This window comes from Heteronotia binoei, chromosome 7 (assembly GCF_032191835.1).
Source record: "Heteronotia binoei isolate CCM8104 ecotype False Entrance Well chromosome 7, APGP_CSIRO_Hbin_v1, whole genome shotgun sequence".
NCBI lineage: Eukaryota > Metazoa > Chordata > Lepidosauria > Squamata > Gekkonidae > Heteronotia > Heteronotia binoei.
Window position 1 is genome coordinate 13,952,201 of NC_083229.1, and position 71,475 is coordinate 14,023,675.

A 71,475-nucleotide genomic window follows, 5' to 3' on the forward strand; every position below is an offset into this window, starting at 1 on the left:
TAGTTGCTCTTTTCTGGACTTTTTCCAATGCTATAATATCCTTTTTGAGGTGCGGTGACCAGAATTGCACACAGTACTCCAAATGAGACCGCACCATCGATTTATACAGGGGCATTATGATACTGGCTGATTTGTTTTCAAGCCCTTTCCCAATAATTCCCAGCATGGTGTTGGCCTTTTTTATTGCAATCGCACACTGTCTTGACATTTTCAGTGAGTTATCTACCACGACTCCAAGATCTCTCTCATGGTCAGTCTCTGCCAATTCACACCCCGTCAACTTGTATTTGTAGCTGGGATTTCTGGCCCCAATGTGCAATACTTTGCACTTGGCCACATTGAACCTCATCTGCCACGTTGACATCCACTCATCCAGCCTCAACATATCCCTTTGGAGTGCCTCACAATCCTCTCTGATTCTCACCACCCTGAACAATTTAGTGTCATCTGCAAACTTGGCCACTTCACTGCTTACTCCCAACTCCAAATCATTTATGAACAAGTTAAAGAGCATAGGACCCAGTACTGAGCCCTGTGGCTCCCCACTGCTTACCGTCCTCCACTGTGAAGACTGCCCATTTATACTCCCTCTCTGCTTCCTATTAATTAGCCAGTTTTCGATCCACAAAAGGACCTGCCCTTTTACTCCATGACTCTCGGGCTTACTAAGGAGCCTTTGATGAGGAACTTTATCAAAAGCTTTCTGGAAGTCAAGGTAAACAACATCTATCGGGTCTCCTTTGTCCACATGTTTGTTCACCCTCAAAGAAATGTAACAGGTTAGTGAGGCAAGATCTTCCCTTGCAGAACCCATGCTGAGTCTTCCTCAATAACTCGTGTTCATCAATGTGCCTGCTCATTCTGTCCTTGATAATGGTTTCTAGTGACAAAAGGAAGGCAAAGATCAGTGACTCCAATAGATGGAGAAAAATATACTCAATATATCCAGAAATATCCAAAATTGTTGACAATTATTAGACTTCCTGTGGACAGGAAGGAGAGAACCCACATTAGCGCACACACAATGGTGGACAAGTGTGGTGGGCGGTGGCATCGATGCCAGAAGGGGAAGAGGACAGACATGCACCTGTCAATGCTGATGGCAGTCATTAGAGGTTGACTGGTATTATGCATGAATGACACAACCAAGAGAGATATTATAAAGATATATATTTCCACTTCGGTTATTATTAGAAATAAAATGTAGTTCAGACTGAGAAACAGAAGGCCTCCAAAGTCAGCAGCAGCCAAGTTCAGGATGTATGTAGTGAAGGGGCTCCTTTTAATGTGGAAACCAAGAAGACAGATGACAATTCCATTCCCCACAAGTCCAATAATGTAAATAATTGGTGAGAAGATGACAAGTATAAAGATCAAAATCTTTATCTTGATCATCGTTAGAGCTGCTTGATGTCTAGGTCGTATCATACGTATCACCATAGTGTGGTCCATCTTCCACAGGGGACGAGGATGTCTTGCTGGAATTGGTCATTGCAAAGCAATCTCACCTTTTTGCTATATAGACACTCCTGGCAGGAGAAAAGAGAGAAGACAGATATTGTCTCATTTCAAGCAGGTGATCAAGTAACAACGTAATATTTTTTTTAGTCTTACTCTGTTGATCTATCGAATTGTATCATTTCCAGACACCATTGTTTTAATTGAATTAAAAATGAGATGGCAAATGTAAGAAGGGGAAAAGGCAAGTGCAAAATTAGTCAGTTGAACCGTTTTTTTTTTTTAAATCATAGCTTATTCTCAAATCATCAAGCTATATCCGGAACAGAGCACAGAGTAGATGTGAAATTTCACAGCACATGCTTAATTACTTACAGTACAGAACAGGGAATCTCAGAGTAACTTACAGTCTCCTTCCCTTCCTGTCCCCAGAACAGACACCCTGTGAAGAAGGTGGGACTGAGAGAGCTCTTCAATAACTGCTCTTGAGAAAACAGCTCTGAAAGAACTTGCGGCTGACCCAAGGTCACCTAGCAGCTTTAGGTATACAGCAATACATTTCAACCAGTTAACCCACAAAAAAAAACTCCGCAAGATCTGGTTTACTCAGTGGTCATTTGCCCTGTAAAATCTGTACCATTTGTAGATTCACAACTTCCATGAAGTTGTCAGCATTGGTACCACGTGGGTTAAACGAAACCAGTTTCCGAATGGCTTTGACTTTAGTAAATGCAAACTAGGAACAGTACGTTTTTTTCAATGCTAGTTTAGTGGGGGCACTGCTGCATTTAGATAAATATTGATTGTTATGTACAGCTGAATTTATATTCCACAGGTCAGTGCAAATGTTTGGTTTAAAAGGGTTTATTCGTTTAGGAAATAATTTTTGAAATTAATACCTCGGGAGCTCTCCTGCTTTTACAAATTGGCAATAATTGTTGCAACCTTATTTCGTGTCCCTAGCAGCGCTTTAGCGACTCTTGATAGTTATGTGTTCTTTGTACATGCTCAGAAGTTCTATGTTTGTCTCATTGGACTGATTTTTTTTTTTTTTAAAAAATAAAATTAAGAGAAAATATGTTTGTTAACCTTTTTTTCTCGTCGCTTTCGTTCTTTAGAAGTATACAAAACTCACTGAGAGTGAGGAAGCTTCGTGTGACTTATGTGTGGATTTTAATATTTTGGAATTCGATTTTCTCCCACTGCACTGTTCTTCTTTGTCTCTTTACACACCATGATGGCCAAGCACGGCAGCCAAATTCAAACTGTAAAGAAGTACCAATTTCATGATACTAATATACAATGCAGGGATAGAGATAGAAGGAACACTGGTAAATGATTCCCAAGTTCAGGATGCGGAAGACCGGAGGACAGATCACCAAGGCTTGAATTCAGCAGGAGCTCACGGGAACGCAGCTCCTGAACCTCCAGGCGGGGTCTGCATGCAATGAGGAGTTCTCTCCCAGCTGCACACAGATTCCGGGGCTCAGGGCTCTTTTTCTAACAGGAGCTCCTCTGCATATTAGGCCACGCCCCCTGATGTAGCCAAACCTCCAAGAGCTTAGAGCACTCTTCGTAAACGGCCTACTGTAAGCTCCAGGAGGATTGGCTACCTCAGGGGGCGTGGCCTAATATGCAGAGGAGCTCCTACTAGAAAAAGAGCCCTGCCAGGGCATATGCAAATAAGAAATTGCTACTGAGCTCCTGCACCTTTTTCTCTACTTAATGACCCTTGCAGATCACAATTTCTTTTTTTAACTTATGTATAAATCCCCCTGAGGAAGCTTAATACGAATCCCGTTAAGTATTAATATTTTGGATTTCACACACACACACACACCTTGCACTGCTGTTCTTCATCTCATGACCTGCAATGGTGGGCAAACGTGAACAGTTAATTGCATTCTTACAAAATCCATTAGATGATGGACATGCATCTAAAAATGCTAAAAGATACGAGTAGAAACTGGCCAGTTGTTCCAGTTATTTTGTGTATGTAGATATACACACACAAGACAGCCTTTATTGGCATATATAAGCAGGCCTCAGATTCAGTGGGAGCTCACAGGAGCACAGCTCCTGAACCTTTCTGAGAGTTCCACCTCCTCCTTCTGAGAGTTCCACCCCCTTGTCCATTGAATAAAATGTGCAGATGCATAACAATCCCTGGATGAGCTCCGCCACCTGTTTTTCTACAAAGTGATCCCTGTATATAAAAATATGATAGAGGGATGGCCAGGTTACATATTAAAAGAGTAAAAAATCCATACAGAATAACATTAGGATCACATTAGATGATGGACATGGATCTAAAAATGCAGTGAGATCTAAGAATTGCAAGAGTGTCAATTCAAACCATAAAAAGTACAGACTTCATGATATTACTATAGCACTAAACTATTGTTTTATAACTGCACTTTACAAAAATTTTAAATTGTAACCTGTCTTAATTTTTAATCGATATATGATGGTGATTGTTTTATATTTTATTGTTGATGAGATGATGTTGTTAGCCGCCCTGAGCCTGCTTCGGCGGGGAGGGCGGGATACAAATATGAAAAATGAAATAAATAAATAAATATACGGTGCAAAGATAGAAGGAACACAAACTAAGCGATCACCAACTTTGAGATGTACGTGGTGAAAGGGTGTGGAAGCCAAGAAGACAGATCACAGTTTTGTTTCCCATAAATCCAAAAACAGGGAGAGCTTTGGGTTTCATGGTCAAGAATCTGCTCAGCACGCAGAAGGTTCAGGTTCAATCTCCGGCATTCCCAATGAGAAAAGAACAGATAGTGTGAAGCCTCATCTAGAGACCCTAGACTGCTGCTGCCAGTAAGAATAGACAGTCCTGACTTTGAGGAACCCACATTTGATTAATAATAAGGCAGTGTCATGTGTAAGTCATATGTATGTGTAACCTTATGTCTAAAACCTACCTCCTCTGAGATGGCTCCAACGTTAACGGTTCACGATGCTCCCAACTTGTAGATGTCTAGTTCTTAAAGGAAGTTTTCCAAGCAGAACTTGGGGGCAGAGAGACTGAGATGACAATGAACAAGCCGTAAGGTGGGTCTGCTTCTGTATGCTCTGCAGACGATGATGATAGGCAAGCGTGTGGCTGTCTTTCTACGGTGAGTTCCTAATTCCCCACTATGTGACAGTAATATCAGGGGAAATGCCTCAGAAGTAATACCCAGATAAATGTGCATGTGAAAATGTTATATGGTGATAAGTCTTTGCCTTATCTGTCTCCATCCAACGAACTGGTAAAAACGGAGTATCTCGTTTGTATATCCTTCCTGAAAAATGAGTGTTACATAAGGGAGTTTTGTAGTTCTCAAACACTAACTGGTGAGCAGAACAATTGGAAATAACTTACTGGATTCTCAGAGCTCATGGCAGTTTAATTTGATGTATTCGGCCTATTTTGTGCTTTTCTCTCCCCAAATGCTCCGACTGAAAAGCAAAGAATAACTCATATGTTGCACTGGCTATCAATATGATTTGATAAGCAGGCTTCTTCTGTCTCTCATGATGTTTGGCTGTGGTGAGTCAGGCGCTGATCACAAGCAGATGAGATGACAGTAACACCCCTTGCATCTGCTGTTGATAGAGGAGAGAAAGGTTGAAAGCACATGGGAGTTCTGGAGACATTGAGAGACCTTCCCCATAGGACTCTATGAATGCTGACCCACTACAGATGCAATACAGGGACAGAGGTTCTAATAACATATGTGAGAGAATTTAGGACATAGTTGTATGCTGGACCCCACTCAATTGTGTGACAAGACCATATTGCTGTCTCCAGAGCTGCCTTTCTGAGGGGAGGGAGTCCTCAGCAATCTGATGTCCCACTCCCCCACACTGATTTCCTGGGGATGATTTACAGCCATATAGTGTTAGAAGTGGGGCAATTCTGCTGAGAGAGCAGTTCCTCTGGAGAAGATGGATGCTTTGGAAGGTAGACTCTATGGCGGTGTACCCTACTGAGGTTCCTGTTCTTTTCAAGTTCCGCTTCCAAATCTATAGGCATTTCCGAACCCAGATCTGGCAACCCTACCCCCCATTCCCCACTGACGTTCAAGGGGGACCTGGGAACCCTACTTTGGTACTGAAGGATCTGTATTGGCTGATCATTTCTTTTTGAATACAATTGAAAGTGCTGCTTTTCACCTTCAGGTCCCTCAACTGCTTTGGGTCAAGGTAGCCAATGGGCCCCCACCTCCTGCCCTGTCCAGCCAGCTAGCAAAGACCCTCCTCCCAACCCCTGTTTTTGGTGGCCCTCTCTTGCAGGCGGCCAGTTGCTGTGGTGACTGGGACTGCTGCAGCCTGTGATACCAACATGATCCCCAGGCTCACTTATCTTGCTCATCTCTCTTGGTCAGACATGAGACTGAAACCGCTTCAAACCACTTCAATGGCCATCACCAAAGTTCATCTTCAGAAGTGTCCATGTCTGCCCAGTAGTTAGGGCGGCATACTAGACAGAGTTAGGGTTGCCAACCCCCAGTTGGGGGCAGGGGATCCCCTGGTTTGGAGGCTCTCTCGCCGCTTCAGGAACCAGGGAGGGGGGGGCATTGGGAAATATCTGGTGGGCACTCCATTATTCCCTATGGAGATCAATTCCCATCTAGACCCATAACTTGTTTGAGCACACCAAAAAAAGAGAGCTCTTCCTATCAGTCATGTGACTGGTCTTCTTCTTGGTTAGAGCTGCAGACATCCACCTGTATCTTGGGGACTTTTATGCTTTCTCCACAGTCAGTAGTCCATTCTGGAAACTCCCCATGAAGAGTTTTAAGCTTAGGTTTATTGAAAAGTACTTCTGTATAGAACTGTGTAGGTAAGCCGTCAAACAGAGGGATGCCTCTTTCATGTGGAAGAACCGGATCCTGTGCAGGCTGGGTTTTATGCAATATCGACAGCTCCTCATATAAACTCAGTTGTCAAAATTAATGTATCATGTTCCAGTCAACACACCAATGTTTAGGGTCCATCTATACTCAGCCCTTCACTATGCAAAAGAGTCTTGGAGCAACTTACAATCACCTTCCCTTTGTCTCCCCATTAAAATAAAAAAGGTAGTCCCCTATGCAAGCACCAGTTGTTTCCAACTCTGGGTGACGTTGCTTTCACAACGTTTTCACGGCAGACTTTTTACGGGGTGGTTTGCCATTACCTTCCCCAGTCACCTACACTTCCCCCCCAGCAAGCTGGGTACTCATTTTACCAACCTCGGAAGGATGGAAGGCTGAGTCAACCTGGAGCCGGCTACCTAAATTGGGATCGAACTCAGGTCATGAACAGAGTTTAGGACTGCAGTACTGCAGCTTTAACACTCTGCGCCACAGGGCTCTTTCATCTCCCCGTAACAAACACCCAATAAGGTGATCTACTCACTCTTCCTCTGGCTGGATAAGTCCTGGTGAATGAAAAATCTCTGGAGTTCATGGCTCCTGACAGGAAGGAAGTATTGGGGTCACATTCTACTCACAAAGCTTGAAGCATGTCATGAATTTTCATCAAAAGCAACAAGGGATCAATTTAAAGATCAGGAATCAAAACCTTACAGCAGTAACCAAAAACTTTTGTTGTTCAGTCACACAGTCAAGTTTGACTCTTAGCGACCCCATGGACAAAGTCACACCAGGCCCTCCTGTCTTCCGCCATCCTCCGAAGTCTGCTCAAATTCGGGTTTGTTACATCAGTTTGTTACATCGGGTTTGTTACATCAGTAACAAACTAGGAGACCAATATCCAACACTAGGTGACCAATATTTTCAAGCAAAACATTATATGGAAATCTTCACATCTACAGTTTGACTGGGAAAATCAGGAAGCATTTGGCTATTGTGAAGGCGTCATAGTGACGCTGGAGCTGTGGTGCCCTGTTCCTCTCTATTAATTATTTTTTGGGAATATTTTTTTCTTCTCACGGCACTGTTGTTTTTCTTGTTCTTGCATACAACGGTGAGCAAGCATGACAGCCAGTTGCATTGATATAAAATTTGTTGCATGAGAGACACCGATCTATAAATGCTGAAGGATATCAGTAGAAACTGACCAGTGATATCAATGAATTGCAAGAGTGCCAGTTCAAGCCATAAAGTACGGACTTCATGACATAGGGTTCATAATATGCAGTGCAGGGATATAGATAAAAGAAGAACGAAATTCGTGTCCACCAAGTTCAAGACGTAAGTAGTGAAAGGATACAGACGCCAAGAGTACCGATCACAATTTCATTGCTCATAAGTCCAATACTCCAAAGAAGCATGTCAAGATTTAAATGCCATGCCTCTAAGAGCTGTAGAGAATTCCTTTGGGGTTACAAATGGAGCTATTTTGAATTGGGATCCCTGTGTACCTGTTTGGTCCAGCATTCAATGTCTTGGTCCAAAATCAGGGGGAGTGCTTTGGGCTTATTGCTTGACAATTTGTTTGGCCAGGGCTTTTTTTTTGTAGCAGGAACTCCTTTGCCTATTAGGCCACACCCTCCTGATGTAGCCAATCCTCCAAGAGCTTACAGTGGGTCCTGGAAGAAGAGCCGTGTAAGCTCTTGAACGATGGGCTAAATAAAAGGGGTGTGGCTATATATGTAAAGGCGATCCTACAAAAAAAAAAGCCCTGTGTTTGGTCCGCAGGTTCAGATTCAATCTCCAGCATTCTCAGTTTGAAAGGATCAGTTAGTGAGGAGGTGGAAGTGGCCTCATCTGGAGACTCTGGACAGCTGCAGCCAGTCCGAGTAGACCATGGGTGTCAAACCAAGGGTCGAATCAGGCCCCCAGAAAGCTCCTATTAGGCCCCCAACAACTGGCTGTCATCTGCTACCTTCTCCCTATCTCTTGCTTCCTTCTGCATAACAGCTTGCTTTGCCAGGCTTGCTCAATCACACAGCAGTTACAGAACAAAACTTCTATTTTCTGCATTGGCTGAGGCTCCTCCTTTGGGGAGGAAGGGGGGAGAGGGAGAACTTGTTTTTCCAGGCTCTCTCAATAGCAAAGCAGTACCACTGAGCCAAGCCTTTCTCCCTTCTATTGGCTGAGGCTCCTCCCTTCCCTGTCCCCTGGGAAAGGAAGGAAAGAGCCAGAGCTTCCTTTGCCCAGTTCCCTGGATCTCATCAGAAAGATACAAAGACAGCACCCTTAAGACAAATGAGTGATAATGTTTTAAACATGTTTTAAGTCTTTTAAAAACAATTTAATTGTGTTAAGTCTGCTACCTAATCTTCTTTAGATTAGTCTGCCAGCCTATTTTTTTTTGTTTTTTGTACAAATATGCACTCTATTTTTTTTCCTAATAGCTTTAATTCGAAAGCCTCTGTGTAGAAGAGGGGAAAAACCAAGCTTGGCAGAAAGTCGGAGAAAGCCTCCGAGAAGAGAAGTGTGTTGGAGTACACACATGACCCAACCTGAGATTGCCCGGCCCAACAAGGTCTCATTTATGTCAGATATGGCCCTCATAACAAATGAGTTTGACAACCCTCTAGACAGTCCTGACATTGAGAAAGCCACAATCTGATATCCACAGAATAAGGCGCTTCTGTGTGTAAAATGCACACATATGTATCCTTATAACAAAAACCTCCCTCCTCTGCGATGGTTTCAATATCAACTGTTTGTAATGCTCCAAATCTGTTGACGTGTCCTTCTTCATGGAACTTTTCCAAGAAGAACTTCAGGGCAGAGAGACAGAGCTGACAATGAACAAGCAGCAAGGTGTGTCTGCTTCTATATGTTCTGCAGAAGATGTTGACGATTGGCAAGGGTGTAGCTATCTTTCTGCTTTGAGCTCCTGATTACCCACAATGTGACCTTAATATCAGGGGAAATGCCTTAGGAGGAATCTCAGAATAAACGAGCACGTGAAAATATAATCAAGTGATAAGTCTTTTCCCTATCTGCCTCCATCCAACAAACTTGTAAAAACTGGATATCTGTCACGAGCTGGGGCTGAGTCAGGCAAAGTCCAGGGGAGGTCCAGGGTCTGCAACTGGTGAGCAAGGTGGGTCCAAGGCACCAAAACAGAATCGTAATCCAGGTATCACAGGTCAGAGGTTCCGAAGCCGAAGTCAGGGGGTCCAGAGGTCCAAGCCAAAGTCAGGAATCCAAAAGCCAAAGTCAAGAGCCGGCGTGGATGCTAGGATGTCAGGTATGTGACTAGTTGTTTCCACAAAGCCTCCTCCCAAAGCCCACAGCTATATAGCCCTCTGCTGCCTGTTGCTCATTTGGGCTAATTGCTGTCTCAGAGCAGCAGCCAGGATCCTGCCGAAACTTAAGCATCCTCACACTTAGAAGGGCCAGAATCCTTTCAACACTCAGGGCTCAGGGAGCGTCTTGCTTGTGAGCGTGCCGCCCTCCTCCGATCCCTGAGGTCCCGACGAAGGCGGTCACGCACACGAGCCACCCGAGAGGGCGAGGCAGGGGGGCTTGGATCTTCTTCAGCAGGAGGCAGGGGCACTGGTGCAGGTGGCAGGGGCACAGTTCCTTCTGCAGGCTCTGCAGGCTCGGCTTCTTCTGCAGGGTCCCCAGCACCCATGACAATATCTCACTTGCATATCATTCCTGAAAAAATAGTGTTACGTAAGGGGGGTTTATAGTTCTCAAACACCGACAGATGAGTAGAACAATTGGGGATAACCTGCGGGATTCTCAGAGCCCCTGGTAGAGTTTATTTACTCTGCTTGTTGAGTCTATTTTGTGCCGTTATTTCCCCTAATGCTCACAGTGGTTCGCAACGTGAACAGAAAAGCAAAGAGCAAGTCATGTTGTGCTTGCTATCAATATTACTCGATGAGCAGGCTTCTTCTGTCTCTCATGATGCGTAAAGTGGTTGTGGTGAGTCATGTGATGATCACAAGCAGATGAGATGATGGTAAAGCCGTTTACATGAAACTGTTGTTGAAAGTGGAGGGGAAGGTTGAACGCCCATAGGACTTCTGGAAACTGTTAGGCAAATTGCCCTCAAAAGAGGTTTGGGAATTAGCGAGTGGGCAATTAAGCTTTAGCGAGATCTTGAGAATCTGTATATACAGGAGGTTTCTCCTTGAAAGTCACCCAAAAATGAGATATTTGTCTAATAATCAGGGGGTTTTATTATAGAATAAAGGCAAACATACAAGGATATAAAATCACAAAGCACACATACAGTCCAAATTAAAATAGCATTGAAATAGACAGGGATATACACACGGGTAGACAGTGTAATAATTACCTGTCGTAGTCTTCGAGGAAGGCTCCAATGGCAACGAAAAAGGATATATGGGGAGGACCCTCATCTGATCAGATATCGGGGGCGTATCTAGCAGCAGGGTATGAGGTACTGTCAGATGCACCCGTGTGGGGAGTTGGGTCAGAGGTTATAAGGACTACCTTGAACCTTTAGGGGGTAGGAGGTCCAGGGAATTAAGATACTGGGTCAGATGGGACATGATGCTGTACCAAATGGTACATTAGAAAAAGGGGAGGTTCCAATGTGACAGTTTGGGCAAGGCATGGGTGGAGGTATGGGTATAGGTATGGGTGGAGGGGATTAAGCAAGCTATCCAAACTTATCTAAAAGTGACAATAGAGGGTCAAATTGGTACCTAAGGTGACACCCGATCTATAATAGTTCTGGCTCTAGGTTAAGGCTGGTCTTCCTCTTCTGGCTCTTCTGGTCGGCACCATCCTTCGTCTAAAGTTCCGTTTGACAAAGATTTGGGCGGTCCGGCAGGATCCATGCCTAAGCTAAGCGCGATTGCCTTATGTAGATGTTTGAAACAGCTGTTGAGTACGTGATCCTCTCGCTTCTCTGTCATGGAGTCTGGCAGTGCAGGAAAATGGTTGCTGATGCTGTTAGCCTACCACCATGGCTTTGATGGACAAGGCTGGAAAACATTTGCCTGGACAGTTCCTGGCGGTGTGACTTCTTCCACTGCAACGGTCGAGATGGTGCATGCACGGAGCGGCTGGGAACCCATCTGTAGTTCTGGCGAGCACTCTTCCAGAGATATAGAGTGTCATTGTAATGCTGAGGCTGTATTCACATAAGTCTTTTAGAAAATGGTAGGTAAAACCCAAGTTTCGCAGCAGATGTGTGTGAGTTGGAACTCCAGGCACCCGGGCAACCAAATGGGTGATCACGATGTCCGTATATAAGTGAAATTAGGGGTCTTTCGCTCACAAGACATAGAGAGACCTTCCCCAGGGGACTTCATGTCTGCTGCCCCACGGAACCTAAAAAGGTACTAAGTGGAAAGAGGTACTAATAATTTGTGAGGTTAATTTTAGTTCTTAGGAATTAAAGGTACCTTTTAATGTTAGAATTTTGAGTAAATAACACTGGCGGGGGGTCAAGTAATGGGGGGAGGGGTGATTAGAAAGAAGCATATGGGATAGATGAAAAGAAGTTACCAATGGAAATTGTTACCCTATGTTATCAATAAAATTGTTTAAAACTAATAAGGTAAGTGAGAGAACTTAGGAGATACTTGTATGCTGGCCCACACTCAATTCTGTGAGAAGACCATATTGCTGTCTCCAGAGTTGTCTTTCTGCAAAAAAAAGAAAGAAAAAAAAGTCTTAAGCATTCAGTGGGGACCCCAAGTGCCTAACGATATCATTCTTCCAATTGCATCAATCCCCACAACGATCAGCTGGGAGGTAAAGAACATAAGGGAAGCCATGTTGGGTCAGGCCAATGGCCCGTCCAGTCCAAAACTCTGTGTCATACAATGACCAAAACCCAGGTAGGTTAAGCTGACTGAGAGTGACTGGTCCCAAGTCACTTGGCAAGCTTCCATGGCAGAGTGGGGATTTGAGCTTGGGTTGCCTGCATCCTAGAACAACGCACTGACTCTTACACTGCACTGGAACACATTGCTTATGGAGGCGTTTGGCAGACATTCAGTTGGCAGTGACTGGTGAGAGCCCTTTTGGTGATTCCCCCTGGAATTTGGAACTCATAAGAAGAGCCCTGATGGCTTAGACCAGTGGTCCATAGACCTGCATCCTGTCTTACATAATGGCTAACCAGATCCTCTGGAGGGCCAACCACAGGGCATAGAAGCTGAGGCCTTCCCCTAACGTTGCCTTCTGGATCTGGGATTCAAGTGTTGACTACTTCTGAATGTGGAGGTTCCCTTTAGTTACCACAGCTGGTAGCCAATGGTAGACCTATTCCCCGTGAATTTATAAGAGCTATAAAATTTATCTGTATAAACGTCCCAAGAAGGGAAAAAAATAGACATTTCTGTTCTGAAAGACATTTTGAAGGGCCTTGAGTCTGCATAGGGGTTTATTTGAACTTTGTTGATATTCTTGATTATGAAAATACTTTATATTTCACTGTGAGCCTTTCTTGGTGCTGATAGAATAGGGGGGAAAGCACATATGCTTCCTAAAACAAGCAAGCAAGCAAAAAATGACATCTCCCATGTACTCACCAGATCCAGTGCATTATTCAATAGGAATGCTGGGTCCAAAAAGGGCCTACACAGCTTGCCTTTCACAATCTGCACACTCTCATTCTAACAGATGTGGTGCCCACTTGGGCCAGATTTTTAAATGGCTCATAGAAAAGCACTCATCTCATATTCGTAACACTTCTGCTTACAAGGAGCCGCATAGCTTAGAAAAGTTCATTTCTATAACAGAGGGTTCAGTCTGCAGCTGCAGTTTCCACTTCTTTTCTGGATGTGGTGATCATCCTTCCCTTGTTGTTGTTGCTCAGTTGCACAGTCGAGTCCGACTCTTTGCAACCCCATGGACCAAGTCACGCCAGGCCCTCCTGTCTTCCACCATCCTCCAAAGTCTGCTCAAAGTCATGTTTGTTACATCAGTAATGCTGTCCAGCCATCTCATCTTTTGCCGTCCCCTTCTTCTTTTGCCTTCTGTCTTTCCCAGCATCAGGGGCTTCTCCAGTGAGTGCTCCCTTCTCATTGGGTGGCCAAAGTATTTGAGCTTCAGCTTCAGCATCTGACCTTCCAGGGAACAGTCTGGGTTGATTCCCCTTAGGACTGACTGATTGGATCTTCTTACTGTCCAAGGGACTCTCAAGATTCTTCTCCAGCCCCACAGCTCAAAAGCATCTATTCTTCTGCGCTCGGCCTCCCTTATGGTCCAGCTCTCACAGCCATACATTATTACTGGGAATACCATTGCTTTGACTATATGGACTTTTGTTGGCTGGGTGATGTCTCTACTTTTTATTATACTACCCAGGTTCACCATAGCTGTTCTCCCAAGGAGCAAACGTCTTTTAATTTCATGGCTGCAGTTACCATCTGCAGTGATCTTGGATCCCAGAGATGTGAAGTCTGTCATTACTTCCATGCCTTCCCCTTCTATTTGCCAAGGTGTGATGGGGCCGGATGCCATGATCTTAGTTTTTTTGATGTTGAGTTTCAAGCCTATTTTTGTATTTTCCTCTTTTACCCTCAACAAGAGGTTCTTTAGGTCCTCCTCACTTCCTGCCATTAGTGTGGTATCATCTGCATATCTGAGGTTGTTGATGTTTTTCCTGACGGTATCCTTCCCTTACCTAATTGTTATTTAGTTATTCACTTTATACCTTACTTTTTCTCTCCAGTGGGGGCTGAAGCAACTTGCATTGTTTTCTGTGTCTCCATTTTGTCTTCACAACAAGTCTTTGAGGCAGCTTAGGCTAAGATGTTGTGGTTGTCCCGAGGTTACCCAGCAAGCTTCTGTAGCAGAGCGGGAATTTGAACCTGGGTCTCTCAGATCCTAGACTGGCATGTTTGATCCAATTTAAAATGCTGCCGCCCTCAAATTTAGTGACAGAGGCTATATTGTAGTTCTACAAGGTCAATGCCCGGCTGAAACCATATTCATGAACGGTTTCCCACATTATGGAATTGTCACATTCTGTTGTGTATGTGGACCAAAGTGAAGACTATTATGGGAGTTCTTGCCTGGCTCATTGGAGCCTTTAGGTCTGAGCTTGGGGACTCAGGAACGATGGGCAGGAGGATCCAAATCCCTGCCCCAATCACGAGCCCCCTGCTGGTTTGAAGGATCCAATGGCGTCCTTGCGTGGGAACCTATAAGTTGGCCCCTTTGACCCACTTCTCCAGTCATTTAGTGTAGCCCTATATGGTGCTGTACTTGATAAAGAGCTATGATCACTACCACCTCGCTTCTTCCTTGCATTGAACCACTATCTATCTATCTATCTATCTATCTATCTATCTATCTATCTATCTATCTATCTATCTATCTATCTATCTATCTATCTATCTATCTATCAATCATCTATCTATCTATCTATCTATCTATCTATCTATCTATCTATCTATCTATCTATTATCTATCTATCTATCTATCTATCTATCTATCTATCTATCTATCATCTATCTATCATCTATCTATCTATCTATCTATCTATCTATCTATCTATCATCTATCTATCTATCTATCTATCATCTATCTATCTATCTATCTATCATCTATCTATCTATCTATCTATCATCTATCTATCTATCATCTATCTATCTATCTATCTATCTATCTATCTATCTATCTATCTATCTATCTATCTATCTATCTATCTATCATCTATCTATCTATCTATCATCTATCATCTATCTATTAATACTGAAGGAGTGGTGATGTCCATCAAAGAGAGGGCAGATTTGGTGGAACAAAACGCCCATCAGTCCTCTTTGAAACTGCATCTTTTGCCCTGTGGCTTTTTTGCATTGTGATGCAATGCCGGGAAACATGACTCATGCTTCATGCCAACAGCTTGTGGTTGGAAGCCACAGACAGCATGAAAGAGAAGCGCTGAAAGCCACAGCTGGCCTGGCTAGACGTTCACATTCTCTTCTCGCTTCAATCACAATCCAGTCTCAACCTCTGCCAGCCCCTCCCCCTCCCCCTCAGCCTTCTGCTTGAGGAAAACAGGAAATGTTTTTTGAAATGTCTTTAAATGAACTGTGTTCTTATTGATCGCTCTAACAATAACACAAAAGTGGAGCTGAGGAAACTCGGGCATTAGCATGGTTACCAACCTCGAGGTGGTGCAAAGAGCGAAAGGAAACCGCTAAGCAAGAGCCATCACTCCATTAGTGACATAGAACTGCTATTATTGCAAAAAAATTACTGAGGAAGGAAACAAGCTGGCGGGACGCAACCCAGAAATATAAATAACAGATTGTGCTCATAGATTACATAGGCGTACAAATAGATACACTCCTCTCTGTTTCTCCAGCAAACAGCGATAAGTCCATAGAAGGAGCTTGTAGATTCCCAAAAGTTTCAATGAAAGAGACAGTAGTGGAAAAAATCCAACCAAAGATGCCTTTTCTGGATATAAATCAAGGACGTTTCAATAAATCTTCCACAGTTTAAATGGCTGCTTCAATGGAACCCCATTTCTATATTTCTAACATCCGACACAGAGTTCATAGTGCTCATAAAGAATCCTAGGTTCTCTTGATTTCCAGGCGACAGTAATAAATGCATCTATTTATTTGATTAAAATATTTATGCGTAGGGTGCTCAAGTAGCTAACAGTCGGGGCTTTTATTTATTTTTTTGTATCAGGAACTCCTTTGCATATGAGGCCACACACCTCTGCTGTAACCAGTCCTCCAAGAGCTTACAGGGCTCTTCTTACAGGGCCTACTGTAAGCTCCAGGAAGACTGGCTACATCAGGGGTGTGTGGCCTCATACGCAAAGGAATTTCTACTACAAAAAAGCCCTGCTAACAATAAGGCCTTTCAATATTTAAAATTGAAAAGTTATAGGTAAGACGTTCCCCCACAACGCCATCAAATCATAAAGAAATGCTGATGCAACAGAGCCAAGGATGAGAGCTAGTAAGAGTTTCCTGGGGGGTATGGCAAATGAAACAAACACGAGTCTTCACCTTTCTGGTGAAAGACAATAACAAATGAAGACAGATGAATTCCAAGGTTTGGGATCTGTGACCGATCCCCCTGGGAAACCATAGAGTTTTCCCGGAAACGCCTAGAGCGGCCCCACATGGGCATCACCATTTTGATGATGTCACTTTCGGGTGATGTCATTTTGGCATGCACACATGCATCGCACATGCGAATGTCCCCCGCCGGGGGATGAAGAGGACTTGGCAACCCTACCTGTTCTACAGTCTCCTCCCCACCAGGACACTTCCCTCGGCACAATTTGGAGGCCGCTGTCTCCTCAGACGTGTGGGTGAGGGAAGAAAGCCTGACCTTGGTCATATGCTTATTTGGTAATTATTTCTATTGGATTTCCCCTGATGCTAACATCACTTGGTGAGAAATCAGGAACTCAGTGGAAAGATAACCACACCATTTATGGTAGCTGTCTTCTGCAGATCATACAGGGAATTAAGAAGCCCACACATCTTGTTCCTTGTTCATTGCCCGTCTCCATCTCTGTGCCCTGAAATTCTACTTTTAAAGCTTTCCTTGAAGGACATCTTTAGAGCTTTGAAGTCATCTTGAACTGTTGACATTGGAACCATTCCAGAAGAGGTAAGTTTCAGATATCCCTATGGCAAGTCCTCAGATTAGCCGCCCTGAGCCTGCTTCGGCGGGGAGGGCGGGATACAAATAAAAATTATTATTATTATTATTATTATTATTATTATTATTATTATTATTATTATTATTATTATTATTATTATTATTATTATTATTATTCAGTGGGGACTCACAGGAGCACAGCTCCTGAACCTTTCTGAGAGTTCCACCTCCTCCTTCTAAGACTTCCACCTCCTCATCCATTGAATAGTAGGTACAGCTGCATAACAATCCCTGGATGAGCTCCACCACCTATTTTTCTACAAAATGACCCCTGCCTGTGACCACTGCTTTGTTTGCTTTGGGAAACATAGCCATTAATTACACAATTGGCTCTATAAATTATGATGCAAAGATTTGGAGATCTATTAACACCATGAGAAGTTGCTGGCGGTGGGGAAGCTGGCATGAAAGTGGGGTGGCTGACAAGAGACCAGATTGGGGGAGTAGACAAGACAACAGACTTGTGGGGGGGTAGAGACAGAGGGTCAGGGATGGAAGGACAGGCATTATGGAGAGCCAGTGTGATGTGGTGGTTAAGAGTATCCGATTGTGACCTGGATAAGAGGGTTTGATTCTTCGTTTTTTCTTCACATGAAGCCTGCTGGATGACCGTGAGCCAGTCACAGTTCTCTCAGAACTCTCTCATCCCCACCTGCCTCACAAGTTGCTGGTTGTGGGGAGACGAAGGAAAGGTGATTGTAAGCTGTTTTGAGACTCCTTAAGGGACAGTGAAGTGGGACATGAAAATCTTGTCTTCATCTATGGGTGGGAAGAGGAGGAGACTGACGAAAGAAAGGGAGGCAGAGGGGAAGGTGGCGATGATGACCAGTGTTATAATATAATAATAATTTTTTTTTATTTATACCCCGCCCTCCTCGCCGAGGCAGGCTCAGGGCGGCTTACAAGGCATGATATAACAATATCATGTTATGACAATAAAACAAAATAATACAATCAATAAAAACAGGATAATGCAATTAAATACAATACATAAGTTAAGAAATTAAAATAACTAATCTAAAAACAGTATCGCTTAATGGTGCTACAGTGTTGGGAGTAAGGGCACATGGAGAAGAAAAAATGGGAGAAGGAGGTGGCAGGGAGGAGACAGAGAAAGTGTCACGGTGCTGGTGTCAGAAGTCAGAGGATAATGAGTGCATTTATCAGTGAGTTTCTCAAAGGTCATCTCTAGAATCATTGAATCATAGAATCAGAGTTGGAAGGGACCTCCGGGGTCATCTAGTCCAACCCCCTGCACGATGCAGGAAATTCACAAATACCTACTCCCAGGGCCTTTTTTGTAGAAAAGGCCCACCAGGAACTCATTTTCATATTAGGCCACACCCCCTGACATCACCATTGTTTAGAATAAGGCTTTTTGTAGAAAAAGCCCAGCAGAACTTTATTTGCATATTAGACCACACCCCCTAATGCCAAGTCAGCCGGAGCTGCGTTCCTGTGCGTTCCTGCTCACAAAAAAAAAAAAAAAAAAAAAAAAAAAAAGCCCTGCCTTCTCCTAGATTCACAAGGTCCCCATTGCTGTCAGATGGCCGTCTAGCCTCTGTTTAAAAAGATATCTAGATATCTCTGTTTAAAAGATATCAACATTTTCCTGACTGTTGAGGAAAAGACTAATCCTGAGTGCTCAAGTGGTGACTTTATACATGTTGTCAAAGTTTAGAAAAGTAGAGTTTTCATGACTCAGAAGACAAAAAAAAAAGATTTCTACTCTTTGTCTACAATTTGTCATGAATGATCCTTTGGGCGAGGATGCACTGAGTTTATTCTGGAAAAGTCTGGTGCCTTTAGAATGCAACCGCTTTCTCTGATTTTGTTGAAATGTGACATTGCCCCCTTTCAATGAAGCGTACAGTCCTTGAGGATTGCATCCTGATTGATGAATAGGGATAGGGAAATCTTAGAGGGTGCACATAAATAAATTCTGAAAAATCTTGTGTCTTTAGAAGACAAATACTTTATCCTGGTTTGCTGAAATGTGGGACCTCCATCCTTTGGGTGAAATGTAGGATCCCTGAAAATGTTGCCCCAAAGAACTGATTGACTGGAATGAAAAATCTGTGTGTAAAAAAAAAAAAAAAAAAAGACTTATTTTGAAATGTCCTGTTCACACGTATGCGTGTAAGCTCTTTCTGTCCTAGAAACGGATTGTCAGTTCAAGACAAGAGATGGATTTTTGACCAGTTGTCTGTTTTTTGTTTTTTAACAAAGATTGCATTTCATCTTTGTTCAGTTATATCAATCGCTTTGGGCAGGGGTCATTTTGTGGAAAAATAGGTGGTGGAGCTCATTATCATAATTCGTTAGCATATGCTGCCCCACCCCCACCAGCCAAAAGCAGCCCGATGCAAGAAAGGAGAGCCCCGGGTGAGTGAGGCCTGCTTGGGCTGGCTAGAGATCCAGCCAGTCCAAGCAGGCCTTGCTCGCCTGGGGCTCTTCTGTGCTACCGCCCCCACAGTCAAAAGGCCAGCAAGCCGCCCACTGCCCAAAATCACATAAGAAGTGGAGAAAGGGTGGCATGGGCTTCTCCAGGGGTTAATGAGGGCTGCTGGGGGTGTGGCAAAGCTCCTGGTGGCTGGCTGGCTGCCTGCTTTCCTAATCCAGGGATTGTTATGCAGCTGCATCTACTCAATGGACAAGGTAGGTGGGGCGGAGGAAGGGGAACCCTCAGAAAGGTTCAGGAGCTGCACTCCTGTGAGCTCCTGCTGAATCTGAGACCTGGCTTTTGGAAAGAATTCCATGTGTGAAGAGAGCAAAATAAAGGGGGGGGGGGATTAAGCTGCATTGTTACTTGATCATCTACTTGGAATAAGACCATACCTCTCTTGTCTCTTTTCTCCTGCCAGGACTGTCCACATAACAAAAAGGAGAGATTGAATGCCAATTTCAGCAAGACTACCTTGTCTCCAGTGGAAGATGGACCACAGTATGATGATATGCACAATATCGGCTCCAGCGGCACTTGGATGTTCCTTATATTCTTGCCGTCTTCACGTCACGCATTTGTATCGTTGGACTTGTGGGGAATAGGGATGTGCAAAAAAAAAAAATTCGGAATTACACGGATTCGGAAGTACACGGGGAAAAAAAATCAGATTCCCCGTGTACTACTGAATACCGTATTCGGAATAGCCGCATATACAGTAATGCGCGGCTATTTCCGAATATACGGCCCTATTATACCCTATGGGCCATTGAAATCAATGGCAAATAGAGTATATTTGAAGCCGCCTGGAAGGGGGGGTTTGAGGGAGAGCCCCCAAATTTGCAGGGGACCTGCAGGGGACTCTCCCATCCAACCCCCCCAAGTCCCAAAAACATTGGGCCAGGGGGTCCCTGTCTTTGGGCTCCCCAAAAGGCCCATTGCCAACAATGATGGGGAAAGCCCAATTAGCCACTTCCTCCACTACAATTGCTGTGGGAAAAGTGGCTCTGGCAAGAGGGGGGTTTGAGGGAGAGGCCCCAAAACTGCAGGGCAGCTTCAGGGGACTCCCCAGCATGCAACCCCCTGGCCCCAAAAGACAGCACCCATCTGTGGGCACCCCAAAAGGAACACTGCTCCCAATGGTGAGAAAAAACCAATTAGAGCCACTTCCTCACTGCAATTGTCGTGGGAAAAGTGGCTCTGGGGAGCAGGAGGTTTTGAGGAGAGCCCCCCAAACTGCTGTGCAGCTTCAGGGCACTGTCCCCCACAAATTCCTGGGGCACCCAAAGCCAAACCTAACTTCACACCAGAGAATCTCTATAGGACCCAAATGCACTACATCCCTCTATCTACTCTATGAACCCCGCAGGCCCCTGGAACCAATGTAAACCCAGTTGCCAACGTCACTGCCACACAAAACACAATCTGCTCAAGGTCTGCTCTGCAGACCTGGCTGCAGCAAACCCAGATGCCATCTCTCCAGCCCTGCCCCAAACAACACGGGGAGAGCTGGCCAACAACAAAAAGCCTGCTGTTTCTGGGTCTCTCACCCAGGTGCCAACTTCCCTGCCACAGAACACACAATCTACAGATGCCAGCTCTCCAGCCCTGCCCCAAACAACATGGGGAGAGCTGGCCAACAACAAAAAGCCTGCTGTTTCTGGGTCTCTCACCCAGGTGCCAGCTTCCCTGCCACAGAACACACAATCTGCAGATGCCAGCTCTCCAGCCCTGCCCCAAACAACATGGGGAGAGCTGGCCAACAACAAAAAGCCTGCTGTTTCTGGGTCTTTGCTTGGCCTTTCACCAATAAGAAAAATTAAGCAAAATCAGTCAACACCCCCACCCCACCCCCAAACCAAGAAAAGTGACAACAGGAAAAAAAGGCCAAGCAAAGCAACTCAAGTTTTTAAAAAGTGGCCTTTTACCAATAAGAAAACTCAGGCCAAATCAGTCAACAACAACACCCCCACCCCTAAAACCAGAAGGAAAAGGGGGGACAAAAGTGGCCTTTTAAACAATGAAAATTAGACCAAACAGCACCCCCCCCAATAACCTGAAGATAAAAGTAACACAGCAGCAACACAACACAGCAGCAACAAATCAAACAATGAAACAGTAAAAAAATCAACTTTTAATAATACAGGAACTCCCCCCCCCAAAAAAAAAAACCCCTTCACCCTAACCCCAAGAAATCCAAGCCACCCAAATCAGGAGAAGTAAAAGGACACTGCACTTTAAAAAGTCCTCTCACTAAATTAAGATATGGGCAAATTAGCAAAAAAACCCCCACCCCAGGCCCCCACCCCCAACAGAACCTAACCCCAACCCCAAATAGGCTACCCTACCCACCCAGTACTCACCCACCCAAATCTGGACAAGTAAAGGGACTCTAGTCCTTTTACCAACAAAAACTAAAACAAGAACCCCAAAACTGTCTTACCTTGTCTTCTCTGAGTCCAGGAAGATCTGGTAAGGCAGTGAGAGAGCAGCAGGCAGGAGCTGAAGCCAAGGGCCAGCCACCAGCAGCAGCACAATCTCTCTCACACCAACCCACATACACCAACACAGCAATGGAGGGGTCCAGCAGGAAGACTCCTTAAAAAGGTTCTCTGGCCCTACAGAGAGCAATTTCAAAAAATAGCACTGCTCTCTGATTGGCCAGACAACAGTGCTTACTTGGATACCCAAGTAAGCAAAAGATCAAAAATAACAACAATGTAGCTGATGGCTGGGCCATCAGCTACACAACAGCCCTGCAAAGCATGCATTTGCAATGCATTTTGCAAATGCATGCTTTGGATTGGCTGCAGGGGCTCCTCCTCCCCCTCCCCCCCCTCCCTGATCCCAGGGAGGCTGGGAGAGGCGGGAAGAGGCCACTAAAGGCGGGAAAGCAGCTCCTTTGAGGCTGCAGGGAAGCCATTCCCGCCTTTTTCTTTGACAGCTTTGACAGCCGCATACTTCCGAATAGCTTTTCGGAAGTATACGGCGAGCCGTATTCGGCTGCCGCATAATAGGCGGCATTGGCATTCGGCTGCGGCCAATTCCAAATACAGCCGAATCAGTCTTGATTCAGCTGTATATTCGGTTCGGCCGAACCGAATGCACATCCCTAGTGGGGAATGGAACTGTCATCTACCTTTTCGGTTTCCAGATTAAAAGGAGCCCTTTCACGACGTACCTCCTGAACTTGGCTTTTGCTGACTTTGGACTCCTCCTGTTTTTGGATCTATCTTTTATTTTATTCCTAACACCTTTAAAGATTTAAAAAAAAAAAAAAAAAAACCTTTCATGGTTGCCCTATTCATGTATACTGCTAGTCAACTTTTATTGACCTCCGTCAGCATTCAGAGGTGCGTGTCGGTCCTCTTCCCCATCTGGTATCGATGCCGCCGGCCGCAATGCCAGTCCACCGCTGCGTGTGCCCTAATATGGGTTCTCTCCTTATTGCCCTTTGCAAGTCTATTATTTCTCAAACATTTCAGACTCCGTCGGACAGTCCTGACAATTTTCTGTCTGTTTATCGCAGCTGCTATTCTTTGCCTCTCTCTTGTCACCGCCTCCACCCTGATTCTGTTGTTCAAAGTCTTCTGTAAATCCCAGCAACCTCGGAGAGGAAGAATTTTAACCATCATCTTACTCACTCTCCTTTTCTACCTAATCTGTGCTTTCCCCTCAAATGTTATTTTGTCATTCAGATTTTTTTTTTTTAATTTGGAAAATGACGGTCTAACGTTTTATGGCTTCTTATGCGCCTGTCTGAATAGCTGTGTCAACCCAGTGATCTATTTCGCAGTTGGGAGAAAGAAGAGGGGTCAAAAAAGGCAGAGCCTAAAGGTCATACTCCAAAGGGCTTTTGAGGAAAAGGAAGAGCACAGAGAGGATTGGGGCACCCCAGCTCAGACATCAGTATGACACCTTCACAATAGTCAAATGTTTCCTGCTTTTCCAATCAAGTGGTAGATATGAAGATTTTTACACCTACTTTTGGGTTTCGGTAAGGTTACAAGGAGCCCCATGGCGCAGAGTGGTAAAGCTGCAGTACTGCAGTCGGAGCCCTCTGCTTACGACCTGAGTTTGATCCCAGCAGAAGCTGGTTCAGGTAGCTGGCTCCAGGTTGACTCAGCCTTCCATCCTTCTGAGGTCGGTAAAATGAGTACCCAGCTTGCTGGAGGGAAAGTGTAGATGACTGGGGAAAGCAATGGCAAACCACCCTTTACCTTTAAGAGCCTTGTGGCGCAGAGTGGGAAAGCTGCAGTACTGCAGTCCGAACTCTCTGCTCACGATCTGAGTTCGATCCTGGCGGAAGCTGGGTTCAGGTAACCGGCTCAAGGTTGACTCAGCCTTCCATCGTTCCGAGGTTGGTAAAATGAGTACCCAGCTTGCTGGAGGGAAAGTGTAAATGACTGGGGAAAGCAATGGCAAACCACCCTTTACCTTTAAAAGCCCCATGGCGCAGAGTGGGAAAGCTGCAGTACTGCAGTCCGAACTCTCTGCTCACGAACTGAGTTTGATCCTGGCGGAAGCTGGGTCCAGGTAGCCGGCTCCAGGTTGACTCAGCCTTCCATCGTCCCGAGGTTGATAAAATAAGTACCCAGCTTGCTGGAGGGAAAGTGTAGATGACTGGGGAAAACAATGGCAAACCACCCTGTAAAAATGTCTGCCATGGAAATGCCGTGATGTGACGTCATCCCAGAGTCAAAAACGACTGGTTCTTGCACAGAGACTACCTTTAACTTTAAGCTTACAAAATGTTTCTGATCTATGAATTGACCCCTTCTTGCTTTTCATGATCGATAACAATGTGATCCAGGCTATGTGGGTAGAATGTTATCCCAAGACCTCCTGCCTGCTGGGAGCCATGAACTCCAGAGTTTCTTTCATTCACTGGGCCTTTTCCAACCATATGTAGAATGAGGAATGAGGATCTGTCATGTATAAATCCAGTAAATAATGGTCAGTACAATTTTGTCCCAGATTAGCCCGGTGAAAACTTCTATCTTTGAATAAAATGAAGAAGAAGATATTGGATTTATATCCCGCCCTCCACTCCAAAGAGTCTCAGAGCAGCTCACAATCTCCTTTACCTTCCTCCCCACCACAACAGACACCCTGTGAGGTGGGTGGGGCTGGAGAGAGCTCTCACAGCAGCTGCCCTTTCAAGGACAACCTTTGCCAGAGCTATGGCTTACCCAAGGCCATTCCAGCGATGCAAGTGGAGGAGTGGGGAATCAAACCCGGTTCTCCCAGATAAGAGTCCGCACACTTAACCACTACACCAAACTGGCTCTCTAGTTTGAAATGGATTTCAGACTCTGATTCTGGAGTTTGCCTACGGTTGTCAGTCCCCCTCAGCCTCTGGCGGGGAACTTGTTTCACACGTGCTTTGTGTGCACAGTGTGATGATGTCACCTGCAAGTGATGTCATTGTTCCAGTGACATGCACGCTAGTCGCTCTAGGCGTTTCCATGAAAACTCTATGGTTTTCCCAGGCACTCTAGCATTTTGGAAGGGAAAGCTCTATGGTACCTATTGTACCATAGAGTTTTCCTTCCCAAATTGCTAGAGCATCTAGGAAAACCATAGAGTTTGCCCAGAAATGCCTAGAGCGGCCAGCGTGTGATGTCACTAGCGCGATGATGTCGCTCATGGGTGACATCATCATGCTGGCAACATCGGGGGAGGTTAGGGCTTTGCAGTCCTAAGTTTGCTATCAGAAATTGTGGCTGGATTTTCCCATCAGAAATTGTCCTCCAGAAACTCTATGGTTCTACTTAGACCTTGCCATTTTCCTAGAGTTGCCCACTGTCACCTCTTGGTTGTACCTGGAAGTGATGTGGTAATATTAGTTACATCAAGTGCCCTCCTTCTATTGCCCCTCAGTGCTTCCTCTGGTTGCCAGGCTCAGTCTAGTGGGAATGCTTACATCAAGGTCATTGGTAAAGACGAAGACTGATTTCCCACTCACCTTACACCGCTCTGACACTCCTCCTCTCAGCGGAGCTTCCCTCCAATTTCACACTATCTGCTCCAGGGCTGCAACTGGTGTTGGCTTTTTCGTGCAGCAAACAGAAACTGGTTTTTAGAGGTCTCTATTTGCTGTGCAAAACAGCCAATACTAGTTGCAGCCCCGGGGCAGATAGCATGAAATCGGAGGGAAGCCCTGCTGAGAAGAGAAGTCTCAGAGCGGCGTAAGGCGAGTGGGAAACTGGTCAAATATTTTGGTGTGATGCCTAAAAATCTGTCTAGTTTGCGCCAAGTGATCCACAGGTGTTTGAAAAGTGAGGCAGTGCCAACAATCCCCGTCTCTGTTGGTTGCCATGCATGACCAAGCAACCACCCTGCCTCTTTTGTTTGCAAGTAGACAGCTCTTCATTTGTTAAGGTTGTTCCCATATAAAAGAAAGAGTCTGGCTTCTCTCTCTCTCTCTCTCTCTCTCTCTTTTTTTTTTTTTGCATGCAATGGTTGCAGTCATTTACAGTGTTGCCACCTCAAACTGTAAAAGTCCAATAGGAAAGAAAAATAAAATGAACTTAAACTTACTTTAAGGTATCTCTCTGTGAATTTAGCATCTGTCTCTTTTTGTATTAGTTTCCCGTTCTGTTTACTGGCAGTAGTGAAGTAGATCTCTGAATCCCCTTTGACTAATAAGCATATGGACCAGAGGTCCATCAGTGGCTATTAGCCACAGAATATTGTCGCAGCTCTCTTTCTGGGGCTGTGATGTTCTGTATTTTTTGGTGCTTGGGGGGGCACAGTGGGAGGGCTTCTAGTGTCCTGGCCCCACTGGTGGACCTCCTGATAGCACCTGGGGTTTTTGGCCACTGTGTGATGCAGAGTGTTGGACTGGATGGGCCATTGGCCTGAACCAACATGGCTTCTCTTATGTTCTTATGTGACACAGAGTGTTGGACTGGATGGGCCTTTGGCCTGATCCAACATGGCTTCTCTTATGTGACACAGAGTGTTGGACTGGATGGGCCTTTGGCCTGATCCAACATGGCTTCTCTTATATGATACAGAGTGTTGGACTGGATGGGCCTTTGGCCTGATCCAACACGGCTTCTCTTATGTGACACAGAGTGTTGGACTGGATGGGCCATTGGCCTGATCCAACATGGCTTCTCTAATGTTTTTATGTTCTTAATTAGTACTATTAAACCATGACACTAGAAATATTGCCTAATGCTTCAAATAGTGTAACCGTGGCAATTTTTGAAATAACTAAAAAAAAGGAGTGTGGTGACCGCCTTGCTGAGCTGGTCATCTCTCAGTTTGTTCAAATGCAGAGGAAAAAAAACCAACTACTTCTTTTGTCTTTTTGAGTCTCTCTGTGTATAAGCAGGGCTTTGTTGTAGAAAAAGCCCAGCAGGAACTTATTTGCATATTAGACCACACCCCCTGATGGCAAGCTGGCTGGAACTGCGTTTCTTGGCATTCCTGCTCAAAAAAAGCCCTGTTTAAGTGTGCTGCTTCCTTACATAACTACAGTGGTTTACAGAGTTGGCATCTCAAACTTTAAAAGTCCAAAAGGAAGAAAAAGGCACATGGATTGAAACTTAATTCTATCACTGTGTGCCTTTTCTGTCTCCTCACTATGAATCAGCTCCTCCTTCCAGTTTGGTGCAGTGGTTAAGTGCGTGGACTCATCTGGGAGAACCAGGTTTGATTCCCCACTCCTCCATTTGCAGCTGCTGGCATAGCCTTGAGTGAGCCATAGCTCTGGCAGAGGTTGTCCTTGAAAGGGCAGCTGCTGGGAGAGCCCTCTCAGCCCCACCCTCCTCGCAGGGTGTCTGTTGTGGAGGAGGAAGATAGAAGAGATTGTGAGCCGCTCTGAGACTCTGGGATTCAGGGTGGAGGGCGGGATATAAATCCAATATCATCATCTTCTTCTTCCATTTGCTGACATTGGTTAACTATGGGTGTTTTTGCACAGGGCTTACCCAGGAGTGACGTCCCTCTTCACCACGCAGCGTCTGCGTGGATTTCGCACCAACTGCTTCGCAGAACCCAGAAGAGCCGTGAAGAGCCGCAAAGAGCCGCGGCTTTTGCGTCGCAAATGTAAAGTTGGCTTTTGCCGAAACCATTTGTGACGGAAAAGCCGCAGCACTTTGCGGCTTTTCAGGGTTCTGCGGAGCAGTTGGTGCAAAATCCGCGCAGACACTGTGTGGTGAAGAAGGACATCACTCCGGGGTAAGCCCTGTGCGAAAACGCCCTATATCTCCGAATTTTATTAATTCTACACTTTGATCCCATTGGTACTATTCAGCCATGACAAAAGAAATATTGCCTAACAGTTCCAAAATAATACAGTGGGGGCAATTTTGAAAGGAAATAAACCAATGAAATCGAGGTTGCCATAGTATGCAGTTCAGAGGTTGAGAAATGCACTGACAAGAAATCAAAGTTGATTGTCTTGGCCTTGTAGAATAAGCGCACAGGCCTTCATTCATTGCATGGGCATTGATTCATTGATGATTTTTAACCCCCTTCCCCAGCTAAGACTCAAACATCATCATTCCCCCCTCCCCATTGTCCCACAACAAAACCCCTGGTCTGGCATTATGGGATGGCCCAAGTCACCCAGTGAGCTTTCATGGGAGAATTTATGCTTATTACATTATAATGCCATAGCTGTCTATATTTATCTGAATGTATTGCCATGCTGTAAATGTAACAAACCCTAAAAGAAAACTGGGCACATCAAAGTAGAAAGCCAGCTGGCGCCTCCCCCCCTTCCCGCGCCTCTTTCGCTTTTACTAACAAATGCAGGAATGCGCCCTTTGAAGATAGAGCCTCCAGGGATATTTTCTCAGGCCTAGCCTGGACCCAGGAAGAGTAACCACAGAGAGATAAGAAAGAGTACTGTGTGACGTTTCACACGTGAATACAAGACTGTTTAGCAATTAGGGTTTGTAGAATCTTTCGGGCTCAAGTGCCGTGTTCTACTGGAGAAAGTTTTCCTTCCAGACGTTTCGTTCTCAGCTGCGGAGAGCGTCCTCAGTGGCGTTGCAGCCGGAGCAGGCGCTCTGACCTTCTTGGCTGCTGTGCATTGAGCCTGCTCCGGCTGCAACGCCACTGAGGATGTTCTCCGCAGCTGAGAACGAAACGTTTGGAAGAAAAACTTTCTCCGGTAGAACACGGCACTTGAGCCCGAAAGATTCTACAAACCCTAATGATGACGCCAGCCGTGAAAACCTGAAATCTTTGTTTAGCAATTGTAGCTTTGTTTATAGAACCTTTGATGTGCATCTTTAAAATATGCATTCTGCTGTTACTCTGTATCAGTTCCAATTCTTGGCTCAATAGAAGCACATGGATTATCAATAAACCTATACTTTGTTTCAACTCAAGGACTGGTTACTTGAGATCCGCTTGCTTGACACATTTGCAGGCTGGAACCTGTTGAAGACCCTGCTTAGACGACTGAAGCTGTTGTGGTGGAGTATTGGGCGGGGGGAGATGATCTGACAGATGTGAGGGTCCAAGGCCACAAAAGGTTGTATATCAGATACCCAGTACTTTAAGTTGAGGCCAGGAAGTGATGGGCAGCCAGTGGAGTGACTGCAGAATGGGAGTAATAAGCCAGTTTGCTGTAGCGGTTAAGTGTGCGGACTCTTATCTGGAAGAACCGGGTTTGATTCCCCACTCCTCCACTTGCACCTGCTGGAATGGCCTTGGGTCAGCCATAGCTCTTGCAGGAGTTGTCCTTGAAAGGGAAGCTGCTGTGAGAGTCCTCTCAGCCCCACCTACCTCACAGGGTGTCTGTTGTGTGGGGAAAAGATATTATAGGAGATTGTAAGCCGCTCTGAGTCTCTGATTCAGAGAGAAGGGCGGGGTATAAATCTGCAATTCTTCTTCCTCCATGTTATGTATGTGGACTCAAGAGAAGACTTTGAGTGTTCCTGCCTAGCTCATTGGAGCCATACCGACTGAGCTTGGGTACTTGGGAACAACGGGCTGCAGGATCCAAATCTCTGCAGCCCTGAACCAATCACAAACCCTCACTGGTTTGAATGACACAATATTGTGCTTGTGCGGGAACCCAGAGATGTATATAAGTTTGGCCAGTGGGCCCAATTAGTAGTTTTGTAGTGTAGCCATCAACTATGCTACTCATAATAAAGTTATCAGTGTTCCTGAAATTCATCAATACATAGAACCCACTACACAATACTCCATCTTGTTGTTTTAGCAACCTAAGCTGATCAGAATCATAAGAATATCAGAGAAGCCATGTTGGATCAAGCCAATGGCCCATCCATTCCAACACTCTGAATCACACAGTGGCCAAAAAAACCCAGGTGCCATCAGGAGGTCCACCAGTGGGGCCAGAACACTAGAAGCTCTCTCATTGTACCCCCTGAAGCACTAAGAATACAGAACATCACTGCCCCAGACGTAAGAACATCAGAGAAGCCATGTTGGATCAGGCCAGTGGCCCATCCAGTTCAACACTCTGTGTCACATAAGAACATAAGAGAAGCCATGTTGGATCAGGCCAGTGGCCCATCCAGTCCAACATTCTGTCACACAGTGACGAAAAAACCAGGTGCCATCAGGAGGCCCATCAGTGGGGCCAGAACACTAGAAGCCTTCCCACGATTGCCCCCCAAGCACCAAGAATACAGAGCCCCAGACAGATAGTTCTAAGAATATGCTGTGGCTAATAGCCACTGATGGATGGACCTCTGCTCCATATGTTGATCCAATCCCCTCTTGAAGCTGTCTATAAAAAAAATCGGTACTCTCTTTTCTTTCTGCATTTTTATGGATCAAGAAACACCGTGAGCATTCAGTGGAGGGAGAAGCAGAACACATATTGAACATATACAAAAAAGATACATTTTGCCAGGAGCACTGGGTGACTCCCAATTGTATCGATCTACGCAGGCACACCCCAGTCAACATCTGAGAACTCTAAAGTTCCCTTGTGTAACTGAATCTTGAAGAAGTAACAGAAAATATATTAAAATAGATGTTTAACAGTTCCTTGGACGGAGAGATAAGGAAAAGGCTTATCGCACACTGTCAGACTGAAGTGTTGGGCTGGTGTCTGGTTTGTCTAGAGACTCAGAAAAGAGCAAGTGGAGAGGATTACAGCACCCTCTTCAAGGTCCTGCCAGTAACCTCTCCCTGGCTGCCTTAGTTGGGATCTGTCCTTTCCTCCCTAGATATCCCTGGGGGAAGCTAGGAGAAGAAGAAGAAGACTGCAGATTTATACCCTGCCCTCCTCCCTGAATCAGAGACCCAGAGCAGCTTACAATCTCCAGTATCTTCTCCCCCCACAATAGACACCCTGTGAGGTCGGTGAGGCTGAGAGGGCTCTCACAACAGCTGGCATTTCAAGGACAACTCCTGCCAGAGCTATGGCTAACCCAAGACCATTCCAGCAGCTGCAAGTGGAGGAGTGGGGAATCAAACCCAGTTCTCCCAGATAAGAACATAAGAGAAGCCATGTTGGATCAGGCCAATGGCCCATCCAGTCCAACACTCTGTGTCACATAGTGGCCAAATATATATATATATATATACACACACACACTGTGGCTAATAGCCACTGTTGGATCTCTGCTCCATATTTTTATCTAAACCCCTCTTGAAGGTGGCTATGCTTGTGGCCGCCACCACCTCCTGTGGCAGTGAATTCCACATGTTAATCACCCTTTGGGTGAAGAAGTACTTCCTTTTATCCGTTTTAACCTGTCTGCTCAGCAATTTCATCGAATGCCCACGAGTTCTTGTATTGTGAGAAAGGGAGAAAAGTACTTCTTTCTCTGCTTTCTCCATCCCATGCATAATCTTGTAAACCTCTATCATGTCACCCCGCAGTTGACGTTTCTCCAAGCTAAAGAGTCCCAAGCGTTTCAACCTTTCTTCATAGGGAAAGTGTTCCAGCCCTGTAATCATTCTAGTTGCCCTTTTCTGCATACTTAACCACTACACCAAACTGGCTCTCGGTCCCCAGAGCAGCAGTCCCCAATCTTTTTGGCACCGGGGACCAGTTTTGTGGAAGACAATTTTTCCACGGACGCAGTGGGTGGGGATAGTTTCAGGATGATACAATTGTGCACTATTTCTAAAGTGTTTGGTGTGGTGGTTAAGTGTGGGGATCTTTATCTGGGAGAACCGGGTTTGATTCCCCACTCCTCCACATGCAGCTGCTGGAATGGCCTTGGGTCAGCCAAAGCTCTTCTAGGAGTTGTCCTTGAAAGGACAGCTTCTGGGAGAGCTCTCTCAGCCCCACCTACCTCACAGGGTGTCTGTAGTGGGGGAAGAAGGTCAAGGAGATTGCAAGCCACTCTGAAACTCTGAAATTCGGAGTGAAGGGCAGGATATAAATCCAATGTCGTCTTATTATTATTACATTGTAATATATAATGAAATAATTATACAACTCACGTCCCAGTCGCTAACAGGCCATGGACTGGTACCACTCCACAGCCCGGGGGTTGGGGACCCCTGTTTTAGAGGAACACCTGGGGGTGGAAGAACTCTGACCTCACCCCCTCCCCCTATCCTGGGGGATGGGCCCATGGGATTGGCTGTCTCGCTGGTATCACCATTCCCCTGACCCAAGGAGGACATCGTAGCCGGTTCTCACGCTTGTTGCCTCGTGTGTCAGCTGCTGGCTGGCCCCAGGGTTCCCCAGTGTCTCTGGGCATCACGACAAGCTGGAAAGCTGCACCATATTGGGCTTCTGCAATCGACCCCTCCTCCAGGTACTTCCCTTGGCACAGTCTGGATGAAGAGGTCTGACGCTGGACGTATATCTATTTGGCAATTATTTCTATAGAATTGCCCCTGAGGTTAACATTGCATAGTGAGAAATCAGGAAGTCAGAGTAGAAAGATAACCACGCCCCTGATGGGAATCGCCTGCTGCAGGAAATGGAAATAAAAAGCCTGCACATCTTGCTCCTTGTGCGTTGTCCACCCTCGTCTCTGTGCCCTCGAGTTCTATTTGCAAAGCTTCCTTGAAGGACACCTTGAGAACTTTGACGTCATCTTGAGCTGTTGACCTCGGAGCCATTCCAGAAGAGGTAAGTTTGAGAGATCCCTACGACCACTCTTTTGTTTGCCTTAGGGAAAAAATGGCTTCAATTACATGGTCATGTAATATATGAAGCAGAAATTTTATTCACTGAAAAAACTGTTCATATGAGGAGGTGTCAAGGGAAGGAGAAGGGACCGTGGAAGTGGAGTGGCTGACAAGAGACCAGATGGCAGAGTGGACAAGACAACAGAGTCATAAGGAGAAGAAACAGGGGGGCAGGGATGGGTGGAAAGGCATTATGGAGATCCAGCAAGATCTAGTAGTTAAAAGTGCTGAATTGTGCCATGGAGATAGGGTTGCCAATCTCCAGGTGGAGGAAGGGGATCCCCCAGTTTGGAGGCCCTCCCCCTGTTTCAGGGTCATCAGAAACCATGGGGGGGAGGGAAATGTCTGTTGCCACTCCATTATTCTCTATGAAGACCGATTTCCATTGGGTATAATGGAGAATAGATCTGTGGGTATCTGGGGCTCTGGGGGGCCCCTGTTTTTTGAAGTAGAGGCACCAAATTTTCAGCATAGCATTCGGACCATCCAAGTTTCAAAATGATCGGACTAGAGGGTCCAATTGTATGAGTCCCTAAAAAAGTGCCCCTATCCATTATTTCCAATGGAGGGAAGGCATTTAAATGTGATGGCCAGAACTCTCTTTAGAGTTCAATTATGCTTGTCACAACCTTGCTCCTGGCTCCACCTTCAATGTCTCCTGGCTCCACCCCCAAAGCCTCCAGATATTTCTTGAATTGGACTTAGCAACCCTACCTGGAGAACTGGGCTTGATTTCCCATTCCCCCTCCTCATGAAATCTGCTGTTTGATCTTGGGCCAGTCACAGTCCTCTCACCTCCCCCCCTCACTCAGAAATTGCTGGTTTGGGGAAAGGAAAGAAGGGTAGTTGTAAGCTGCTTTGAGACTCCTTAAGGTTGAGCGAAATGGAGTATTAAAATAACCTCTTCTTCTTCTATGGGTAGGAAGAGGAGGAGACTGAGGAAAGAAATGGAGGCAGAGGGGAAGGCGGAGATGTTGCCCAATGTTAGGAGTAATGGGAGAAGAAGAAAAAAATGGGAGAAAGAGGTGGCAGGAGGGAGATAGCGAAGGTGTCATGGTTCCTCCCTAGATGTCCCTGGGGGAAGCTAGAAGAAGAAGAAGAAGACTGTAGATTTATACCCTGCCCTCTTCTCTGAATCAAAGACTCAGAGCGGCTTACAATCTCCAATATCTTCTCCCCTCACAACAGACACCCTGTGAGGTGGGTGAGGCTGAGAGGGCTCCCTGAATTTCCTTGTGAGTTTCTCAAAGGTCACCTGCAGATTTCCTCAGCTTCCTGACGGATTAGGAAAAGACTGATCCTGAGTGCTCAAGTGGTAATCTGTTGTTGAAGAGTTCCGAAAATTAGAGTTTTCATGACTCAGAAGGGGGAAAGACCCATTTTCTACTCTTTGTCTACAGTTTGTCAGGAAAAATTCTTTGGGTGAGGGCTACAATCCCAGAGAATTCTATATGAACTGGATGTGCTAAGTTAATTCTGGAAAAGTCTTGTGTCTTTAGAGACAAACTGCTTTCTCTTATTTTGATGAAATGGGTGAGAGTGACTCCTTTGAATGAAGTGTACATTATTGGAACATATGAAGCTGCCTTATACTGAATCAGACCCTTGGTCCATCAAAGTCAGTATTGTCTTCTCAGATTGGCAGCGGCTCTCCAGGGTCTCAAGCTGAGGTTTTTCACACCTATTTGCCTGGATCCTTTTTTTTGGAGATGCCAGGGATTGAACCTGGGACCTTCTGCTTCCCAAGCAGATGCCACCGTCCCTCCCCAAATTTGAGAAATTGAGAATTTCATTCTGATTGATTAACAAGGATGCACAAAAATAAAGACTTCCTGGCTAATTTTTCGCCTTTATGTGTGTAAACTCTTTCTGCCCTGGAAATTGCATTTATAGTCATAATATAAGAGGTGGATTTTTGACCAGGTGCTAGAATTTTTTTTTTACATGGATTGCCATTTCAATCTTCATTTAGTCATATCAGTGTTGTTTTTTTTTGCAAACGATCCGGTGCTTAAGGTGAGCAAAACAAGGGAAACAAAATTAAGCTGCATTGTTATTTTCTCTTCTACTTTGAATATTGCAAGACCTCTCTTGTCTCTTTTCTCCTGCCAGGACTATTTCTATAACAAAAGGCCAAGTTCGTCTGTAATGACCAATTTCAGCAAATCGTTGTCTCTTGTGGAAGACGGACCGCACGATGCTAATCTGTACAACAGCACTTGGTCATCAAGCCATAATACCTCCAGCGGTGGACCGGATGAGGATTCCAATTCTGATTTCGCTATCTACATCTTCATGTTAAGTATTTGCATCACTGGACTGGTGGGGAACGGGATTGTCATCTATCTTCTCGGCTTCCACATTAAAAGGAGCCCTTTCACGACGTACATCCTGAACTTGGCTGTTGCTGACTTTGGGTTCCTTCTGTTTGGGGCTCTGACCTTAAGTTTAGAACTAACAGGCGAAATCTATTTCTGGGGAGTAATAATAATTGCATACTTTTTGATATTCACGTATACTGCGAGTCAACTTCTATTGACAACCATCAGCATCGACAGGTGCGTGTCGGTCCTCTTCCCAATCTGGCATCAATGCCACCGGCCACGACACCTGTCCACCATTGTGTGTGCTCTAATGTGGGCTCTCTCCTTCCTGACCTCAGGAAGTATAACACTTTCAGGCCTTTTGGGACATTTTGAGGCATACTGGATATTTTTCTCTCCTTTTATTGCAGGTTCTGTTGTCTTCTTCCCTCTGATCACTGTCTCCACCACCATTCTGTTGCTCAAACTGTTCTGTAAAGCACAGCAGCCTCGGAGCGGAAAGCTTCTAACCATCGTATTATTAACTCTCCTTTTTTACTTCATCTTTGCTTTCCCCATGAATGCTATCTACACAGTCAATTATTTTGCTGGTTATAAATACGTACATCTAGCAATATATGCCGACTTATGCGCCTGCCTCAACAGCTGTGTCAACCCGGTGATCTGTTTCCTGGTTGGGAAGAAGAAGATGGGTCAACGAAGTAAGAGCCTGAAGTTCCTGCTCCAAAGGGCTTTCCAGGAGGAGGAAGAGCACAGAGAGGAATGTGGCACCACAGCCCTGACATCACTATAGGGCTGCCAAGCCCCCGGTCCTGGCGGGGAATCCCCCACCCGGGAGGTTCCAACCTCCCCCTACATCGCTGGCATGGTGATGTCACATCATCAAAATGGTGGCGCCCATGAGGGGCTGCTCTAGGCACTTCTGGGGAAACTCTATAGTTTCCCCAGACGCTCTAGCCATTTGGAAAGCTGGGGACTTGGCAATCCTACATCACTATGATACCTCCATTGCCGCATAATGCTTCTTGCTTTACCAATTAAATTGTAATTGTGAAAATATCCCACCTAATGTTTTGCTTTAAAATACTGGCAAGGTAAAATTTTGCTTGCTGTCGTGTTACTACATATTGCTGAGCTGTAAAGTGAGCCCCTTTTTTACTTTCCGTGAAAGATGATGTCATGCTGCCAGCGATGAGGTCAGAATGTTGCCCTATGACCCCCTCCCTGCCAGATGCCTTGAATCCCAGAGCTCCTTTTGTTCACAAGGCCTCACCCACCCAGAGGAGGAGTGAGGATTGGCCTTGTAGAAAGCCAGTAAATAACAATCATGACAATGCACAATCCATTGCTTTTCCTGAGTCAGCCTATCACTCAGCTGCACCGCATGCTCCGCGCATCAGCTCCAGTGCCATATTGGCATGCTGAGTTATGCATCGCAGCTGGGATCTGGTAGGACAACCCCTACCAGAGTTCAACTCCACCAGGGAGTCATGGGTGGACCGGCTCAGCTACTACATCAAATTGCACAAGATGGAGGAAGCCGCGGAAAAGAAGGCGCTCCTCTTGAGTTCATGCTGGGTGGAGACCATCCAGCTGATGAAGCGGCTCATCGCACCTACCACCCTTGCGGCAGCCACATACAAGGACCTGATTGAGGTTATGACGGACCACTTATCACCACAACCGACCTGTCTCACACACAGACACGTGTTCTACATGAGGCAACAGTGACAGGTCGAGTTCGCGGCTGCATACCTCTCCAAGCTGCAAGGTCTCGCCCTGTGCTGTGAATTCACAGGGGACCTGGAGGAAATCCTGCTCGACCGTTTCATGGTGGGCGTTCAGGAGGAGAAACTGCACCACAAGCTGCTGGCCACCAATGACATCACCTTTACGAAGGCACTCCGACTGGTGACCACTTTTGAGCAGGAACACAGCAGCCACTCCGCAACAAGCACACACCAGGCTGCCACCTCATCGGCTTCCAACGGCTCAGATGGGGAAGAAGTGCACCAGCTCTGCCGCCAGCCCTGGCATGGACCATGACCCATGGCGCAACCACGGGCCACTGAGAAGCCAGCCATGCCAAAGTGTCTTGCATTTTGGGGACTGAATTTACAACATCTGCCATCTGCTTCCTTCTTCCTCTCTCTTGCTTCCTTCTGCACCACAGCTTGCTATGTCAGGATTGCTCAACTGCTCAAGAAAAAAAGAGCAAAGCCTCTATTTTCTCCATTGGCTGAGACTCCTCCCCCTCCTGGTCCCCTGGGGAAGTAAGGAAAGAGCCAGAGCTTCCTTTGCCCAGGTTCCTGGATCCCATGGGAGAAATCCCAAGAAAGCATCTTTAAGACCAATAAGTACTAACATTTTAAGCACGTTTTATTTTTTTAAAAAAAGTGTTTGTGTTCTTTATAAAATTTATATCTCTGCTGCCTAATCTTAAATAGGTACACACACGGCCCAGTCCAACATGGCCCAGCCCGGCCCAGCCCAACAAGGTCTCATATATGTCAGATCCGGCCCTCATAACACATGAGTCCAACAACCCTGATGTAGAAATGGTCCTGTGTCTGAATTCATAGCTCTTACAATTTGCTTGTTTTCTGTCATTGATCGTTTTTTCTAGTTCATTGACAGCTTCGTCTAGTTCACCATGGCATACACGGCATGATGCATATTAGCATCCATGGCGCAGAGTGGTAAAGCCGCAGTACAGCAGTCGGAGCCCTCTGCTCACAACCTTGATCCCCGGTGGAAGCTGGGTTCAGGTAGCCAGCTCGAGGTTGACTTAGCCTTCCATCCTTCCGAGGTCGGTTAAATGAGCACCCAGCTTGCTGGGAGGAAAGTGTAGATGACTGGGGAAGGCAATGGCAAACCACCCCGTAAAAAGTCTGCTGTGAAAACATCGTGAAAGCAACATCACCCCAGCGTCGGAAACGACTGGTGCTTGCACGGGGGACCTTTCCCTTTTCATACTCAATAATAAAGTAGTGTTACAGATACAGACTTACAAGGAAATAACACTGTACACTGTACAACATACAATGTGTGCGCATATACATTTTCCAAATGTGCATAAAAAATGAGCTCTCAATGGAATTTTGATTGTTATGCTTCCCATTTAGATCAAGTATCTTTATCAAGAGATGCACATGTAAACAACCTGTGAATCGAATCTCTAGTCCATGTCATATTTGACTGTGAGGCTTATAACGATCATCGAGAAGTACTTCCATTTTCCACGGCCATCCCTTTTACCAGTAGCCAAAAATTCCATCTCCTTAATAATCTTCTTGGCGATAAGAACCCTGAGGTCACATACAAATTAGCAAAATTCGACTGGCATGCCACAAGAATAAGGGAAACTCTAATGCTTCGGTCAGGAAATGGCTAAACACCTTTGCCAATCTGTTGGCTGTAACTGCCACGTTCTGTTATATTTGTAGTTTCACAATAGTATTTTATGCCTTTTTATGTATGATTTTAATCCGTTTCAATTTTGTATGATTTTACTGTTTCAAATGCTGGCTTAAGCTGTGGATAAACAAACACATACCAACCTGAGAATGTAAAAAAATAAATAACATGGGTAGAAGCATCAGTCTCCAACTAGTATAAAGAACCATTAGGAGTAAAATAAATAAATAAATATCGCCCAACCAGACTCACTCAAAGTTTTTACTTTAGAATTTTCTTGGCTTTGTATCCAGTACTATTTTTATTTCTTCTCAATGCCTCTTTTCCTGGAGCCAAGCAGCATCTGTAACATCCACGACACAACGGTTGCACTCTTTCACCAGGGTAAAGGCTCTCAATAAAAGCAGTCTACCACATCCCTCAAGTAGGATCAATGTAGCCCAAGTGCTTGGAACAGACGGGCAAAACTTAAAGGGACAGTATCATATTACATAGAGCGCCGTGGCGCAGAGTGCTAAAGCTGCAGTATTGCAGTCAAACTCTCTGCTCACAACCTGAGTTCGATCCCAGGTAAATTGGCTCCAGGTTGACTCAGCCTTCCATCCTTCTGAGGTCGGTAAAATGAGTACCCAGCTTACTGGGAGGGGGGGAGCGTAGATGACTGGGGAAGGCAATGGTAAACCACCCCGTCAAAAGTCTGCTGTGAAAATGTCGTGATGAGACGTCACCCCAGAGTCGGAAATGACTGGTGCTCGCAGAGGGGGCTACCTTTACTTTTTACTATCAAATTACGAATGGCAAGACAAATGGTTTTGCTGGCTAAGACCTTTTGGTTCTAATAAATTCAACATGTGGATAAACCTGGCTTCTTGTTGTAGAAGTATATGGGGTTTGATCTGATGAATGACTGCAATTGCTTGCCACTCCATCCTATTGCCTGATAAACTTTGCTTGTAGCACACGAAAGCTGACATTCTGAATAAAACTTCGTTGGTCTTAAAGGTGCAGCTTGACTCTTGCTTTGTTCTACTGCTTCAGACCAACATGGCTGCCCACTTGGATCCATGCAATGACTTCATCAGGTCAAACCTCGTATGTTGAGTAATTCAGAATGTGTAGAAGAGGGAGCATCGTGAATGCTCTGATATCACATCCAGGTGGTCGCCCAGAAATGGTCATATCCTTCACAAAACTCCAAGACTTCCCCCCAATATCTGTGATAAAGACAAATGGGTTTAAGGAAGTTCTTAAGCGTGCTTATGTCCTGTCAATTCCACCAGGCTGGCAGTGGGCAGGGAAGGACATTGAACATATGAAGCTGCTTTATACTGAATCAGACCCTTGGTCCATCAAAGTCAGTATTGTCTACTCAGACTGGCAGCAGCTCTCCAAGGTCTCAAGCTGAGGTTTTTCACACCTTTTTGCCTGGACCCTTTTTTGGAGATGCCAGGGATTGAACCTGGGACCTTCTGCTTACCAAGCAGATGCTCTACCACTGAGCCACCGAGCCACCGAGCCACCGAGCCACCGAGCCACTGAGCCACCGAGCCACTGAGCCACCGTCCCTCACATTGAGGCAAATGGGAGACCTGTGGAAAGATGGGAAAGAAGGAAAGTTTTAGGGTTGCCAGCTCAGTGTAGGAAAACCCCTGGAGAAGAAGACTGAATCACCCTTCTCCCTGAATCAGAGACTCAGAGCGGCTTACCATCTCCTATATCTTCTCCCCCCACAACAGACACCCTGTGAGGTGGGTGGGACTGAGAGGGCTCTCCCAGAAGCTGCCCTTTCAGACTTGGCATTGGAGGCTGCTGTCTCCTCAGAGGTGTGTGTGGGAGCAGGAGGTCTAACCTTCACTTATTGGGTAATTATTTCTGTAGAATTGCCCCTGATGTAAACACCGCAAAGTGAGAAATCAGGAACTCAAAGGTAGAAAAATAACCACACCCTTGATGGCAACTGTTTTCTGCAGTAGATGAAGGGAAATCAGAAGCCCAAACCTCTTGCTCCTTGTTCATTGCCAATCTCTGTGCCCTCAAGTTCTACTTGCGATGCTTCCCTGAAGGACACCTCTAAAGATTTGGAGTCACCTTGAACTGTTGACACTGGAACCATTCCAGAAGAGGTAAGCTTGAGCTATCCCCATGACAACTTGTTTGTTTGCCTTGGTAAACATTGGCATTCACAATTGGCTTTTAATTAGGAAGCAGATATTTTATCCATTGAGAAATCTGTTAATATCAGGAGGTGTCAAGGAGAGGGCCAGCTGCTGTGGAACTGAGGTGGCTGACAAGAGGCCAGATGGGGGAGTGGACAAGACAACAGAGTTGTGGGGGGTGGAGACAGGGGAGATGGGGATGGATGAACAGGCATTATGAAGACCCAATGCGATGTAGTTGTTAAGAGTGTTGAATTGAGCTCTGGAAAACCAGGTTTGATTTCCTCCTCCTCCTCGACATGAGGCATGCTAGGTGACCTTGGGTCAGTCTCAGTTCTCTCAGACGCCTCTCAACTCCATCTACCTCAGAGTTGCTGGTCATAGGGAGACGTAGGGAAAGTGGTTGTAAGCTGTTTTGAGACTACTTACAGTAGAGCAAAGTGAGGTATATGAATCTTCCCTTCCTCTTCTATGGGTAGGAAGGGAGGAGACTGAGGGAGGAAAGGAATGAGAGGGGGAGGTGGAAGTGGTGACCTGCGTTTGTGTTAAGGGGGAGAAAGAGAAGGTGGTGGTAGGAAACAGAGAAGGACAGAGGACAATTTCAGAGGACAATTTCAGAGGACAATGAGTCAATTTCCTTTTCAGGTTCTCAAAGGTTGCCTCTTGATTCCATCAAATTTCTGACAGGTCCCACTTGTTTTAATCCATTTTTGAGTGGTAAAACTGATCAAGTGATGACTTTGTTACATGTCAGAGAGTATCTAAAAGCAGACTTTTATGCCATAAAAAGACAAAACTCTTGTACTCTGTCTACAGTTTTGTCAGGAAAGATCCTGGGGGTGAGGGCTACAATCCCAGATAATTCCATACCAACGGGTTGTGTGGAATTAATTCTGGAAAGTCTTGTGTCTTTAGAATACAAACATTTTCTCCTAGTTTGCTGAAATATGGGGCATGAGTCCTTTGGATGAAACGTAGGATCCCTGAAAATGTTGCCCCAAAGAACTGGGATGAAAAATCTGGTGCACCTCCTGATGGCACTTGGGGTTTTTTGGCCACTGTGTGACACAGAGTGTTGGACTGGATGGCCATTGGCCTGATCCAACATGGCTTCCCTTATGTTCTTATCTGATATATGTATGTAAAAAAAAAAGACTTCCTGTGAAATTTCCTGTCTATGTGTATGTGTACGTGACCAGTTATCTGTTTGTTAGTTTTTAACGAAGATTGCATTTCATCTTTGTTCAATAATATTAATGGATTTTAGAAGGGATTTCATGCCTGAAGAGACCAAAGTAAGGGGAAAAAATTAAGCTGCATTGTTACTTGATCATCTACTTGAAATATGAACATATGAAGCTGCCTTATACTGAATCAGACCCTTGGTCCATCAAAGTCAGTATTGTCTACTCAGACTGGCAGCGGCTCTCCAAGGTCTCAAGCTGAGGTTTTTCATGCCTACTTGCCTGGACCCTTTTCAGTTGAAGATGCTGGGGATTGAACCTGGGACCTTCTGCTTACCAAGCAGATGCTCTGCCACTGAGTCACCGTTCCTCCCCCAATAAATAAAACCATACCTCTCTTTTCTCCTGCCAGGACTGTCTATATAACGAAAAAGAGAGGTTGCCTAGAATTATCGGTTTCAGCAAGACATCCCTGTCTCCTGTGGAAGACTGTACATATGGTGATATGTACAATAACAGCTCCAGTGGTAGACCAGAGCAGTACTTGGATGTTCCTTATATTATTTCTGTCCTCACATCATGCATTTGCATCATTGGACTTGTTGGGAATGGAATTGTCATCTACCTTCTTGGTTTCCACATCAAAAGGAGCCCTTTCACGGCGTACATCCTGAACTTGGCTGTTGCTGACTTTGGGGTCCTTCTCTTTTTGTGTGTGATTTCTTTTTTATTACTAACCCATGTAAGTTGTTTTCCAAAGATAGTTGAAATAGCTGTTTCATGCATGTATAATACTAGCCAATTTCTGTTGACAGCCATCAGCATTCACAGGTGCATGTCCGTCCTCTTCCCCGTCTGGTATCGATGCCACCGGCCATTGCATCTGTCCACTGTCATTTGTGTAGTAATATGGGTTGCCTCCTTCCTGATCTCAGTAATTCTCGACCCCTTGGGACATCTTTGGGAATTTGAGATATATTCCTATCCGTTCGTTGCAGGTGTCGCTCTTTGCCTCCCTCTTGTCACTGTCTCCACCACAATTCTCTTGTTCAAAATCTTCTGTAAATCACAACAGCCTCGGAGAGGAAGGCTTTTAACCATCATCTTCCTCACTCTTCTATTCTTCCTAATCTTTGCTTTTCCTCTGAATGCTATTTTGACACTAATTTTTTTTAACTCTTCAAAATATGCCTATCTGATAATATATGGCTTTGTATGTGCCTGTCCGAATAGCTGTGTCAACCCAGTGATCTATTTCATGGTTGGAAGAAAGAAGAGGGGTCAAGGATGGCAGGGCCTGAAAGCCATACTCCAAAGAGCTTTTGAGGTGAAGGAAGAGCACAGAGAGGAATCTTGCACCACAGCTCAAGTGATCGCTATGACACCTTCACAATAGCCAAACGCTTCCAGCTTTGTCAATCAAGTTGTAGATGTGAAGATTCCCACGTAACGTTTTGTTTAAAGGTATCGGTCACATAGTTTTGGGTTGCTGGAAGGTTAAGAAATGTTCCTGATCTATAAACTGAACCTTTGCTGCTTTTGATAATGGATAATGACATGCTCCAGGCTCTGTGAGTAGAATGCGATCGCTAGATGTCCTGGGACCCATGAAACCCAGGGCTTCTTCCATTCACCGGGCCTTATCCATCCAAGGGGAGAGTGAGGCTCTGTCTTGTATAAAGTCAGTGGATCATGGTCAGGAGATTTAACCCAGTATAGTTTTCACTGCCCAGTGAAAGCTTTCATCTTTGAACAAAATGGATTTCCGACTCAGACTGTGGAGTTTGCCATCAGACATTGCAGTACCTGCTGATACTTGTGCATTCCACGGGGAACATCTAACCACAGGTAGATGTAAACACTGGAAAGCACCACTTAATAGTGAAAGGAAAGGTTCATTTAGGGGGCACAACTTGTCCAAGTGAATTTTAAAGACAAGAAGACCTCTCCCGCCAGTTGATTTCAACTGTCCCTAAGCCTGCATGGTATTATGGAGTGAGGAAAAGTGTGGCTTGCTGCATTTCTTACCTTATTTGATGCGACTGTTCGAATGGCATTGGGTGAATCTGTGGATTCAGATAAAGGAGCCTAGAAATTGGTATGTTGACTGGAACTGAGTTAAGATAAGGAGTTGCTGATATGGCATGAAAACCAGCATCCACAGGATTGGAGTCTGTGTAAAATGAGGGGTCCATTCCTTTGACTGTTTACATAAACAATTCTGTACAGGAGTACTTCTCCTTGAACCCCAGACTTCATGGGAAGTCTCCAGAATGGACTACTGACTTTGGAGAAACCAAAAAGTCCCCAAGATTTACAGTAGGTACACATCTGTAGCTCTAACCCAGAAGACCAGTTTAATCATTGATAAGAAGAGCTCTTGTTCTGGTTCGGTAGGGCATGTTATGAGTCTGAAGTGTCCTGTTTCCTGGGAGCCTAAGTAAACCATGAATTAGGGGACGATTAAGTCCATGCCTCAGTCTCCATCTTTGGGCAGCAGTGGGGTGCCACAATATCTGCCCAAAGTAAATGCAGAAAAATCCAATAAGAATGTCATTTTTGTTTCATTTTGGAATGGTATTTTATTTTCAAGTAGTCTTTTCTTTTAGGAACGGTAGTGGCTTTTTTTCTTTTTTAGTAGGCCTTCCACTAAGGCAGTATGGTTTTACCTCAGAGTCTCCAGTGATCCGTAATTTTCAGTGACTGCTGATATCAAACATACCTATGTCCCACTCTGCCCTCTAACTGTCCTGCTGTTGCCAGATCTGGGACGGTAATCCTAACTTTAGGTCTTGCTTACTATGAGAATGTTCTGTCTTCAGGCTTCTGAAGGCCCACCTTCACCCTGTCCCTTCTCCTAATTCTCAGGAGGTCGAGAGGCCCATAAACACGTCAGGGTCCCGCCTCTTCAACCATTCTGGATTCTGGCATAAGTCCCTATGAAACTGCATTAGTTTCCTTGCTAGGAAACTAAGCTATGAAGAAAAAGACAGGAGGGTGCTGGGGTGATGAATAAGAGTTTAACATGTTTATTTTGATAGTCTAATATGCATTGGGTATGCATTTATGTTTGCAACTTTTTAAATGACTCTGCTATGCCTAATGGTTCTCGGTTCCTCTCTCCACTGTTGAGTCTGTCCTCTACTGGGGATTGCTTTAGAAATGCATGGCAGACTCATGTTTTATTTGCCCCTGCTTATGGACTGCCTGTTTGCTTGTTTATATAGTCCACATCATTTCCCGTATACATCTTTTCGATGGTTTTGTATCCATGCCTTTTTCATATGCATTCCTATTTCACGTATCTGATTCAGCTTCACTGTTTGCGTTTGTAGTGTGCTAAGCGTAAACATTTGCGAATTAACTGCTTAATTTGTAACAGTGACGGCCTCTGTGTCTTCCCACTGACAGGCAGGCCCCCACTGGAGGTAGGGTTGCCAAGCCCATTTCAAGAAATATCTGGGGACTTTAGGGGTGGAGCCAGGAGACATTGGGGGTGGAGCAAGGAGCAAGCACAATTGAACTTCCAAGGGAGTTCTGGCCATCATATTTAAAGGGACCACACACCTTTCTAATGAAGGATGGGGCACCTTCTTTGAGAGATCATAGAATTGGACCTCCTGGTCCAATCTTTTTTAAACTTGGGGGGTATTTTGGGGAAAGGCCCTGGATGCTACACTGAACACTTGGTGCCTCTACCTAAAAAAAAAAAAATAGCCTCCCCAAAGCCCCAGATACCCACGGCTCAATTATTCATTATTTCCTATGGGAATATCTTCATAGGGAATAATAGAGTTCCCAGCAGACATTTCCCTCCCCTCCCCCTGCTTTCTGATGACCCTGAAGTGGGGGGAAGGCCTCCAAACTGGCCAATCCCCTGCCCCCACCTGGGGATTGGCAATCTTAACTGGAGTGCAAAGATCCCACAGGATCCCACAGGCCTTCCTCTTTCTCTCTCTCTCGGCTTGACTTCGCGAACGAAGATTTAAGAAAGGTGCAGTAATCCACGTCTGCTGCAGGCTCGCTGGTGGCTGACAAGACCAATGCGAGACAGGCAAGTCCGGCCACAGTGGCTGCAGGGAAAAGTCTGATTTGGGGTTGGTGCTGTAGCAGTGCGATTCTTCCTCAATCTCCTTTTGTCCTCAAGACCAGCTATGCGTGCGTTCTCAAAGGAAGAGACAGCCTGGTGGATGGTGTGCCTCCATGCTTTGCGATCTGAGGCTAGGTCAGATCACTGGTGATGGTTGATGCGACAGGTGCCAAGGGATTTCTTCAGGGAGTCCTTGTACCTCTTCTTTGGTGCCCATTTCGATGGCCAGTGGAAAGTTCGCCATACAGGGCAATCTTGGGAAGGCGGTGGTTTTCCATCCTGGAAATATGCCCTGCCCAGCGCAGCTGCGTCTTCAACAGCAGTGCCTCGATGCTTGTAACCTCCACCCGCTTGAGGACTTCAGTGTTGGTCACAAAGTCACTCCAGTGGATGTTGAGGATGGTGCGAAGGCAGCGCTGATGAAAGCGCTCGAGGAGTCGCAGGTGATGACGGTATAAAACCCACGATTCGGAGCCGTAGATGAGGGTTGTCATCACAACCGCTTTGCAAACATTGATCTTTGTGCCTTTTTTCAGATCCTTCCTCTTTAACATGACCAAATCAACAAGGATCATGTGCAATTAATTGCCTTCCCTGGTGTCACCCCAGATCACTGTCCCAAGAATCCGGGTCCCATAAAAACACACCAATCAAGAATTTATCCTGCAGCACTTTGACATCCCCCTCCCCCACAGTACGGTGTAAGCAGACATTATCTTTAGAAGTACCGCTTGCCTGCAGTAACGCTTAAAAAGTGGAGTGACGGCATAGCTCCGTGGTAGAACATCTGGTTGACATGCATAAGCTACAAAGTTCACCCCTGCCATCTCTAGCGAATAGTATCGGCTTTCAGTTTTGCAGTTAGTGCACCGAGCATAAACACTTTCCACTAAATTGCTTAATTTGTAACAGTAACATTTTGGACTCTGTCAGTTTTCCCACTGACAAGCAAATACCTACCAGGGTAAAAGGAACCCACAGGCAAAGAGGCCTCCTCCTTAAAATGACCAAATCCACAAGGTTGATGAGCAATTAATTGCATCTGCTGGAGTCACCAACATTCCTGGGAAATCCGTGTCCCATGAAAACACCCCGATCAAGTATTTATCCTGAAGTGCTTTGAAATCCCTCGCACACAGCCCATGATAATAAGACATAATTTTAAAAACTACAGGTTGGCTACTCTATGTTGAGCTAAAACATAAAAAGTGGAGAGATGGCGTGGCTCAGTGGTAGAGCATCTGCGTGGCACGCATAAGCTACGACAGGGATGGCCAACGGCAGCTCTCCAGATGTTTTTTTGCCTACAACTCCCATCAGCCCCAGCCATTGGTCATCTGGAGAGCTACCGTTGGCCACCCCTGAGCTACGAGGTTCACCCCCTGGCATCTCTCATGAACAGGTGATTGGAACCAGGTAGCAGGTGATGGAAAAGATCTCCGCCCTGGGTACCACCATCACCATGCAGAAGCAGGAGGCCCACTGCCAGCCTAAGTAGACCACGCTCCTTCCCTCTTGACTCCGCTAGAGACTAAATCATGGGCTGTTTCAGGAACAGCCTTTCATCATTGCATGATGCCCAAGAGTGCTTGCCAATTTGTCCTTGCTTTCATCAAAAACCCTATTTCTGCCATCTCTAATTATAGTCTAACCCAGGGGTGTCAAACTCATGAGGGCTGGATCTGACATAAATGAATACAGAAGGAAGAATTCAACTGTTTCTTCTGTATCAAAGGAACAGATAAGTCTCTTAGGATAAATAAGGAGTCCTGACCTTTGTCTACATTTAGATGGTCATCAGTTAAAAGCAGCAGAGCAGTCTCTTACCAATTTCGCACTAGAGCTTGTCCCAGGTGGAGAGCCCTTTTGCCCCTGGTGCTTCTCATCGTTTTTGCACAAGCTGCTGCAGAGCTAGGAGTTGGCATGCCACTTTCCTATGGCAAAAGAACAGTGGCAGCACAATATATGAAATACAAAAATACAAAATATTGTGCACAAACACTCTTAACTGGTGTATATAAAGTTCTATTATAATGAAATGAACAGCCTACAACAGTGGGCATACATTCATACAGTATAAATAGAAATAGAAAACAACAGTCTCAAAACAATATTCCAAGGAGGACCCCACACAGTCACAGAGTTTTCAAAATGAGTACAATGACTCAAAAATAAAGTTCCACAGGAGTCCCTCCGTTGTTTGTTGACTTCTGAAGGACAAATTCTAGCCTTCACGCAAACCCCGGATTTGATTGCGTTAACAAAACCCTTACTTCAACAATCTGAATAAATATGAAAGGGACATTTTATCCCAACTATCTGATAATCCCGATCTTGTAATTAAATCAGCTGATAAAGGAGGTGGGATTGTGATTCAGGATAGGCAGGACTATCTCTTGATGGTAGGTTCATTATTATCGGATGTGGAATACTATACACGTCTTAACACTGATCCAACTGAAAGAATATCTAAATTGGTGAGGATGGTACTCGTAGACGCTAGAGAAATGGGGCATATCTCCAAGAAAGAGTTTGAATTTTTGGATAACCCCCACCCTAAAGTACGTATTTTTTATGCCCTCCCGAAGGTACATAAAGAAATCAGACCCCCTCCTGGTCGTCCAATTGTGTCAGGAAAGGGTTCGTTACTAGAACCCCTATCTAAATTTGTGGATCACTTTTTGAAGCCTTTTGTTTGTAAGATTCCCAGTTTTATTAGAGACACGACAGATTTTGTCTCTAAGATTGAGGATTTCTATATCCCTGCAGATGCCTCATTAGTAACATTGGATGTTCAATCATTATACACTAATATTCCCTTTGAGGATTTGAGAAGTACAGCTCAGTGTTATTTGGATCAGAGAGAGGACTTGGATCCACCAACACCTTTTTTGTTGGAGCTAGTGGACCTGATTATTGAAAATAACTATTTTCGTTTTGACCAAGAATTTTTTCTGCAACGTAAAGGGGTTGCGATGGGCAGCGCTCTGGCGCCATCTATTGCCTGTTTGTTTATGGCTGTGCTGGAAAATGATTTTTATTGTAACAGTGATGTTAACCCTTTCTTTGAAGACATATTGTTTTTTGTTAGGTTTGTGGACGACATCTTTTTGATTATGAAACATGCAGAAAGATTGGAGAGTTTAGTTGAATGGATGGACTCTTGTCACCCTAGCATTAAGTTTTCGTTTAATAGAGATCCTGACACCATTGTATTTTTGGACACAGTGGTGTATCGCACTGCCAATAGTACTCTAGCTATTAAGAACCATAGAAAGGCGGTGGCTAAGAATGGGTATCTACATTATGACTCTTTCCATCCTCCCGTTTTGCGGAATAATATACCCTATGGGCAATTCTTACGCATGAAACGAAACAGCACCTCAGTCACTGAGTATAAAAAATCGTGTAATCAACTGACAGTGCAGTTTAAGGAACGGGGTTATCCAGAAACAGTCATCAAAGGGGCGGAGACGAGGGCTGCCAAACAAGGACGTTCCCTTATGCTTCAGCGTACGATCAAACAGAATGGAGAGGCTAGGAAAATCAAAGATTATTTTGTTCATTACAATATACTCCAAAGGCATTAGCGATTAAAAACATCATTTTGCGCCATTGGGGTATTGTTTCCAGCATTGCAGGATGTGCCTCCCCACCTATAATTGGTTTCTGTAGATCTAGGAATCTAAGGGACTATTTGGTGCATACGGATTTGAATACTGCACAGACGTCTTCTCGATTGCCCCCTGGTCATTTCCGTTGCAAGGGTTGCAAAGCGTGCAAGTACTCTCTACAAATAAAAGAGTATGTGGATCCTAGATCCCAAACAACCATTAAATTGACAGGTTTCACTAATTGTGACTCTAAAGGGGTCATCTATGCCCTGGTCTGTGGAGATTGCTCTAAAATGTACATAGGATGTTCCCGTAGGGCTATTAAGACACGTGTTTTGGAACACATCTCAAGGGTTCGCCATCAAGTTCCTGGTGTTCCTCTCCTTCAACATTTTACTGAGACTGATCATAACTTAGAAGCCTTAAAATTCTTTGTGATTCAGAAAATTGGTGATAGTAGAGGTGGTGATTTACAAAGGACCATGTTACAAAAAGAGGCACGATGGATACATCGTTTAAACACCATTGAACCCTCTGGCCTTAACCAACACAATGATTTCTCTTGTTATATATAATGTTCGGTGTTTCTTGGGTATGTTGGAGAGTGTGGTGTGGTCTCTTTTAAATGTTTAAGTAACAACAGCTGTGTCCGTCCCTTTAAAAAAAGCCGTGGGCTCTGGTAGCCCAAGCTGCAAATTAAGATATCATAATGGGCGTTTGAGAAAGAACTTGGCTGGATTTTTCAGGTTGTTTGACCTACTGTATCTGTATGTTTTTGTTAAAATCACTTTGGTTTAGGGTGGTTTTTATCGGTCACTTTTGTTGTTTACAGTTGACTTACGAGGAAGCTGCAGGATCAGCGGAACGCAATCAAATCCGGGGTTTGCGTGAAGGCTAGAATTTGTCCTTCAGAAGTCAACAAACAACGGAGGGACTCCTGTGGAACTTTATTTTTGAGTCATTGTACTCATTTTGAAAACTCTGTGACTGTGTGGGGTCCTCCTTGGAATATTGTTTTGAGACTGTTGTTTTCTATTTCTATTTATACTGTATGAATGTATGCCCACTGTTGTAGGCTGTTCATTTCATTATAATAGAACTTTATATACACCAGTTAAGAGTGTTTGTGCACAATATTTTGTATTTTTGTATTTTTGTACTTTCCTATGGCAAGCAGAAACCGCTTGTAAGAGGATCTTGGTTGCAGCAGGAAAGTGGCGCTCCAACTCACAGCTCCGCAGCAGCTTGTGCGATAACTGAGAGAAGCGTGGGAGCAAAAGGGCTCTCCACCCGGAAGAAGCCTATTGCGAAATCGGTCTCTGTCTCATGGCCCCGTGGAAACAGACTGAAAGGGTCTGCAGAAGATAAATTGGTCACGAAGACCTAGACAGGTTTCCCACTCACCTTACTGATTTTTAGAAGTTTCTGTTTGCTTCATTGGAGAGCAAGTTTGGTGTAGTGTTTAAGTGTGCAGACTCTTATCTGGGAGAACCGGGTTTGATTTCCCACTCCTCCACTTGCACCTGCTAGTATGGCCTTGGGTCAGCCATAGCTCTGGCAGAGGTTGTCCTTAAAAGGGCAGCTGCTGTGAGAGCCCTCTCCAGCCCCACCCACCTCACAGGATGTCTGTTGTGGGGGGAGGAAGGTAAAGGAGATTGTGAGCCGCTCTGAGACTCTTTGGAGTGGAGGGTGGGATATAAATCCAATATCTTCATCTACCTCACAGGGTGTCTGTTGTGGGGGAGGAAGGGAAAGGAGATTGTGAGCCGCTCTGAGACTCTTCAGAGTGGAGGGCGAGATATAAATCCAACATCTTCATCTACCTCACAGGGTGACTGTTGTGGGGGAGGAAGGAAAAGGAGATTGTGAGCCGCTCGAGACTCTTCAGAGTGGAGGGCGGGATATAAATCCAATATCTTCATCTACTTCACAGGGTGTCTGTTGTGGGGGGAGGAAGGTCAAGGAGATTGTGAGCCGCTCTGAGACTCTTTGGAGTGGAGGGCGGGATATAAATCCAATATCTTCATCTACCTCACAGGGTGTCTGTTGTGGGGGAGGAAGGAAAAGGAGATTGTGAGCTGCTCTGAGACTCTTTGGAGTGGAGGGTGGGATATAAATCCAACATCTTCATCTACCTCACAGGGTGTCTGTTGTGGGGGAGGAAGGTCAAGGAGATTGTGAGCCGCTCTGAGACTCTTCGGAGTGGAGGGTGGGATATAAATCCAATATCTTCATCTACCTCGCAGGGTGTCTGTTGTGGGGGAGGAAGGGAAAGGAGATTGTGAGCCGCTCTGAGACTCTTCGGAGTGGAGGGTGGGATATAAATCTAATATCTTCTTCTCATAAAAAAGCCGACACTAGCTGCAGCCCCGGGGCAGATAGTGTGAAATCAAAGGGAAGCCCCGCTGAGGAAAAGAGCTTGACAGTGGCATAAAGCAAGTGGGACAACGGTCCCAGACTTAGTCTGCTACTGCTCTCACAATCAGATTAGAGAAAAGGCAATAATTAGCTGATATTTTTTAAAAGTATGAGATGTATATCGATTGTAGGAAGACGTCCTGAATTAGTAACCGATTTATAATATATACTAAGGCTTTGCTCATATGGACTTCACATGATTTTGGAAGTTAGAATGGGCAAGGATCCAAGGCACATACAGTGACCTTCACAGATCCCACATGCTTGTCAACGTCCATCACAGAAGGTACCCAGAAACAAATGGACAGCCAGAAGAAGAGATGTGATCTCTGGGTCTACCACTCCCCCATACAGGTCTATATCTGGCTGTTGTGAGACATCCCCAAGAGTGGGGTAGAGGGGAGCAGGACATCATGTCTTTGGGGATCCTTTCAGAAACACCACTCTGTTTGCAATGAGCTCTCTCTCTCTCTCGGCTTGGCTTCGCGAACGAAGATTCAAGAAGGGTGCAATAGTCCACGTCTGCTGCAGGCTCGCTGGTGGCTGACAAGACCAATGCGGGACAGGCAGGTCCGGCCACAGTGGCTGCAGGGAAAAGTCCGACCTAGGGTTGGTGCTGTAGCAGTGCGATTCTTCCTCAGTCTCCTTTTGTCCTCAAGACCAGCTATGCGTGCGTTCTCAAAGGAAGAGACAGCCTGGTGGATGGTGTGTCTCCATGCTTTGCGATCTGTGGCTAGGTCAGACCACTGGTGATGGTTGATGCGACAGGTGCCAAGGGATTTCTTCAAGGAGTCCTTGTACCTCTTCTTTGGTGCCCCTCTATTTCGATGGCCGGTGGAGAGTTCGCCATTGTTGCAATGAGCAGATCTTAAATAAATAGGAAGCACTTACTTCCTGAGTAGTTAGTAGAGCAAGTGAAGATCAGCAAAGTTCAGCAGACACACTTAAAGACAATGCAGGAGAAGGGCCTTCACCTCTGGGTGCCACCAAAATGGCGATCGCCGCAGCGGAGTATCGGAGCAACGGGAGCTAAAGGACTGGCCGCCACCAATATCCTAAGCCCCTGTCAAGCTCCCTGCCAGCAGGAGGTCCTTATCTGAGTCTCCCTTGGGGTGCCACAGCTTTAGGGAGGGACAGTAGCTCAGTGGTAGAGCATCTGCTTGGGAAGCAGAAGATCCCAGGTTCAATCCCTAGCATCTCCAAAAAAGGGTCCAGGCAAATAGGTGTGGAAAACCTCAGCTTGAGACCCTGGAGAGCCGCTGTCAGTCTGAGAAGACAATACTGACTTTGATGGACTGAGGGTCTGATTAAGTATAAGGCAGCTTCATATGTTCATATGTTCACAGCTGTGAGACCCCTCCAGCTGTGCAATTCAGGGAGCCACTGGAGACGAGCTACACAGACTGCTGCCGATAGCGAGGCACAAAAACACCACTCTTGCACCAACAACAGGTTCTCATCACACCATTGGGTGGGGTCCAAAATACAACTATGATCTAAGTTTCCTCAGTGGGATAGTTAGTGCCTCTTTCTCATTAGTGTCTTTGTTGTTTCAGAGGGCCGGAAGACATGAAGATTTCCAGGGAAAGTTTCTCCATATCTCCAGAATGCCTTTGGGCTTTCAACCTTCATCTCCTCTATCAACAGCAGCTTCGTGCAAGGTGTATTCCTGTAGTAATATCATCTGGATGTGGTCAGAACATGGGTTACTACACCCACTTTACACTTTCTGAGAAAAATAGAGAACTGTCTTATCACCCTAAATTGATCAAAAGTACTACACTCTTTGTTATCTACATTTTTATGTTTCAACAGAACGATGTGAGCATTCAGGGGGTGGGTGCCGGGTGGAGGAAAGCAGAAAACATATTAAATATATACAAAAATACATTTTGTCAGGAGCACTGGGAATCCTACAGGTTACCTCCAATTGTTTTGATCTCCCCCTCCCCACAGTCACTATCTGGAAACCTAAAGCTCCCTTGTGTAATCCTGATTCTTGAAGAAGCAACCGAAAATAAGATACTAGATTTTTCCTTGTACTGAGAGATAAAGAAAAGGCTTCCAGCTCACTGTCAGACTGAAGTGTTGATCTAGAGTCAAGGGCTTCATCCTTCTACAAGCTTTTTAGGGCTTGCCCTGGGGGCGGGGAGCCTCAGAGGAAAAGCAAAGTGGGGTGGGTTAGAGCACCCTCTTCTTAGTTCCACCAGTAACCTCTTCCTGGCTGCCTTAGTTGGGATGTGTCCTTTTCTTCCTAGATCTCCCAGGGTGTGGCTTTTAAAGGACACCATGATTGGTGGAACAGCTATGACCTCACCCATCCCCTCTATCTTGGGGGATGGCTCGCAGAACAGGAGAAGAATGGACCAGCACTTCTTCAGGTTCTGCTGCTCTACTTCTAGAAGAAGAAAATATTAGATTTATATCCCGCCCTACACTCTGAATATCAGAGCGGTAATAATCTCCTCTACCTTCCCCCCTGCCCCACAACAGACACCCTGTGAGGTAGGTGGGGCTGAGACAGCTTTTTACAGCAGTTGCTCTTTCAAGGACAACTCCTGTGAAAGCTATGGCTGACCCAAGACCATTTCAGCAGCTGCTAGTGGAGGAGTGGGGAACCAAACCCGGTTCCCTCAGATAAGAGTCCGCACACTTAACCACTACACCAAACTGGCTCTCACTTCTGGTCTCTTCTGCTGACAGGCCCCTGGCTTGCCCGGTATCTTTGGGCATTGGGGGAAGCTGGATAGCAACATTACATTGGGCTTTTGAATTCCGCTCCCCATCGGACACATCCTTTGGCACAGTCTGGAGGCCACTTTTTCCTCAGAGGTGCATGCAAGACCAGGAGTTCTGACCCTGGACACATATTTATTTGGTAATTATTTCTATAGAATCCCCCCTGACTTTAACATCACATACTGAGAGATCAGGAACTCAGAGCAGAAAGATAACCACACCCTTGATGGCAATCATTTTCTCGGAAATGAAGGGAGATAAGAAGCCCACACATCTTGCTGCTTGTTCATTGCCCACCTCCATCTCTGTGCCTGAAGGTCTACTTGCACAGCTTCCTTTAATGACACCTTGATAGCTTTGGAGTCATCTTGAACAGTTGACATTGGAGCTATTCCAGCAGAGGTAAGTTTGAGAGAGATGCATCTGTTTTAATGTATTTGATTAAACATTAGGGATGGGCACAGACCAGAAAATGCTGGTTCGGTTCACGACCAGAACAAAATCGGTTCCCGGACCAGTTCGCAAACTGAACCACAGCCTGGTTCGTGAACCAGTTCACAAACTGGTCAGTTTTTTAAAAAGCCCCCCCCCCCCCCACACACACACCACAAGGCTTCGAAGCTCCAAAATGGCAGGTTGTCTCCAGATCACTCTCCTCAATGTACCCACCAAGTTTGGTCCACATTGGACTTTGGGGGGGGGGCTGAATTACAGACCCCTAAAAAAGGTCATTCAGTGCAATGTTTTTCAAAGGGATGTCACCTCTGCTGGTTCAGGAGTGACAAAAACTGACCTGGGTGTGCAACACCCACAATTCCTCCCTGGGGCGACCCTCCACATGGCCCACATGTTACATGCATGTCAGATTTGGGGGGATCCAAGTAGCAGGCCACCAAGCAAGGTGTCTCCAGGAAACTGTTTTGGGGGGAGTTGTCCAGCGTCAGTTTGAGACACTACAGTGTGGACCTGGCTAAGCTACAGGCATCAGACTCCCAGAGTACCTCCCTAGGGACCACCCACATGGCTGCAGGTGGCTGTGTCCAGCCACCCAGCCCTGGTGACATGATGATTGAATGGGGCCAAGCCTTCCATCCTACCTGGGAAGGTGACAGGGACAACCAAGCCTGGCAACTGGGACTCACTGCACAGCTGTGGGAGGGGGCACTAGTGAACTAGCTAAGGTAATGTGTGGGGATATGTGGCAGAGGAGAAAGGATGCTTTTTTGGAGGAGCAGCAAGGGTACCCCACAGCCGGGGAAGAGGGCAGTTAGCCAAGCCCCCCAGAAATCTGTAGGTAATTTGGGTGCCTGAGTGGGAGAGGAGAGTGGAAACCCCCCAGGCAGAGACTCAAGCAATGCAGGAAGAAACGGGGTGCTTTTTGGAGGAGCAGAAAGGGGACCCCACAGCAAGCATGCAGAGAAAAGGGCAGTTTTCAGAACCCGGAAAAGTGAACCTTCCAACCCCAAATCAAATCAAAAACATGTTTTAAATGAAAAAAAAAATCTATCCATGTTTCCCACTCCTCACAGCAAAGAAAAAGATTGTGGGGGGGGGAGCGGAGAGAGAGAGAAATGTAACTCTGAGTGCAAGGGAAGGAGAAAAAAGAAAGAGGTGATGCTTTTACTCTGGCAGTTTATATAGAGGCCTGGAGATTCAACAGGTTTCTCCGCCCACCCCAGTAATTCCTCCCCCTCAGTCCACCAAAAGATATTCTTTCATACGCAAGAACAAGACTCACAAAAAAACAGATGCAAACAGTGGACAGGAATGCGCCACCAGTGATTATATACATCCCCCCCCACACACACACCCCATCCTGAGGAGGTCAGATCAATGCCTGTCATTGGAAATCAGACTTGCCTGTCATCTTCAGATTATCACTATTGGTCCTTCGATGGCTGGAAATATCCCACTCATGCCCACTTTTTAGTACGGAACTCCATGAGTGGAGTTTTTTTGTCAAGAGTGCACAAGAGGTTCCGAACTGGGCAGAAAGTTCGGAGACTTCCTGGTCCGAACATTTGACTTTCGAACCGAACTGTTCGAATCTCGAACAAGGCAAAGTCCGGACCAGATTTTAGTTCGGGTTCGGGTCTGTGCCCATCCCTATTAAACATGCATACAAACAGGGGTTGTTTTATAGAAAAAAATAGGTGGTATAGCTCATACAGGGATTGTTATGCAGCTGCACCTACTATTCAATAGGCAAGGTGGGAAGGAGGAGAGGAAACCATCAGAAAGGTTCAGGAGCTGTGCTCCTGTGAGCTCCTGCTGAATTCAAGGCATGCATATAAATGACACAAAAGCTGCCTTATACTAAATCAGATTTCTGTTTCGTAAGATCAGCGCTGTCTACTCAGATGGGCAGTGACTCTCCATGATATCAGGATGAGGTCTGTCTTGTCACCTACTATCTGGTCCTTTTTTAAACTGGAAATGCTGGGGATTGAACTAGATTGAAGTAGATACCCTGCCTCTGAGCCACAATCCCTCCCCTTGATGTTGGATCAGCATTTTGAATACTGAAGAAAACATGAGCATAAAGTTCTCAAATAGCAACAACAACAACTCATTTTGTAACCCCATAGAGATTCTGTATAGCTATTAGGAACATGTCTTCAGGATCTTTTTTTGAGATATGGAATTGTTATCTAGTATCTTGACTTGTCATCACCTGCATCTGTTGAGCAGCATTGAGGACCAAACTTCATGGCAAGGAGCTTGACCACCGTCAGTGACGATCATACAACCTTAAAGGGGACCCCTTCAGAGCTAGGCTTCACAACTTTCATCCCTACTAACAGCCAGCAAGAGGGGAGGGTGGTAGAGCTACAGCTCCCTTTGGCATGCTGTTAGAAGGAAGTTACTGGATCATCTGCTTGGAATAAGGCCATACCTCTCTTGTCTCTTTTCTCCTGCCAGGACAGTCTGTATAACAAAAAGGAGAGATTGCCTGCAATGACCAATTTCAGCAAGATAACCCTGACTCCTGTGGAAGATGGACCACCTTATGGTGATATGTACAATACCAGCTCCAATGACAGCCCAGAGGTCTTTGGAAATATTATTGCTGTCCTCACATCATGCATTTGCATCATTGGACTTGTGGGGAATGGAATTGTCATCTGCCTTCTTGGTTTCTACATTAAAAGGAGCCCTTTCATGACATACATCCTGAACTTGGCTGTCACTGACTTTGGGGTCCTTCTGTTTTTTGCTCTGACTTTTATTTCATCACTAACCCATGTAGAAAGCTTACTTACAATAGCTGTCATGACTGCAACATTCATGTATAATACTAGTCAATATCTATTGACCGCCATCAGCATTGACAGGTGTGTGTCTGTCCTCTTCCCCATCTGGCATCGATGCCACCGGCCGCCAAACCTGTCCACCATTGTGTGTGCCTTAATATGGGTTCTCTCCTTCCTCACATCAGGAATTATAGGAATCCTCAGCTATTTTGAGCACATTCAGACAGACTGGATAACTTACTCTCCCTTTCTTGCAGGTACTGTTATTTGCCTCACTCTTGTCAGTATCTCCACCATGATTCTGTTGTTCAAAGTATTCTATAAATCCCAGCGGCGTCGGAGAGGAAGGCTTTTAACCATTGTCTTACTCACTCTCCTTTTCTTCCTAATCTTTGCCTTTCCCCTGAACGCTATGGTGACACTCAGTTTTTTTACTCCTTTGGAATATGGGTATTTAATATTGTGTGGCTTCTTGTGTGCCTGTCTGAATAGCTGTGTCAACCCATTGATCTATTATGTGGTTGGGAGAAAGAAGAGGGTTCCACAAAGGCAGAGCCTGAAGGTCATACTCCAAAGGGCTTTCGAGGAGAAGGAAGAGCCTAGAGAGGAACGGGGCACCACAGCTCAGACATCACTCTGAGACCTTCACAATAGCCAAATGCTTCCTCCTTTGCCAATCAAGTTGTAGATGTGAAGATTCTACATAATGAACATACGAAGCTGCCTTATACTGAATCAGACCCTTGGTCTATCAAAGTCAGTATTGTCTCCTCAGACTGGCAGCGGCTCTCCAGGGTCTCAAGCTGAGGTTTTCCACACCTATTTGCCTGAACCATTTTCTGGAGATGCCAGGGATTGAACCTGGGACCTTCTGCTTCCCAAGCAGATGCTCTACCACTGAGCCACTGTCCCTCCCTTTTTTAAAGCATTGGTCACCTAGTTTTAGGTTGATGTGAGGTTAGGAAATATTCCTGATCTATAAATTGACCCTTTGTTGCTTTTGACGAAGGATCATGACATGTTCCAGGCTGTGTGGGTAGCAAGTGACCCCAAAATTTCCTCCCTGCCAGGTGTTACGAATCCCAGAACTACTTCTATTCACTGGGGCATATCAAGCCAGAGGTAGAGTGAGGATCTGTCTTGCACAAAGCCAGTAAATTATGACCAGGCTGTTTAATCCACTCCAGTTTTGATCCCAGACTGGCCCAGCGAAAGCTTTAACGTTGGGGGGAAAGCCTCTAACTCTGGAGTTAGCAATCAGAATTTGAGCATCAGAAATTGCCGCACCGGCTGATACTTGTGCGTTCTAGTGACTGCTGAACTCAGTCCACCCTGCCCCCTAACCACAAGCAGCTGTAAATACAGGAAAGCAACCCTTAATATTGAAAGAAAAGGTTCATTCAGGGGGGGGGGGGGCAGCTTGTCCAAACCGATTTTTATGGCAGAAAGATCTTTCCCACCAGATGACTTCTACTGCATTTGACCCTGCATGTCAGTCAGTCACTGTTTATCATAACAGTCATAGCCCAGGTAAGAAGCACAGATCAGGCAGTAATAAAAAGTACAAATCTGTCAAAGGTATACTACTAAAATACATGTCCATATAATACAACTCCATTGGGCGCAAAACCTAGCTGTCACTCTAGCGATTGCTGGTATTTCAAAAACCAGCAGTTTCCCCAGAGATATCTAATCTGTTAACACTGATATCTGTTTGGGGAGGGATGGTGGCTCAGTGGTAGAGCATCTGCTTGGGAAGCAGAAGGTCCCAGGTTCAATCCCTGGCATCTCCAAAAAAGGGTCCAGGCAAATAGGTGTGAAAAACCTCAGCTTGAGACCCTGGAGAGCCGCTGCCAGTCTGAGAAGACAATACTGACTTTGATGGGCCAAGGGTTTGATTCAGTATAAGGCAGCTTCATATGTTCAACACCTTAGACTGTTCCAAAATAGGGAGAATTGTCTTGTCCCTAACTTCCTTATAGAGGGGACAACGAATACGAATATGTTCGAGTGTTTCCACCTCACCAATGGACCCTGCATGGTATTACAGAGTGAGGAGAAGCATGGATTGCTGCTTTTCTTAATCAATGTAACTGTTTTGATGGCATTGGGTGAACTTGTGGGATCAGATGAAGGAGCCTAGAAATTGGTGTGTTGATGAGAACATGCTACATCAATTTTGACAATTGAGTTTAGATTGCCACCTTGGAGCCAGGACCTTAGATTTCATCTCATTTGGAGGACTGATCATCAAAGACATGAAGACGACCTGCTGCATCCTGCCATCATGGAGAGCACTTCATAATCATAGAATCATAGAGTTGGAAGGGACCTCCAGGGTCATCTAGTCCAACCCCCTGCACAATGCAGTAAACTCACAAATACCTCCCCCTGAATTCACAGGATCTTCATCGCTTTCAGATGGCCATCTAGCCTCTGTTGAAAAACCTCTAAGAAAGGAGAGCCCACCACCTCCCGAGGAAGCCTGTTCCACTGAGGAACCGCTCTGTCAGTAAGTTCTTCCTAATGTTGAGTAGGAAACTCTTTTAATTTAGCCAGAAACTCTTTTTATTTAATTTCAACCCATTGGTTCTGGTCCTACCTTCTGGGGCCACAGAAAACAATTCCACACCATCCTCTATAGAACAGCCCTTCAAGCAGTTGAAGATGGTGATCATATCACCTCTCAGCCGCCTCCTCTCCAGGCTAAACATCCCCAGCTCCTTCAACCTTTCCTCATAGGACTTGGTCTCCAGACCCCTCACCACCTTCGTTGCTGTCCTCTGGACCCATTCCAACTTGTCTATATCCTTCTTAAAATGTGGTGCCCAAAACTGAACTAGTGTTTTATAGTTGTTTTAATGGCTTTATTGTTTTAGCTGATGGCAGTTGGCCTTGTAAGCTGCCCTGAACCTGCTCTGGTAGGGAGGGTGGGATAGAAACAAACAAATAATCAGGTTCCCTTTGGCAGTTTACGTCCACAATTCTATACAGAAGTACTTTTTTTTGAACCCTAGCCTGAAATGTCTTTAGAAGTGTTCCAGAACTGACTACTGACTGTGGAGAATGCCAAAAGTTCCCAAGATACAAGTGCACATCGAAGAAAATCAGTCTCATGATCAATGTTCCCTCTAAGCTGAATTAGTGTGAGCTAGTTCAGTTTTTTAGCCTCCAGCTCACACATTTTTTGTCTTAATTCAGGAAAAATGGCCCCAGGACAAACTAATTGATGCAGAAGCTCACCATTTTAATGCAGGTCACTCACAAAGTAGAATTTTTGCCCAGAAGACTCCATAGTTTAGAGGGAACATTGCTCGTGATGGATAAGAAAAGCTCTTGTTTTGGCTCACTGGGACATGTTATGGGTCTGGCGTGTCCTGTCTCTTGGGAGCCAAAGTAAACCATGAATAAGGGAACAATTAAGTTCATGCCTCAGTCTCCACCTCTAGGCAGTGGGTGTCAAGCATGGTAGAATTCCATTGGTAATTGATTGTTTTAGGGTCCTCCATAAAGCTAGCCTGTGAAATATCATGAAGGACCAAGGTCTGTTAACTCTGTTATTCTTTCCCCCTCCCCCTTCTTGCTTTATTGCTTGCAAATTAGAAGTAGAGAGAAACAAAACTAACTTGAGAAAGAGTAATCAGTACCTTCCCATACATTCCTGTTAGGGAGTGTGGCACATCTAGGGAAAGCAAGGACGGAGTCCTGATAACAGCATGAGAATGTAGACATTTATGTTGTAATAGATGTTGTAAGCCGCCCTGAGTCCGCTTGCAGAGAGGGCGGGATATAAATGGAAAGTAATAAATAAATAAATAAATAAATAAATAAATAAATTATGATAGTTTATGTGTGAGAGCGCATCCCTCGCCCCCACCTTTTGGAATCCTTTTGAAGTATGCCTTAAAAGTATTGTATCAATGTATCTTTAGTATCACTCTCAAGAATCTGTTACACTGAAAGTATCGGTCTATTAATAAACGTAATTTTGTATCAAACTTGACTCGTCATTGAAACCGCATGCTTGACAGTGGGGTGCCACAATATCTGCCCAAAGCAAATGCAGAATAATCCAAGAGAAAGTTCTGGTTTTCTTATCAAAGTTGCATTTTCTTCTCAAACAGCCTTTTCTCTTAAGACCAATAGTAGCCCTTTTCTGTTTTAAGTAGGCTTTCAGACCTCTCACTAGGCCAGGGGTGGCCAATGGTAGCGCTCCAGATTTTTTTGCCTACAACTCCCATCAGCCCCAGCCAGCATGGCAAATTAACATTTTGGTGCTATGACTAAGGTCTTCTATAAAATTCAGTGACTAAAACATATCCAGCGAGACTTTCTTGGCTCAGTATTAAGTGAAGGCTATTTTAAAGAGGTAGGTCTTGCAGGCCCTGCGGAATTTTAACCATCGTCTTACTCGCTCTCCTTTTCTACATAATCTTTGCTTTCCCCCCAGATGCTATTTTGACATTTGCGTATTTTCTTCATTTGGAAATGGACTGTCTAGTAATATGCGGCCCCTTATGTGCCAGTCTGAATAGCTGCGTCAACCCAGTGATCTATTTTGCGGTTGGGAGAAAGAAGAGGGGTCAGCAAAGGCAGAGCCTGAAGGTCATCCTCCAAAGGGCTTTCGAGGAGAAGGAAGAGCACAGAGAGGATCGGGGCACCCCAGCTCAGACATCAATAGCCAAATGTTTCCTCCTTTGCCAATGAAGTGGTAGATGTGAAGATTTCCACATAAGGTTTTGTTTAAAAAGATTGGTCACCTAGTTTTGAGTTGCTGTAAAATATCCCTGATCTATAAATTGACCCCTTGCGGCTTCTGATGAAGGATATGACATGCTCCAGCCTATGTGAGTAGAACGTGACCCCAAGAGCTTCTCCTTGCCAGGAGACATAAGGTCCAGAGCGTCTTTCTTTCACTGTGAATAACCCAGCCAGAGGTCGAGTGAGGATCTTTTTTTGTATAAAGCCTGTCAATTATGGTCAGGATTTTTAATCCAGTGCAGATTTGATCCTAGATTGGCCCAGTGAAAGCTTCTATACCTGAACAAAAACAGATTTCAGACTCTCTGGAGTTTGCCTTCAGAAACTGTGCCTCAGAAATTGTAGCACAGGCTGATTCTCGAGCATCCCACGGGGAACGTCTAACCACGAGTAGCTGTAAGCACTGGAAAGCAACCTTTAATTATTGAAAAAAAATGGTTCATTGGGAGGGGGGGGTGTGTGTGCAACTTGTCCAAATGGATTTTTATGACTGAAAGACTTCTCCCAAAACCAAGTAAGAACCACAGTTTGAAATTATTGGTAAACGGCAAAAAGTGGTGTAGCACAATAACAATGACGACAGCAATTTCTGTATCCATAAGACGCACTTGACCATAAGACGCACCTAGTTTTTAGAGGCGTTTGTGTTAATTTAGAGGCATTTGTGTGAATTTTTTGCAGTATTCGCTCCTTAAGATGCACACACTTCCCCCCCCTTTTTTTGGGGGGGGGAAGTGAGTCTTATGGAGCAAAAAATACAGTAAGTCCATACTTTAGTCTCCACCTACTGTAAGCTTTTGGAAGATTGGCTACATCAGGGGGGTGTAGCCTAATATGCAAAGGCATTCCTGCTGCAAAAAAAAGCCCTGCTAATAAGCATCTGACATGCTTTCATGCTTGCAACCATATAAGTGAATCCACTGTGCCTAATATTTTATGCTTCCTCTCTCCAGAGTGTGTCTTTTACTCAGGATTGCTTTAGAAATGCATGGTAGACTCAAATTTTAATTGCTTGTTCTTATGGATTGTCTATTTATTTGTTCACATAGTGCATATTATTTTCTGTGCTGATGGTTTTGTATCCATGCTTTTTCATATGCATCTTTATTTCACATATCTGATTCAGTTTTGCAGTTTGCTTTTGCAGGGTATTGGTCACAAACACTTTCCAATAAATTGCTTAATTCATGTCAGTGACATTTTGGACTCATTTGTGTCTTCCTGCTGACGGGCAAGTACCCAACGGGGTGGAAGGAAACCACACGGAAAGAGACCTTGTCTTTAACATCACCAAATCAACAAGGGTGATGAACATAATAACATAAGAGAAGCCATGTTGGATCAGGCCAATGGCCCATCCAGTCCAACACTCTGTGTCACACATTGGTCAAAAAAAATTATATATACATATACATATATATACATATATACATATATACATATATATATATATATAGTTAGATAGATAGATACACACACACACCGGGGCTAATAGCCACTGATGGACCTCTGCTCCATATTTTTATCTAACCCCCTCTTGAAGCTGGCTATGCTTGTAGCCGCCACCACCTCCTGTGGCAGTGAATTCCACATGTTAATCACCCTTTGGGTGAAGAAGTACTTCCTTTTATCCGTTTTAACCCGACTGCCCAGCAATTTCATTGAATGCTCACGAGTTCTTGTATTGTGAGAAAGGGAGAAAAGTACTAATGTGCAATTAATTGCATCTCCTGGATTCACCCCAAATCAGTGTCCCAATGAATCCTTGTCCCATGAAAGCACTCCAGGCAAGGGTTTATACTGTAATGTTTTGAGATCCCTCACACAAAGTCCATGATAAGCAGACATTTTTAGAACAATAGTTTGGTTATTCTGTGCTATGCTGTCCGTCCTACTTAAATGTGTGAAGCTATCATACTGGAGCATTGTGTGTGTGTGGGGGGGGGGAGATGATCTCGCAGATATGAGGGTCCAAGGCCATGAAAGGCTGTAGATTGGATACAGTACTTTAAATCGAGGTCAGTAAGTGGTAGGCAGCCAATGGAGTTACTGGGAATAATATAGCTGCTCCATCTGGTTGTCTTGACAGCCTAAGTTGATCAAAGTAGCTATGAGGGCTGCCAAGCCCCCAGCCCAGGCTGGGGTTCTCCCGCCCTGGAGGTTCCCAACCCGCCGGCCCACATTGGGCCAGTGGGGGGAACCTCCCTGACATCACTGGTGCAATGATGTCACCCGGAAGTTATGTGATCATGCCAGCGATGTCGCGTGCTATCCGCTCTAGGCATTTCTGGGAACACTCTATGGTTTTTCCAGATGCTCTAGCAATTTGGGAGGGAAAACTCTACAGAGCCCGCAGGGAACTAGGCGACTGTAGTAGCTCTCTGCATTTTTATGGCTCAAGAAACACTGCGAACATTCCAGGGGGGGGGGTGGTGGAGCAGAAAATGAATTGAACATATTAAAAAAATACAATTTTTGCAGGAGCACTGGGATCCCACAGGTTACTCCCAATTGTATTGATCTAACCCCCAGTCAGTCTGGGGGAACGCTAAAGCTCTCTTGTGTAAAACTGATTCTTGGGGAAGCAACAGAAAACAAGGCACTAGATTTTTAACAGTTCTTCCGATGGAGAGATAAGGAAAAGGCTTACAACACACTGTCATGCTGAAATGTTGGGTTGGGAGTCTAGGGCCACCTACTTCTCCAGGGTTATTATAAGAAGGGCTTGTCCTGGGGGGAAAAGCCTCAGAAAAGAGCAAGCGGGGACAGTTACAACACCTTGTTCCTGGTCCCACCAATAACCTCTCCCTGGCTACATGAGTTAGAATCTGTCCTTTCCTCCCTAGATCTCCCTGGGTGCAGCTTTTAATGGACTGCCTGAGGGTGGGACAACTCGGATTTCATCCATTCCCTCTATCCTGGGGAATGGGCCTATGGAAATGGCTGTCTGCCTGAGATCACCATTAGCCTGCCCCCCATGGCCCAAGGAAGAAGAAGATTGTAGATTTATACCACACACTTCTCTCTGAATCAGAGTCTCAGAGCCGCTTACAACCTCCTTTACCTTCCTCCCCCGCAACAGATAGAAGAAGAAGAAGAAGAAGAAGAAGAAGAAGAAGATATTGGATTTATATCCCGCTCTCCACTCCGAAGAGTCTCAGAGCGGCTCACAATCTCCTTTACCTTCCTCCCCCACAACAGACACCCTGTGAGGTGGGTGGGGCTGAAGAGGGCTCTTCAGCTGCCCTTTCAAGGACAACTCCTGCGAGAGCTATGGCTGATCCAAGGTCATTCCAGCAGTTGCAAGTGGAGGAGTGGGGAATCAAACCCGGTTCTCCCAGATAAGAGTCCACACACTTAACCGCTACACCAAACTAGCGTACAGCCTATTTCCTTCTCTTGTTGCCTCGTGCCTCTGCTGCTGGCAAGTCCGAGGGTTGCCCAGTGTTTCTGGGCCTCATAGCAAGCTGGAAAGCTGGAAAACAGAATCATGTTGAGTTTCTGAGGTCCCGCTCCCCCAGACACTTCCCTTGGCACAGTCTGGAGGTCATGGTCTCCTCAAAGGTGTGTGCAGGGCCAAGTAGCCTGACCCTGGACACATTTATTTGGTAAATGAAACCTAAAATTCTATTTCTCTAGAAACTGCCCCTGATGTTAATGTCACATTGTGAGAATTCAGGAACTCAGAGTAGAAAGATAACCACACCATTGATGGTAATCATCTTCTAAGAAAAATGAAGGGAAATAAGAAGCCTGCGCATCTTGCTCATTGTTCGTCTCCATCTCCGCGCCCTGAAGGTCTACTTGTAAAGCTTCCTAGAAGGACACTTTTAAAGCTTTGGAGTCATCTTTGAAATGTTGACATCGGAGCCATTCCAGATGAGGCAAGTGTGAGATAGCTGGACTTGTTTTTAATGCATTGGGTTACACATAGAGGTGAATGACACGGGGTGCTGAATCAAATTTCTGTTCCATAAGGTCAGTGCTGTTGACTCAGGTGGGCTGTGGCTCTCCATGGTCACAGTCTGAAGTCTATCACGTCACCTACTATCTGATACAGACTGAGGTCTATCGCATCACCTACTATCTGAGATGAAGAGGAAGAAGAAGATATTGATTTATATCCCGCCCTCCACTCCGAAGAATCTCAGAGCGGCTCACAATCTCCTTTACCTTCCTCCCCCACAACAAACACCCTGTGAGGTGGGTGGGGCTGAGAGAGCTTTCCCAGAAGCTGCCCTTTCAAGGACAACCTCTGCCAGAGCTATGGCTGACCTAAGACCATTCCAGCAGCTGCAAGTGGAGGAGTGGGGAATCAAGCCCGGTCCTCCCAAATAAGAGTCCGCATTACATCAAACTAGACTGAGGTTTATTGCATCACCTACTATCTGGAGATGCTGGGGATTGAACTGGGAACCTTCTGCTCGTCATGCAGATGCTCTACCACTGAGTCACAATCCCTCCCTTTGATTTTGGACCCACATTTTGTATGCTGAACAAAACGTGAGCACAAAGTTCCCAAATAACAATGGATCAGTCTGTAATCCCAAAGCGATTCTCTACAGCTATTAGGAACATGACTTCAGAGTCTTGTTTGAAGGGTTCGACTTGCAGCAAATGGAATTGTTATTTAATATCTTGGCTTACAAAGATCCCAGACAATTCCATACCAACTGGTTGTGCTGAATTAATTCTGGAAATGTCTTGTACCTTTAGAATACAAACACTTACCCTTATTTTGCTGAAATGTGGGACATTGGCCTTTTGGATGAAGTGTACAATCCCTGAGAATGCAATCCTGATCGATTGAGATGGAAAATCTGATGGCATGCAAGCAAATAAAGACTTCCTGTGAAATTTCCTGCCTATATGGAGAGCCGGTTTGGTGTAGTGGTTAAGTGTGCAGACTCTTATCTGGGAGGACTGGGTTTGATTCCCCACTCCTCCACTTGCACCTGCTAGCATGGCCTTGGGTCAGCCATAGCTCTGGCAGAGGTTGTCCTTGAAAGGGCAGCTGCTGGGAGAGTCCTCTCCAGCCCCACCCACCTCACAGGGTGACTGTTGTGGGGGAGGAAGGTAAAGGAGATTGTGAGCCGCTCTGAGACTCTTCGGAGTGGAGGGCGGGATATAAATCCAATATCTTCTTCTATATGTTTGTGTATAAGATCTTTCTGTCCTGGAAATAGCTTGTCACTTTGAATACAAGAGACGGGTGTTTGACCAGTTGTTAGACTCCCCCCCTCTTTTTTAACAAAAAGTTTCACTTAATTTTTGTTCAGGCATATCAATGGATTTTGGCAATAATTCCATTCACAAAGAGAGCAAAATAAGGCAAAACATTAAGCTGTTTTTTTTTCTTTGATCATCTACTTGGAAGAAGACCATACCTCTTTTATCTCATTTCTCCAATTAGGACTGGTTATAAAAGAAAAAGGAGAGATTGCTTCCAATGACCAATTTCAGAGAGACATCCCTGTCTCCTGCGGAAGATGGACCACAGTATGTTCATATGCACAATATCAGTTCCAGTGGTAGACCAGAACAGTACTTGGATGGCCGTGGCATTATTGTTGTTTTTGTATTTTGCATTTGCATCATTGGACTTGTGGGGAATGGAATTGTCATCTACCTTCTCGGTTTCCAGATTAAAAGGAGTCCTTTCACTACGTACATCCTGAACTTGGCTATCGCTGACTTTGGGGTCCTTCTGTTTTTGGGTCTGAATTTCCTTTCCTTTCTCACCGAGGTAGAAGGGTTTTTTGCAATCTCTCTCATGGCTGCCCTGCTCATGTATACTGCGAGTCAACTTGTACTGACCGCCAATCAGCATCGACAGGTGTGTGTCTGTCCTCTTCCCCATCTGGCATCGACGCCACCGTCCACCAGACCTGTCCCCCATGGTGTGTGCCCTAATATGGGTTTTCTCCTTCCTAACCTCGGGAAGTCTAGCAACTCTTGACCATTTTGGACACCCTTGGATAGACTGGACAGCTTTCTTTCCATTTATTGCAGCTGCTGTGCTTTGCCTCCCTCAGCTTCGGAGAAGAAGGCTGCTATCCATAGTATTGTTAACTCTCCTTTTCTACCTAATCTTTGCTTTCCCCCTGGTTATTTGGACGTTCGAATATTTTACATCTTTTAAAAGTGACTATCTAATATTATATGGCTTCTTCTGTGCCTGTCTGAATAGCGGTGTCAACCCAGTGATCTATTTCACGGTTGGGAGAAAGAAGAAGGTTCAACAAAGGCAGAGCCTGAAGGTCATACTCCAAAAGGCTTTCAAGGAGAAGGAAGAGCAGAGAGAGGAAGGGGGCACCACACTGGAGATGTCGCTATGACTCCTTCACAATAGCCAAATGCTTTCTGCTTTGCCAATCAAGTTGTAATTTGAAGTTGTTTCTATGCCATTAAAGGTTTTTGGCATTGGAATTGGAACTGTATATGTAAAGATTTCCACATAATATTTTGTTTAAAATATTGATAACCTGGTTTTTGGTTCCTGTGAGGTTACAAATGTTCCTGATCTATGCATTGACCGTCTGCTGACCTTCCAATAGGAAACTTGTAAAAATGAGCCCCAGTCTCTGTCCTAAAGGTAAAAGTTTCTATAGGGCAAGGCTTTTTTGGCACACACAAAAAAATTCCAGCAGGAGCTCATTTGCATATTAGGCCACACCCCCTGACACCAAGCCAGACGGAACTGCGTTCCTGCCAGTTTGGTGTAGCGGTTAAGTGTGCGGACTCTTATCTGGGAGAACCGGGTTTGATTCCCCACTCCTCCACTTGCACCTGCTGGAATGGCCTTGGGTCAGCCATAGCTCTGGCAGAGGTTGTCCTTGAAAGGGCAGCTGCTTTGAGAGCCCTCTCCAACCCCACCCACCTCACAGGGTGTCTGTTGTGGGGGAGGAAGATAAAGGAGATTGTGAGCCGCACTGAGACTCTTTGGAGTGGAGGGTGGGATATAAATCCAATATCTTCTTCTTCTTCTTCTGCTCAAAAACGTTCTAGGTCAGCTAAAGAATGGCAAAGCTTCTGGATTAGATACAATCCCCTCAGAATTACTTAACGCAAATAAGAATTGGTGGGCTACCCTGCTAGCCTCTCCGTTCACCTTTATTGGCAAAACTGGTTTTAGCCCCAAATATTGGGATATGGTCATTGTTGTTCCCCTCTAAATGAAGGGGGGAGGGGAGGATCCGTCCAATTACAGACCAATCAATCTTTTCAGTACAATTAGTAAGTTGTATTCTAAGCATCCGCTTAAAAAATTCTTGGACTGGTTGGAATAGGAAAATATTCTAGTGGAAGATCAATGAGGTTTAGAACTGGCAGGCCTACACTAGACCAATTTGTGTTTCAAAACAAGATAAATTTATTGAGAGATCCCAAGCTGTGCGTAGCGTTGTAAAAAGAAGTAATGTCAAACGAAATGATTCAGCATGTAAGAAAATTCTACCGCGCACGGAGAAGTTATGACACAGCAGGGGTCGTTTTGTAGAAAAATAGGCGGTGGAGCTCATCCGGGGATTGTTATGCAGCTGCACATACTATTCAATGGACAAGGAGGTGGGACTCTCAGAAAGGTTCAGGAGCTGCTCTCCTGTGAGCTCCCACTGAATCCGAGGCCTGCGATGCAGTATGCATAACTAGAAATAACATAGAACACTTTATATAGAAACACTAGACCACTGTTTGATGCTACAATATCTCATTGAAAAATACAGTGCTGGAGTACAAACATCACTCTATGCTGTATTTATAGATCTAAAAGCAGTTTTTGACATAGTTTCAAGAATTAGGTTGGGGGGGAAAAACTGCCAGCTTCCACAACTGATAAATGACTGCTATTCCATATCCAGGCCATCCATGAACAAACCGTCCTTAGAGTTAGGTGTCGTCGGTTAGAGTAAACTTTCAATGGAGTCAGGCAGGGTTGTCTCTTAGCCCCCTTTTTGCTTCTCCTTTATATCAACAGCTTGGCAAGAAAAAAATTGTACTGCAGTCCTAAGCTCTGCTCACGACCTGAGTCCGATCCCAGCGGAAGCTGGGTTCAGGTAGCTGACTCCAGGTTGACTCAGCCTTCCATCCTTCTGAAGTTGGTAAAATGAGTCCCCAGCTTGCTGGGGGATAAAGTGTAGATGACTGGGGAAGGCAATGGCAAGCCACCCTCTAAAAAGTCTGCCGTGAAAATGTTGCAAAAGCCACGTCACCCCAGAGTCGGAAATGACTGGTGCTTGCACAGGGAACTACCTTTACCTATAAAATAGCAAAGCAGCATATCCAGTGCTATTGTACACAGATGATGTCACCATACTTTCCAGAACACCCATAGAACTGAGACGGGCCTTGAATTTCCCCCCCTCTGCCATGACACTGAACAACTTATAATCAATTACTGGGAAATCTAAGTTCTGGCCTTCTGGAAAAACCAAAAAAAAAAAAAAAAGGAATGGGAGTTTCAGGGGCATTGTCAGAACTTGTAACTTTCATATAGACTATTAGCTTAAGCGACTCCATGTTGAAATCAAATACTAACCCAAGCAGCTTATTCCAAGTAACTAACCAGCCTACATATGGTATGTGCCTGTCCATTTCAAACAAACTGTGATCACTGAAGTGTAACAGATAGCCCAGGGTCAACATCTGCAGATGGCCTTTGAAGCCAGGCCGGCCTGCACTTTCCCAGCAGGAATCCATCCTCCCTGCCTGATAACAAACCCTGAGAAACAGACTGTTGTCTCCCCCCGTGTGAACGATCGTTTTATTGTTGTCAACAGAATCGCATAAAGTGTATCCAAAGGCTAGCTTTCGCTATCAGTGTTATTCTGTACCTCCAGCTCTGAAGTTCTCAATAAAGACCTATACTTGCAACTAAGTCTTGGGTTTGCTTGAAGTTCTGCCAGTTCTGACAGGCATAAACTGGAACAAGTAATCAGTTTCAAATATCTGGGGGTAATATTGCAAGCTTCTGGCATCA

General features: G+C 45.3%; 4 protein-coding genes and 1 pseudogene across 4 annotated transcripts; all 5 read left to right on the plus strand.

Moving 5' to 3' along the window:
- Positions 1–10,280: 10,280 nt before the first annotated feature.
- Positions 10,281–23,355, plus strand: LOC132574863 (mas-related G-protein coupled receptor member A-like). The gene is made up of 4 exons (XM_060243095.1): positions 10,281–10,298; positions 19,862–20,009; positions 22,557–22,698; positions 22,740–23,355. Exons 1-4 carry the CDS (start codon positions 10,281–10,283, stop codon positions 23,353–23,355), a joined length of 924 nt encoding a protein of 307 aa, XP_060099078.1.
- A 1,724-nt stretch (positions 23,356–25,079) lies between these two features.
- LOC132574864 (mas-related G-protein coupled receptor member H-like) lies at positions 25,080–35,658 on the plus strand. Its single transcript, XM_060243096.1, has 2 exons — positions 25,080–25,124; positions 34,654–35,658. Exons 1-2 carry the CDS (start codon positions 25,080–25,082, stop codon positions 35,656–35,658), a joined length of 1,050 nt encoding a protein of 349 aa, XP_060099079.1.
- Positions 35,659–42,127: 6,469 nt separating this feature from the next.
- Positions 42,128–43,018, plus strand: LOC132574865 (mas-related G-protein coupled receptor member H-like). Its single transcript, XM_060243097.1, has one exon. The coding sequence runs from the start codon at positions 42,128–42,130 to the stop codon at positions 43,016–43,018; it is 891 nt and encodes a 296-aa protein (XP_060099080.1).
- Positions 43,019–57,441: 14,423 nt separating this feature from the next.
- On the plus strand, positions 57,442–58,377 carry LOC132574866 (proto-oncogene Mas-like). Its single transcript, XM_060243098.1, has one exon. It carries the CDS (start codon positions 57,442–57,444, stop codon positions 58,375–58,377), a length of 936 nt encoding a protein of 311 aa, XP_060099081.1.
- Positions 58,378–67,947: 9,570 nt separating this feature from the next.
- Positions 67,948–68,836, plus strand: LOC132574867 (proto-oncogene Mas-like; annotated as a pseudogene).
- The last annotated feature ends 2,639 nt before the right edge of the window (positions 68,837–71,475 follow it).

Coding starts and splice junctions, on each gene's coding strand:
- LOC132574865 (XM_060243097.1), top strand. CDS start 42,128: ATGTACAATAACAGCTCCAGTGGTAGACCAGAGCAGTACTTGGATGTT.
- LOC132574863 (XM_060243095.1), top strand. Junction 20,010..22,556: donor TATATTCTTGCCGTCTTCAC/GTCACGCATTTG, acceptor GCACATCCCTAG/TGGGGAATGGAACTGTCATC. Junction 22,699..22,739: donor ATTTTATTCCTAACACCTTT/AAAGATTTAAAA, acceptor TTTCATGGTTGC/CCTATTCATGTATACTGCTA.
- LOC132574866 (XM_060243098.1), top strand. CDS start 57,442: ATGACCAATTTCAGCAAGATAACCCTGACTCCTGTGGAAGATGGACCA.
- LOC132574864 (XM_060243096.1), top strand. CDS start 25,080: ATGTCGCTCATGGGTGACATCATCATGCTGGCAACATCGGGGGAG. Junction 25,125..34,653: donor TGCTGGCAACATCGGGGGAG/GTTAGGGCTTTG, acceptor TTCTCCTGCCAG/GACTATTTCTATAACAAAAG.